This window comes from Mchenga conophoros, linkage group LG11 (genome assembly GCF_057382185.1).
Source record: "Mchenga conophoros isolate Kocher_MC1m ecotype Shallow Benthic linkage group LG11, M_conophoros_male_GT1.1, whole genome shotgun sequence".
Classification (NCBI taxonomy): Eukaryota; Metazoa; Chordata; class Actinopteri; order Cichliformes; family Cichlidae; genus Mchenga; species Mchenga conophoros.
In genome coordinates, this window is record NC_140536.1 from 17,033,050 (window position 1) to 17,104,886 (window position 71,837).

A 71,837-nucleotide genomic window follows, 5' to 3' on the forward strand; every position below is an offset into this window, starting at 1 on the left:
GCCAGGGCAACAATGGAACGGTTTAAAACAAAACATATCCATGTGTTAGAACGGCCCAGTCAAAGTCCAGATCTAAATCCAATCGAGAATCTGTGGCAAGATCTGAAAACTGCTGTTCACAAACGCTGTCCATCTAATCTGACTGAGCTGGAGCTGTTTTGCAAAGAAGAATGGGCAAAGATTTCAGTCTGTAGATGTGCAAAGCTGGTAGAGACTGGCAGCTGTAATTGCAGCAAAAGGTGGTTCTACAAAGACTCAGGGGGCTGAATAATTATGCACACCCCACTTTGCAGTTATTTATTTGTATAAAATGTTTGGAGTCATGTATGATTTCCGTTCCACTTCTCACGTGTGCACCACTTTGTGTTGGTCTTTCACGTGAAATTCCAATAAAATTGATTCATGTTTGTGGCTGTAATGTGACAAAATGTGGAAAAGTTCAAGGGGGCCGAATACTTTTGCAAGCCACTGTATGTCTGGTGAGAAGACACCATAATACACCTCAGGATAGATGTGTTTTTGTCATCTCCCTGCTTTTCCAAGCTGCTGATGAACCAAATGTTTCCACTGTGCAGCTATTTAAAGAAATAGAAATGAGTCTACAGGGAATAGCATGGTTTTTCACTGTGACCTCCAAGGCACGGTTCAAGGAAAGAGGTCAAAGGGTTAAAAGTAAGAGCCAGCCTGCTGTATATGATATTAACATCTTGGACTGCAACAAAAGGAACCTATAATATAAATAGTTATGATAAAAGTGTATATAACAAAAACAGCTGTTTCTTGTGCAATCAACTGAATGCACAAATATAATTTATGATTAATTCAGCTGAATAAAATAAAAACGTTTCCTCGGAGAATCCAATCTTGTGTCAGCTGGACCCTCTGTTGGGTTCGTGGCACGTCTTTGATCCGGTCGCTCCATAAAATGCAGCCCTCGCCTTCGTCCAGCAGTCTGGGAGATCTTTCCAGCATTCCTTCCTGTTTGTCGTCATGGTGCCAGCAGGACAGCTGGGCTGTATTTAAGGTCCTCCTCTTCTGAACTCTGACCAGAACGACAAAGACACCTTCTGCTACATCAGAGAGGAGGGAAGAATAAACCCTGAACCAAAGGACTCAAATCGGACCCTGAAGACAACTGCACGTTTTTTAGGCTGCAAATAGTTTTGATTCCATGCAGGAAGATGGTCAGTGTGGTGGATAGAGTGGTATTTGTTTTCTTCGTCACAGCACAGGTAGGAATCACAGTGGTAATGAAATATCCCTGTAGGACTTTAGGTTTTAACATGGAAGTGTTTTATTATTTAATACCAGGTAGTTAAATCATTTTAAATAGTTTTATATATATTTGATGTATATTTTTATATTTTTGTTTTACTCGCAATCAGTTTAAAAATGGAGATTTACTAACTTGTGAAATACATTTTTTGTTTTTTCCATAGGTTTTTACACTAGTCTGGTGCCAGGTGTGTCCACGTCGATGCCAGTGCCCTAAAGAGCCTCCCATGTGTCCCCCTGGGGTGCCTCTGGTTCTGGATGATTGCATCTGCTGCCTGGTGTGCGCCCGTCAAAAAGGGCAGGCGTGCTCTGACATGAACCCCTGTGACACACGTAAAGGGCTCCAATGTGACTACTCAGCTGACATCCACAAGAGGACTGGTATTTGTGCAGGTGAATGGGATGATCTTAGGGCTACTACATAGATTTTTCAAAATCATAGCTTAACCCTTCATAGTTTTGTCCTCTCTTGTTGTTTTGCCTTCTTCCTCCAGCTCCCAAGGTAGCTGTGTGTGTTATAGACGGCTCTGTCTACCAGAACGGTCAGACCTTTTTCCCCAGCTGTAAGTACCAGTGCATATGCCGCGACGGGCAGGTAGCATGTGTGTCACGCTGCAACGTGGATGTTATGCTGCCTGGACCAGACTGCCCCATGCCACGCAGGATCCAGGTGCCTGGAGAGTGCTGCGAGAAGTGGGTGTGTGAGCCCCAGGCTGGGGCCAGTGCACTGGGCGGCTTTGCCATGGCAGGTGAGAAGATTGCAAGTAGGATGAAATGAGATGGGCTGTTTATACTGAGGTGTACATAAGCTGCACATTGTTTTTTGAAATTGGAGTCACTCCTCTGTGAGACACAGTGCTAAAAGGTTTTGCATATTTCTTTGACATTTTTAGAGTTAAGGTAGTAAGAACCAGGAGAAGGAGTAAAAGAAGAAATTAGAGTAAGATTTGAGGACGAGGAAGCACAGAACAAAGAGACAGTGTTGCAACATGAGTCTGGAATGTGCAACCTGAGCATGGTCTCTTAAACATGCCAAGGCACATGGTGATCACTGGCTTTTCCAGAATATGCTTTGAAGCTTTTACTTTTAGATTTCTGTCTAAACTGCCTTTCTGTGTTTCATTCAGCCTACCGTCAGGAAGAAACTGTGAGTTTTGACGCTTGGGACCGGAGCCTGAACTGCATTGAGCAGACTACAGAGTGGGGAGCGTGCTCTCAAACGTGCGGCATGGGGGTGTCCACCAGGGTCACAAATAAGAACAGCCGGTGTGAGATGGTGAAGCAGAGTCGGCTGTGTATGATTAGACCCTGCGATGAGCAGCAGGTCCAGCTGACACAGCTTGCACAACAGGTACAATCTGAGTAGAGGTTTCTTCCTTTTCTTTAGCTTGCGTAACTTGACTGCATGAGCTAATTTCACAACGACAATGCACAAGAATGGAGTTATTTTCCAGAGCGATGTAGCGCACATTAACTGAGTTGTCGTTTCTACCGCTCCCTGCAGAGAGGCAGTAGGTGCCAGAAGATGGTGAGGAGCAGCAAAGCCATTCACCTCTCCTATAAGAACTGCACCAGCGTCCAAGCCTACAAACCTCGGTTCTGTGGCTCCTGCACAGACGGACGCTGCTGCACCCCTCACAGAACCAAAACCGCGCTGGTGGAATTCCAGTGTGCTAATGGGAAAACTACACGGAGGCCCGTCATGGTGATCACGTCGTGCGCCTGCCACCGCCACTGCCCTCGAGACAATGCTGCGTGGCCGCCCTCAGAGCTGGGTTACACTGGCATGCGAATATAGATCAGGGAGTACCCAAAAGTTTATTAGTGAGATCACAATTATCACCAGAGTGTGGCTAATGACTCTGTTTTAAAACCATCTATATCTTTAGTATAAATGAAGAACTATACACACTATATTCAATAGAGCCATAATTTGGGACATGTACACATCTGACATCTGTCCATTGTGGTACATGTATTCATGTATTCATTTTTTGATTCCCCTGGTGAGGAATTGTTTCACATCCTGTGGAAGATAAAAAATCTTTACTTTTATTAAGTACGATGAAAGCACTTAAACCTTATGACTGGAATGGATTCCATCTGATGCCTCTTCACTTTTGGAGATCAGATACAGCATACTGCAATCCTTCCATAATAGATTTGGACAGATGAGTGTAGGCTGTAAAGAGTCTTTTAAACACCCTCTATTAAAGAGGTAGAGTAGTATGATGATATACAAGCACAGGGTTGTGTCATGACTGTACGAAGCCTTTCTCCAACATAGTGTTTATTGCTAATAAACGCAAGAATACCCTGTATCAGAATAAATGTTACTGTACAGCTTGACACTTGGATTAAAATTCATATTGATAAACAGACAGAAAAGAGGAGAGTGAGAGCAAAGGTTACAACCAGAGGCGATCAGTAACCTTTTCTCCCACCGTGAGACACGTTTTTGAAATAGCTGAACTGTTTACTTTGGACATGGTTGCAAACAAAAGCTCAACCGGTGAAAGAGAGTTCACTGTGGTGTCTAAGTGCCATTTCTAACATTGTCTTGAAATCTTGCCTCCGTTTTAAATGTACGCTTTTTATTTCTAGTGGACTTGTTTCTGTAGTTTTATTTAAAGTAGTGCACGTAACAGCTATTTTGATCATGACAAAAGTTTTGTAAATACTTGCTGTGTAGCCTGTTTGACCGAGTGTGTATTGAATACACAGTTAACTGGTAATATTAAACACAAATTGTATATATTTTTTCTGCTTGATCCTTTTCAGCTTCTTTTTGTACGTTTCTGAACAAAAATTGCAAATCCCAGCATTTGAAATAAAGGTGTATTTTTTTGTATGAAAGCTTTGTTCTTTTTATTGCCATGCAATGATAAAATCTGCATTTGGAATCATTCTTACTCTTGGGATGAAGGTAGGATAAAATATCATTTTCAATTGGTTTGAGCAAAATGTGAAACACATGCAAGTTTTTAATATAAAACTTGCAGCTTGCGAATAAAGCTTGCAGGACACAGCGTGCCACTGATAGAATAGAATAGCCTTTATTGTCATTGTACAGAGTACAACGAAATTGGAGAGCCACTCCCTTGGTGCAAGATAAATAATAAATATAAATGTAAAATATAAAAAGTACAATAAAATAATCGCAAGTACTCAAACGATATATACAGGATAGCAGCATTAATATAATGACAGTATGAATAGCAGCATAATATAATGGCAGTGACGGTACGGTATAGCTAAGCAGGTTCAATTGTTTTTGTGCTTATTTACTACGGTGATAGCTCTGGGAAAGAAGCTATCCCTGAATCTGTTTGTCCTGGTTTTATGTGACCTGTACCGTCAGCCTGACGGTAATAGTTCAAACAGTTGATTGCTGGGGTGAGAGTAGTCCTTAATGATATTGCCAGCTCTGCTGAGGTACCGAGAGTTTGCAGTGACCTCCAGGCTGGGCAGAGAGCAGCCAGTGATCTGTGGGCTGTGTTCACTGGCTGCTCTCTGATGCTGCTGAATGCGTGGTAGATCCACATCTGCTGTACTTGATGTCTACGGGAAATTGTTACGTGACTATGTCAGACTCTGGATTTGCAAACTATTACTTGACTGACAATGGCTGCTCTACATTAAGAAGAAGAATTTAGAATTTGGTAATATAGTTTGAGAACCCACAAATTCAAATGACAAAAATAGGCTTTTTCCCAGAAATAAATTGACATATTTTATTTTTCAGGCACGTGTTTTGGGAAATACCTCTTCCAAAGGATTCCCTTTTGAAACGTTAAGATGTCTGTGTTGGGACCTGGGAATTACCAAACCCTGTGAACTCTGCTGACAGTGGGAGGTGGCTCTTTGACCTCTCTCCATGAACCCAACCTGGGCGGTCATAATGGAAAAGCCTAATATTCCCTGTGGGACTCCCACAGTTTCCTAAAATACCTCCTCAGTGGAAACTTTAGTTCATAGCTCAAATCAGCGGGGGCTGACAGTGTGGTCGGTGCTTCTGATTGCATTATTTTTGCTGTCCAGAGGTGTGTGGAGATGTGTGGTTTTAACATGTGGCTATAGGATTTTAAGCTTGTTATGTTGTAGTCAGTTGTATTTACTCTAAAAAAAAATTTTATTGATATGAATAAGAATTTTTTGAGGGATTTGCATAGAAAAAGTGAATGGATTCCATCTTATGCGAAATAGACTAGAAAACCAGTAACATGTAAAGGACAATACAGTAACAACTTGAAAAACATGCAGAATACAATTTAAAATCTTAGGTCAATACAGTATCACTGACATAAAGAAACCTTTTATGTATCAACACTGTATCAGTTATTATTATTTCAGCTTGTATAATGTTCTTAGTTCAGCATGCTGGCATGATACTGACATTAACACTATAACTGGGGCTATTGGGAATGTCAGCAGGACTGACCATGAGACTGCCTTGCAAATAGAAATTTTGAGCTGATAATGCAAAATGAAAAGTTATCTTTCATTATGGTTATCTTAGAAATTTCTCTCCAGTTAATTATATGGCAGAGCTGCTAAATATAAAATCTTGAACATTAATTTCTGAGCAGCGAACAAATTGCTTTTACCTTAAGTCTCCAAGGAGCTTTAATTTTTCTTAAAAATTGAAAATAAAACCCAATGTGGTGGTTTAGCTACATTAAGTACTGTTTAGTTGTACTGTATACAGTATTTCATCTGACTTTAGTGATTTGTGAACGTATGAGGGGGTATTAGAAAGCGTGAGCATATTGCTCCCCCAAGTGGTGTTACCATGCTCTTGAAAACCTAATGCGAATCATTTTTCATGTCGTGCAATAATAATGTACTCAAAAATGATAATATTACAGCTGTAAAAGCATTTATTGTGATTTTCTGACATTTTCTATATAAAGTTCCATCATATTGTTGCACATGGTTAAGTGGCAGATTCCTTCAACACTACGCAGCTGGAAGCACACTGACCACAGCTTGTTAGTCTTCCAGCTCATACAGGAAAAGATATCCATCTCTGTCTCTCTGTGAAGAGTAACGATGAAAAAAAATATATATATAATGCTTTAAGAAATACTCTTGAAAAACATTTTTAGTAGGAAGTTTAAAAAGTAGTAAATTAAAAAGCAAAGGTCAACATCATTGTTGCCAAGCATCCAGCACTGAAAGGAAATCACATCAGTGGTAGGATTAGATTAGTCCTCTCGTTCATTCAATGACGTCCAATATGAAATCAGAAACACGAATATCAAAACAAACATCCAGTATAAGCGATTTGATTCTAGATCTTGAAAAATTTCTCGGAACTTCCGTTGCAGCCTCTGTACACAGCTGAGTTCCTCAAAAGGACGAAAGAACAGGAAAATCCTCTCGCTGAAGTTGCAGCCAGTAACAGAGTACACTATCATTGCATTGTCTGGATCATAGAAGAACAAGCATCCCTGCTCATAATCTACAAACACCATGACTCTTTCAGGCCTTCTTCTTAAAACAGGCATTTGCAGGCATTGTTGACATCTGCAGTAGTTACTTCCTGACCTTACAATCCAATTTCCATTCCTGGGGTTTGGTCTGAATTTCTTTTGTCTTTGCATCGACTCCGGGACAACTCCTAAAACCCAGCCGGTCTGCCCTCCAACATGAACCTCGTAGTAAAATCTCCCTTCAGACAAGCCCTTATTTTCAGAGATGTAGGAATAGCCACCGATATGCCGTGGCTCCTCAGTGAGAAAAGAAAAAGGAGGAGGACCTACTATCTGATTAGGCACTTTTTCTTTTGCTTTACCTTTGCTTTTCTTCTTCCTCTGTGTTTTCAGTTTTATCCTCTGATAATTCTGTACTTGTTCTTGCTTAATTTCTGGCTCTTCTAATTTTTTCTTCCCCATCTGAGCTCTTTTATCTACATATTCTTCCTCCAAAGGGACAGTATCGTGAGCGCTGTGTTCCGTACACAGGGTACAAACATGAGTCTGCTCTGTCCTACAGAAGAGCTCTAAAATTTTGTTGTGTTTTGTGCATATTTTGTCCTCCAGGTCATGCACAGGATTAGTCAGTCTGTGTCTTTTTAAGGCAGCGACTCTCTTATGAGGCTCTAAATGTGTCTCGCAGAAAGAAGCCAAACAGACTAAACAGGTTTTAGAGGCTCTGAACTTATTGCCAGAGCAATAATCACATGGCACCTGTCCAGGTGGGAGTGGAGAATTATTCTCAGCTGTTACAGGGAGCGTCTTAAAATTCTCCACAACCTCCCTGAATCCGGTGTTGACACGAAGTTTGAGCCCTTTGTTGAACTTCTCGTTGCACAGTGGACACTGACGTTGCTCTTTGTCTTTCCAGTGTTTGGTGAGACAGGCTTTGCAGAAGTTGTGTCCACATGGAATAGAAACAGGCTCAGTGAAGACATCCAGGCAGATGGAGCACTGGAGCTGATCTTCTGTCAGAAAACTGCTGGCTGCGGCCATTCCTGGAGCATGAGTTTGAAATCTATTGAGTATCAATAATAATACCTATTATTAATTCATAGAATTACTAATATGAGCCATTACACACCAGAAAAATAACAAAACAAGGCTAAAAACATGATCATAGAGTGACCCCGATGCTGCTGTCAACTAAACTTCCACGTAAAAGTCTAATCAACAAGTTTTAATCATTCACTTTACTTTGAATAAACATAATTAAATGGATGTTATTAAAGGACTTGATCCTTACCTTCCTGGACACAAATTCTTATTTGTTCTGCTGCCTCTTTAAAACAAACTATGCTGCCTTTAAAAGTTTGACTTTCGACTGCGCTGCAATGCTCACTTTCATTTCCTTATAAACGATTGAAATGTGCTCCTCCTCCCCTGACTCACACTCACAGGGAACAAGTCCAGGTTTAACTGGTGAAGTATTGTTGGCATCCACATGGCATGAAAAGTATGCATGTAAAAATGTACTATAAAAACAACAAACTATAAGCAGAATTCAAAGTATTAAAATACTCATCCTAGTTTTCTACATAAACCAGGGGAGCTGAGCCCCGCCTTGTATGCAGACCTGTTTCCTGTCTTTGTACACAAACTGCTCTGTTTGCTTTCATTTCCTTGTAAATGATGCGAAAGTAGCTCCATGCTCTGCTGAGTAACACTCCCTTTGACTTGTTTATTTATGACCCTCACCTCTTAACAGCCCTGAAAAGCAAATAATGACATTAAATGACTGAGAGCATGAGTTAGATAAGCACTACTGTCTTTAATTATCTCTTACTGCAATCACTAAATTAACTTATTTACAAAAGCCACGAGAAGCAACTTTGAGTGTCTTAATCTTGAAAAACTCTCTTCTTGTAGCAAGCAAGTGGTTACTTGTACAGCCTCTGTTCTTAAAGGGTTAACTTCCACAGCTATGTTTGTGTGTTTCGCTCACAGGAATGAACTATTGTGCAATATTCCTTCCTTTGCCTGCACATTTGACTGAAGTTCTTGTTTCTAATTGTGGTTGCCTGAGTTTTAAAACCACCCAGAAACAGATAGTGCAAAGTTGTACTTGGTCAACAAGTTATATGATAATGTTTTATTTTCTTCTATAAAACCAAAGGTAAGCACTTTACACACTTTAAGTGCTACCAGCATGACTATAATCCGTTTTGTTTTATTTTTTTCATTTCAGTATCAGATTCCATTTGGCACCAGCATGTCACACTGACAGCTGGCTTCTCATATATTTGTATAGCTTTGTGCCAGTCAGTTGTCCAGCTGCCATTAACTTAATCTCCCAGCCCCCTTTTCACCATTCAGCATCATGCCACCCCTTTATCCATATGCACAAATCTCAATTGCAAGCTAACCAGTAAATATGTCTGGTCTTTCTAATGTCCATCCAGCATCTGCTACATGTAGACAAGAACTACTTTCCATTTGGGTCGAGTAGATCCAGCATCCTTGTGGTGTGCACGCTGACTCACTTATATGGCTTACTGGAACACATATCTAATTTGTTTCAGCTGTGCTTTTCCTGTAATCAAAGTAAAAGAAAAAATATTTTTGACGGGAACATTTTTTGTAAGTTAGTAGAAATATGAGAGGATGAGAAGGCAGGAAACACGAAAGAACAGGTGAAAGGATAGACGGGCTCAGTCATGTAAGCCATGAGGGCATGGAGTGGCAATGAAACTTTTATTGAAACTATGTACCTGTGGTTTCTAATATAACTGCTGAGAACAAGATATATTTACCAAGAGTGTCCTAAACTATCAGGAGTGCTTGTTTTGTTTGCCAAACCATGTGCAGGTAAAATTAAAACCCTAAATAACAAATCATTTATTTTGCTTAAACCTTTTTTTTTTTTTTTAATGCTGCTAAATTGCTGCTTATTTTTTGTTTCTGTCGGACTAATAAGGCTTTACATCAAGTTATTGTGTATCAACACATAAACACCACTGAACTGATACTACTGAATGGCCCCCAGATCAGGGGCGGATCTAGAGGAATTTTTTTTAGGGTGACATGGAAAACAAATGGGGTGGCAAAATCAAAGCCTTTAAAAAAAACCAAAAACAAACCAAACAAAAACAAAAACACACATATGCAGGTGTTACATATGGTTAAAACGATTCAAATGCAGTAATTATACACATTTCATATAAATATGGTCTATAACGTAATTATTTTCTGTACCCCACATAATTAAACATTTCAGTTACATAAAACATGTGAATTTTGATTTTATGTACTGTATAGCCTGTATAATAAATAAGTATGTAGCCCAATAAGTATATAATCCAGAAAGCTACACAACATGGGGTGGTTTATTTACAAACAAGTCTAACTTAAGTTTTACACTATTTTTTGTTAGAAATAATCAAATTGTTACATGTTTAAATTTACACAAAGTGTTAGAAATCTGAATTTAGTTATTTTTTCATTGACATACTATATTAACATAACTGATATGGAATCACACAAAAAACAAAATCCTAGTAGTAGTTATATTTTTTACTGTAAAAACCACAGACATGTTTAATAAATTATTTTCATAACTTGAAATGCAAATATAAATTGTAAATTTTGAAAACTTATGCACAAATTTTGTAAACAATAAAGTTATATGCAACTATTTATCTAAAAATGCAGCTAATGCATCTGGCGGTTTGTTGTTTGTTTTTTTATACAACCATATAAAAAAAAAAAAGAAATACTGCTATAACTAAAATGAGAGAACAATCAGGTGTCACAATAAGATGACCCACAAATTATTTGTGACAGTAAAAATAAAATAAAATAAAATAAATAAATAAATAAATAAATAGTGCGTCCGCCTCAAGACAGTGGAGACACCACAGGGATAAACCCTGCGGGCCTGACAACAGGTGTATCACTCCACCTGGAGACAGTGTTTACATGACAATCTGCATTTGTAACATTCATTAGTGCCCTCACTGACACACAAAACAAAACAACGAATACAAAACACACTAACCATACACTCCACGCTTAACGTCACAAATCTCCCACATCTCAAAACTCGCTGTTGACATCGCTCTCTCGCTCTCTCCTTGCTCTCTTCTTAAACAATTGGTGTATACTTTGAAGTCCGAACTTTCAACACAAGCTCAAATGGAGACTCAGCGTGGCTGCAGCTTGTTGCTATATCAGCTAAAATCAGTCAGGTGTGTCCGTGGACCTCAGAGGGTTTATAAAACTCACCTTCATTCCATGTGACAAACAACCACCTGTGTGAAATCTGAAATGCCCACGGTGTTGATTCAAAATGTGATCTGGCACAATCAGAGTCAGAAAACAAGAAATAAATCCGGTCGGCACTACGGGCTGAACCATTTGTTAATTGTGGAGAGGGGTTAACACTATGTAATATATTCAGTTTTATAATTTATATTCAGTGTTAATAATAGCTAGGCTCAAAGTGTTAATGCTATCTTATTTTGATAAACAACTCTGTCATATCGTTAGCTTCATAGCATAATTGCCTAAGTCAATGACTTAGGCACTTATGCTATGAAGCTAACGATATGTAACACTTGGGTGGAAATAGGGATGGCAAGAAATCATTTTGCCACCATTCTAGATCCGCCCCTGCCCAAGATCTGCGAGAAGATCCCCCAAGACACCAACTGTGTATCATTAGGAGCACCATCAGGTATGCACACATGCATGTGGGGGCCATACAAACTAACATTTTGAGTTACTGGACTACTGGTAATGGACTAGCCTGCTGCATCATTTTCCCCCTTTGATTTGGTTGATAATTTTCATTTCCGTCAAACAATGTGGCATCATTTCATCCCTAACACATTACTCAGTCCATATCAGTACATTTATCCAGCATGATTTTCTTTCCCATTCAGATCTCAAGCGTTCATTTAATTGATTTGAGAAGTGTATTTTACAAAATCCTGATCTTTTTTTCTTTGTCTATGAGGAGCGTGTCCTCATTTTGTTTTGGACAAGCATAAAGATGTATGTGCCACCAAGCATGGACAAAGGCAATGGTCATTCCCACCATGTTTTTCCCTGTATAAGCTTTATATAGGAAAACTGACATGTCAGTCTTAAAGCAGCAAACTTAAAAAGGTTTTCTCAGTGTACTCGATTCTCATTCCAGCTAAAACTAATAGATAAAAAATGTATTGGTGAAGCAATATGATGACTATACATGTTTCTGTAAAGCTGAGGTAAGGCCATGTCTCTCACTGAGTCGCATCAGCTCTATAAGCTTTTTGAAAATTGACAGTGAAAGGTTTTTCTCAACAGTTAAGTGCCTCATTTGTTGTATGTTTCATTTCATAATGCACCAAATATATTAGTTTTTCCTGCTTGGCACCTAGACTGCAGGGATCTGATTATACATGCAGAATGCGGTTTGGCATTGTCTTACTGAATTAAGCAAGGTCTTCCCCTGGAAAAAAGCATTTGTCCCTCCAAAACTTGTATATATCATTCGGCATTAATGGTTATTCATGTTATTCATGCCATGTGCATTAATGCCCATAGATGCTGCTTTTTAGACTGTGGGCTGCTTTTTAAACTTATGGACTGATAGCAAGCTGGATGGTCGTCTCTTGTGATTTCCTAAAAGATATTTTCACATTTTATTCATCATATCACCAAACAGTTATCTCCCCCCTTTTTTTTTTAATTTATGTTTTATTAATCACAGTGGGGGGAAACAAAACAAAACCAAACAAACCAGAACATACAATGAGATTATACAAAATCGGGCCTCCCATTTTGTACATATTTCAACCATTTCAACCAGTAATCCTCAAATGTGTCCGCCTGCAACTTTAGTCTAAAAGTTATTCTTTCCATAACAAAATAGTATATATCACATCAATCCACTCATTTATAGTAGGAGTATCCTCCTTAAGCCAACGGCGGGTTATGGCCTTTTTGGAAGCTACCAACAGCACACTGAACAAATATTTATCCGGTTTGCATAGATTAAGACTCTCTAAGTTACCCGGGTACAATACTGCAAAATGAAATTGTATTTTCTTTTGAAAGATTGTTTCCAGGACTTTATGTATTTCCTTCAAAAATGGAACCACACGAGGACATTCCCATAAAATGTGGAAATGATTTGCTGCTGCATGTCCACACTGCCTCCAGCATGTTGTGTTATGAGAATAATTGGATTTTTGAGCCGGGGTATTAAAATAACGAATTACATTCTTCCAACTGAATTCCCTCCACGAGGCGGAGCTTGTTACCGACCACTGCTGCCTACAGATCCCATCCCATTCCTCTCCTGTTAGGGATAGATTACCCTCTGTTTCCCATCTTGCTTTAACATATCTCATATCATGACCCCTTAGATTGGTCAGTGAACAATATAATTTGGAAATAAGTTTTTGATAGGGTGCATCTCTATATGCATTCTCGAATATATAAATAATTTCTTCATTCCCAGTCGATAACTGGGGATGTTTTACCAAAAAAAAAAAAAAACCCAGTTATCTCCCTTGCGTAGCTGTGGCTTTCAGAAATGTCTCTGTGCCCTTGAAATGGTTTCCTCTACAGAATTACATGTATTAATAGGCCAGACACAACAGCCATTCAGTAGAATTTAGATAATTTTTAATCTCCAAATTCTTTTCACTTGTTTTGTTGAAAAATGCTTTATTTAATTATAGCATTATGCATCTTTCCTGGTCTTTAGCTTCCTATTTTTCAACTTGTCAGCTGAAACATGTTGCAGCTGACAAGTTTTTTTAAACACAGCATCCATGCTTTTAGGGTCAAATAGGCCTAGTAGGGAGGATTAGCCTAGTAAAACTAGAGATGGATGATGAAGAAAAGCTGAAGAGAGATGGGGAAAAAGATATACCAAAGTGAGCTTTACGAATGAGTGTGGTTTTTTTCCCCCTTGGGGCCATTGGTGGCCCTGAATGAATAAATGATTCAATAAAAAGTGAAATAATAGTAATAATAATAAAAAAACAAAGCTCAAAACAAGATCGGGACACATGTGCGTCCAGTAAGTCTTCATCTGACTGCTTCCCCCTCTTAATTATCGCCAGAAAGCCAGTTCACAGACCCACAACACAGAACATGTGCGTTTGTGTGTAACCACACCTCTGTGCAGCTGCTCTCTGATGCACTGAAAACAAAATGTGCAATCAAGTCGCCGGGTGAGGAGGGATATAAAAAAGATTTATTAACACCTTTAAGTACCATCACCTTTAAAAAGATAGCACTCTCTCCCTCTCTGTTTCTTTGTTTGTTTTGAAGGTCATTATCACAACAAAGATTGTACATTTCACGTGACAGCTCATTTCCATATAAAAGTAAAAATCGCTTGTATTGCCTACACCTCATTAAACTAAAAATATTCTTTGTATTTCTGTTGCAGTCTCTTGCTCACAGTTAATCATGTCTTTAGTGCAGCTCAGTAGTAATGATCTGACATAGTTTTTAGGGCAGGCTTGTAGGGAAGCTTGTCTCCCACACTGCACAGCATTCCTACATATTTCCATAACTGAACAACTTTTAATGACACGTTTTAACTTAATCCCAAACACAATCTAGTTGTGCACATATGGCACAAAACCGAGGTTAAATACTCTACATTAGCAGTCTGCGGCCAAGTCATACATTCACTAAATCGCCAAAGAGGCTCTAGTATTTAGTATTTAAAGGCGTCACCGGTAGGTGTCGTAGCAACATTTCTAATAGTTTAGTGTGACACTGTGGTCTACTTCAGCACGTTTCAGCACTTGAGCAGCTGTGAGTAATATCCACAGCCAGACAGCTGCGGAGCTAAAGACGTTTACATTAAACATTGTTCTTGTTCTCAGTATTCCAGCTTTTACTGACACGCAGTCAGGAGTTGGTGATGAGATGAAACTGATTTTGTCTCAGCCTCAATGTCAGTCACTCACTAGACTTGAACACAGGGGTTAAGCCTGTGAAGAAAGGTCCGCCTGACCAGCGATGCTCCGAGAAGCTCCGGTCACTATGCTGACATCTCCAGCTGCGCTCTCAAGGTCTGAGCTGACTGACTTTTTTTTTCAGCTTTCTGGATCGTGTGTGATTGACAGGGCGTAAGGACGTCCTTTGATAATAGTAGACAAAGCAAAGCCTTAGAGGGAGGCCTTCCTTGACAGAGTTTCAGAGAAAAACGTGCTCCCTCTCTTCTTTCGTTCTTCGAAACAACAAAACCCGCACAGGCGCATTCCTGTACGCGCGTAAAACCTTCTCACTTCACCCACGGAAAAACGGGCTATCGTAGAAGACTGGAACCCACTAGACACTTGAAAGACTGGAAATTAGTTCTAGTCATATATATGATTCATCTTATTATTAATATTATTTAAATATGTCTTTAAAAATCTAGCGCCGTGGAAAAAAATGCAAATTTTCCGTGACTTCAGTTCCATCTTACCCAAGAGCGCACAAAACAAAAATATTCTACTCCACAAATTACATTTTCTTTTCCTGCCAGTGTAAAAGATTCGTAAAGCCCACTCTAACATGACAGTAGTGTAGGCACATATCATGGTAGTCTTGTCGGTTCTGAATTAGCTGGAATAGATGAGAAGTGAATTTTTGCCTAATCTTCCCGGTGTTTGTTTACCTCTGTGGTTAGCGTGTTTTACAAGAAGTTGGCAAATGATGTACACATTTTGTACAAGCGGGATCTGGAGATGGGATCGGCTGACGGCGGGGGGAGGAAAACTCCACCCAGCAGATAGGATCTTGGGCAGGCAGAGCGGAGGGGGAGTTTGCGCTGAAAGAGCTCGGGCTGGTCGGACGGGACGCTCGATATAAGTCCTGCAGAAAACTTCAGAGGGGGCAAAGTCCAGCCCGGGCGAGAGGGAGATAGGGTGGAACTTGCGAGCGCACTGGGAACTAAATCACATGTGATTTTTTACAGAAATGCTCCAAAGATGGCGGTGGTAGTAGCGACTGGAGTTCCGATTGGCTCTGGAGTGCAAAAAAGTGGATTTGTGGAGGTTTTGGTGCGAGAGCGGTGGCACAAAGTTTTGGTCAACTTGAACGAGGAAGCGCTCACGTTAAGCTGTGAGAGCAACGTTAACGAGAGTGTCGATGACAATGTCAACTCTAACGGCGTTACCAACGGATCTTACCATGACAACAGTAATACCAACTCCAACAATGGCCCCCAAACTGTGCGCACCGCGTTCACGGACCTCCCGGAGCGGGTACCCGAAGCGATCGCCAACAAAAAGCGGTGCGTCAAGGTGACCAAGCAGGAAGTCGGGGGACTCGGGATTAGCATCAAAGGGGGGAAGGAGAATAAGATGCCCATCCTCATCAGTAAAATATTCAAGGGGCTCGCTGCGGACCAGACCCAGTCTCTGTATGTGGGGGACGCGATCCTGTCCGTGAACGGTATGAACCTGCGGGACGCGACCCACGACGAGGCTGTGCAGGCGTTGAAACGAGCCGGGAAAGAGGTGACTCTGGAAGGTAAGGCATACTGGAGAGGAGGCATGTGAGAGGATAAAAGAATTAGAGGAACACCTGAAAGAGAGGTAGAGGTCGGGGAACCTTTTATTGATTGACTAGATTACGGGTTGTTTTTTGGAAGCCCCTGTGAGTGTTTGTGCAAGTACAGATTTTATTTAGTGAATGAGTGAAAAGCGTACCCCGACGGTAAGAGCTAAGTGTAACATATTCCACATCAGTTTGTGTGTCAGTTTCTCAAATGTTGCGTAATATTTTTGGGATGCCCATAGACTCACTCAAAGACGTGAGGAGAGCAGTGCTCCTTCACTGAATGACACCGGTAATGTCGGAAGAACCTCTGGCTCCACATGGTTGCCTTTTTAGACTCAGGTTTCTCGATCATGTCCATTAGACACATTTTTTATTTTCTACTTTCCAGTTAATTACAGTCACTTGTCACTCACTTGTTACATTAATAGAATGTGCAGGAAAAAAGAAAAGAACCGGGAAAAACACTGCTTCCACTTTGACCTCTGCTGTAGGATGTAATTTATTTTACATTAAAGAAGAGAGGTGCTGGTTGTCATACCTGGGAAAGTAAATATTATTCCAGCAGCCGATATTAATTCACCCTGTTTATATCAAATTAGATTGCAGTCACCTTAGTCTTGAACAACACTGGCATTTGGTGCTGTTTTATTACATAATTTGGAAACAGGTTACAGACTGATTGCCTTTTGCAGAAAAGAATAATTGAGATTAAGGAAATAGGTATTATGCAACTAGATGTGCCATGGGACAATCATGCAACATCAAACTCATATCTTTTCCCTTCCTCTGGCCTTTTTTGCTTCCTCAAATGTGCAGCCTGTTCATTTTTTTTTACAGTTGCTTTCAGCTAAAATATCAAGATGTAGATCAAGATTAGGCTGTGGGTAGCCACACTGAGAAAGGTGAAGACCATTTTACTACACACAGACACACGTGCACACACACACACACGCACACGCATTCCTTCATACAGGAAACTGTTGCACATAAGTGCCTACTTCTCAGTTCTTTCATTCCTGTCCCTAAGAGGACTCTTGGACCCAAGACAATGAGAACAAAGTGTCTCTCTCTCTCTCTCCCATACACATGTGCACACGACTCTCTCTCATCTCAGATACACAAACACGGTGATCACACTCCTCATGGGGACATGCTGGTCCCAGCTGAAAACTGTATCACGATCTGAAAGAAGGGCAGAGGAGATCGGAGCAGAGGAAGGTGAAGAGAGAGAAAAATGAGGGGGTATAAGAGCATTTAATGGGAGACTGAGTGGATGAGAGACTGAAACAGAAGGACAGTTAACAAGAGGTTTAAAGAGGCTGAAATAAAGATTACTGTGAGGGTTAGTATTTTCACAGTAACTGCTATTTAAGAGAGATAATTTGCACGTGAGAAATTGGGTAACACATGAAGGTGTTGCACAACAAAATGGCATCAATTAGTCAAATGTAAAGTAAAATCGAATGAATAGTGATATGTCAAACCTAAATATCAGCACCATTTTATTTTATTCTTGAGTGGGAGCCACCTTGAAAAGATTTGAGAGAGGCAGACTGTATCATATGAGGAAAGAGATCAAGACAAAACATCTGATGTGTCTTTTAGGAGATCGTACCTGTCCCGTGGGAATAGAGTGTGCTGGTGCAATTTGTCTGCAAATGTGCAAAGGATTTGTACGTGGATGTTTGTAATCTGTGTATCCTTTACTAAAGCACAGACAAGGCATCTTGGAAACTCATTACGAAGGACAGATATGTCTGAAAATAGGCAGCAGCTACTTCCCTCCGCTTCACACAGCTGTGAGAGGGCAGCAGTTTGACCCACTGAGAACAAGCCCTGATGTCAGAGAGCCTCCTGCTTTAGTTAAAGAGTCCTCAGAGACTCTCGGTAGGCTCTGTTCTTTGCTCAGTATGCAGTCAGACAAACCAAATGGGAATCTCTATAAGGAGATCAGTAAAGGCTCTGCACCACAAAACTCCTAGCAACCGCAACCGGTAATGTTATGGTGGTCTGTTGAAGGACCGATCAACAAATGGCACCTTTAGAGACAATCGTCGAAGTTTGTGCCACAGAATTTTATTTTTGGAGTGTCTGCCTTGTGCTGTGCAGCTGGATGTTTGCACTCAAGATTGTTTGCAGACGAGGTCCACTTAGAACACTGATCTGTCACCGTTATCGGTAATTTGACAAGGCCAAGGCCTATTATTTCTTGTTTGTGATCATGATTACAACCAGTAGTCTCTCTTTGACAGCGCTCATTGAACTGACCAGTACTCAGAACAGTGGTAACATCCAAGAAACTGAGTGAAGATCTAAGAAGGAGAATTGTAGATTTACACAAATTTGGAAGGTTTCTTGGAGACATTTAAAAACTTCAAGCAGTTGTATGTAAATACAAGTTTCAGATCTGTCACCACTTTGCCAAGGTCTGGAAGAAGACCCAAACTGTCAGCCTCAGATGAGAGGAGAAAACCCAGGAACCACCAAACCTGCCATGAACTGTAAGCTGCTGAAACAGCAGTTGCACTGTCCACAAGTGAAACAAATTTTACACTAATTTTACACTTTAAACTTGGAGTGTCTGCCTTTGCTGTGCAGTGCAGCTGGATGTTTGCACTCAAGATTGTTTGCAAACGAGATCAGCTTAGAACGCAGTTTAATTGGTCACCTTTAAATAACCGCTTGCGGCAGGTCACCATGATAAAGGCCAGAGTTTTGGTTTGTAGCGCGCTGTGTTCACAGAAGACATTTTGACATGTCACAGCAAGAAAAGCAAAGCATAAGAAAAATAATCCTATATGTAATTATAGCTGCATGAGAAATACCAGGGCCCTGAAACAGGCGGCTACATGGAATTTACCATTCATTATTTTTATTGTTTACACCTTTACTTGTGCCAGTGCAACACATCAAAATGTCTTCTGCAAAAGAGCTAATGGACAGGTGTGCAGAGGTGAGAAAGAAGGCAGGGTTCATGTTCACAAGCTTCTTTTTTGTTCACTTTAACAACACTGAGTGGAATACCATGAATGCCTTTGAGGGAACACTGTTTACCCGTTTGAATGATTCATGTTGTACAGATAAAGACCGCAAACAGACACAGAGTCCTTCCACAGATTTGAACCAGTGGGGTGCTGGATGGCAAGTGTTTGTTTTTTCGGTCTTGCGTTATTTATTTGTCTACCGCTGTAAATGTGCTTTCTAAATAAATCTCCCTTCACTTGACTCTTCTCCAACACACTTTTGCTTTTAGACGTGATCGGATGTCACATTTTATCAGACAGTTTGCTTGAAGTGCACTGAGCCCTTACATGACACTTAGGGATTCTCCCGTGCCCTCCGTCAGCAAACATAGGTCTTAATCTGCCTCCTCTCGCATCATCAGGGCTCTATAGAAAACCTCTGAAATACCCTGCGTGGCAACATCACGGATGTGAACCCTTTTACCTCTCAACGTTAACTACAATAAGAATTTTATGGTCCCTGTACTGTGTTCTTTGTTTTCTTTCTTATGTTTTCTTTTTGTTAAATGTTTTTATGCAGTGATGATTGACACTTCAGTCCAATCATGTGGGTGTTAAAGTTGATTCATGCCTCAGCTTAAGATGCTTAAGATGAAAAGACATGAGAAGAATTCTTTTGGAGAAAAACACGTCAATTCACTCGTCTCTGTAAATATAACGGAATAGTTTAACCCTATAATAGATGGTAGGTGGGAAAACAGATTATTTATTTTAAGACATATATGTATTAATTTAAGTATTCATGTGATGAGTCATCAAGTGAAATTAAGGATAAATATATTACTCCTGATGTCAGATTACAGCTAAGATGTAAATTGGAGTAATTATGTAACTAGGTTGCTGGTGCGATACCTGGTTCCTCTGATCTATATATCAAAGTGTCCTATGGCAGGATACTTAACCCCAAATTGCTCCACAATGCATCCACTGGTGTTATTGTGTGCATGTGTGTGTGATAAAGAGCTGTGTGAACATCTGTGGGAAGGGCTTAGTGTGGCTTGTAGTGTAAAAGTGTCTTAAGGGATCAGCAAGACTATAAAAGTGCCATTATAAATAACAATCTAAATTGACTTTTCACTGACCTCAGAGCAATAGGATGTTCTATTAACTTGACTCTTTTAGAAGCTGCCAACACTTTGAGATGTTTAAAAATGACTTAATAACAGTTAAACAATTCTCAGAAGCTTCCATCCACTCATCATGGGCATGAATGTATATTTACATATACTTAAATCTTTTAATTAGTGGTGCTGAAGGTCGTCTAACTTGACAAGGCTTATTAATTTCTTGTTTGTGATCATGGTTGACTACAACCAGTAGTCTCTTTTTGACAGCGCTCATTGGACTGACCAATACTCAGAACAGTGCAAAAGACCAAGAAACAGAGTGAAGATCTAAGGAGAATTGTAGAGGTCTGGAAGAAGACCCAAACTGTCAGCCTCAGGTGAGAGGAGAAAACCCAGGAACCAACCAGCCTGCCATGAACTGTGAGCTGCTGGGACACCAGTTGCACTGTCCACAAGCGAAACAAATTTTACACTATCACTATCACAGTTCATATCATCATGGAAAAATCAAAATCAATATTTTTATGATCAGAGGAAACTAATATTGAGCTGTTTGGCCTCAATGACAAGAGCTATGCTTGTACATTTAGCTTGTACAGTAATCTAAGAATACTGTACAAGCTGTCGTGCATGGTGTTGGTAGCATCATGCACTGTTTTTGCTGCTGTTACTGCACATTTGATATAGTGAAATAATAAATAATTTAAGGTGAAATTCTTAAGCTTCACCTTAAATTAGCAGCTAGATGGTTGAAACATGGACACAACTGGGTAGGACAAAGATTCCAAACACACATCAAAACTGGTTTTTGGAAAGGATAAAGCAGGCCAACATTAAGCTTCTGGAATGGCCTTCGCATAGCATCGACCCCAACCCTATTGAACATTTCAGAACTGGCTTTAAAGCTTGGTCCATGCAAGGAAACCAGTCGATTTACATGTCATAAATTCAACGTTGTGCACCCAATTCATGTTTTTAAAGTCATTAAAGATACATGTTATATAATCATTCCAACCTGAAAAAATAGTTCAAAGAAGTCATTAAAAGCCAAAAATGACATGTTTGTGATGAGTGTATGTAAACTTCTGACCACAACTGTAATTACTAGAGGTATAAAGAGTCTTAGAATAATTGTTCTGTTCGCTCCTTAATTTTTATCCTCTGGTTTGTCTATGTGGTATTTCTTTTTTTTAGGTTTTGTCTTTTTTTAATGGGAGATCTTGATGTAATAAACTCCTTTATCCTGATGCATTTCCTGTTCACCCTTTAACAGCTTTAACCTGATATTAATCAACACCTGACTACATGGCTAATAGAGCAGTCATTTTGACTTGAACTAGCAGGTAACATTAAACTGTGTATTTCATCATAAAGCTTGCCTAACATATCAGTAGTGTCCCTGCAGCTACAGTGATCCCTCAATTCATCTTTGTAGCATCATCCAGTGTCTGGCTTCAGTTTATCCACCAGGCTGAGCATTTCAAGTAGCTTATAAGGAACATTTACATCTTCTCTAACAAGTCTTATTACCCACTGCAGTGCAGTGGGCAGAACCTCAGTCTAAGAAACACGAGTGCATGTAGAGAGACAGGTCAGTTTCTACTAAATTGGGACAGTTTGGGGAAAATCTTCCCTTTAGATCAGTCGTTTATTACAACTGGTCATCAACATCGAGATTAATGTTTTTTTTTAATTCACTCTTGCCTGTCACCTTGTTTGGAGAAGCATAAATTCTAGTCTGGCAAGCACAATATTTATATTCTGCACTTGAGCAAATAATGCTTAGTATTTATTCAGAGTGCTTTGTTTGTAGCCAAAAATGCAGTTCCTGATTAAAACGGATCAGTGAATTTTCGTCAGATCAAAACAAGTCCTATGCAAATAGGTGCAGATCTTAATTTAGAAAGTGGCTGCCCCGGTGTTTGATTCACACATTTCACTTCTGTTTTCCCCCTGAATGTGCTGACTTATTTTGCAACCAGTGGCACACTGGTTGCAAAATAAGTCAGCTTGCATAGAAGTCCGCAGTGCATGTGCACAAACCCAGGATTCATGAATATTTTGTTAGTTGAAGCTGTTTGTACTCTGTGAACAAACTATCTCTTTGTGAGTAAAACAAACAGTAAAGCAGGGTATGGTTGAGGCTATGGCTACTTTATGATTAATACGCCACTACCACAGAGGTACGCAGTGTCCTCTGGTACTCCCCTTGATCTGTTCCTTCCTTTTGTTCATCTTTTAAATACAGTCTGTGGAGAAAACTTCATTTTTTTTGGCTGATTGTTTGAAAAGGAGAACCTCAAAAGAGATTTTATACACACGGTACTTGTGTTAAATGAATGCAGCACAAGTAAAAAGTGTTTGTTTTCTTAAGTTGAGGACCAACTGTTCACCCTACAAAAACATTATTATCTAAATAAATGCAGATAATGGGTTACATAAGGGCACCATAAAGACACACAACTCCTATTTAACAAGTTTAATTGGTAGTATTTTTTTGTATTTTAATTAATAGTATATTTACTGACGGAACCATTGCACGCAGCTGAGTGCATGCAAACAAATATTGGCAACCTTCCCATTGGAAGCAGAGCATGTTAAGAATAAAAAGTCAGAAAACAATAGAACACCTGCCACACTTCACTTCAGCCACGGGAAATGAGTCGGTGTCCTGTAAGCTCTCCTGTTGAGCCTTTAACAAGCCAAAGCTGTCATCACCTGACATCTGGAAGTGTGTGTGCGTGCATGTGTGCGTGCTGCTGTCAGCAGTGTGATGCAGCGTGCGTGTCTGAATGAGCATCTGCCTGTTTGTGTGCATTCGTGCGTGCCATCAATTTAAATCATCAGCGTTGTTGTCTAGACGAGTGAGAGTCGATATATGGCTGAGTGTGTGTGGAAAGAGAAGAGCGCGAGTCAGCGTGTCTACCAGCTGACTGTTTATGTCATTAGAGAAAATATCATCTCCTTCAATACAGCTTGTGGAGGCTGACTCAGAGCGGATGACTGTGATGATAATAACAGCAACTGTGGCGTTGTACTCGTGGTTGTGGCGGTGGAGATAATAGATTGAATCATTCATTCCTCTCCTGTGCAAGTGTTTTATAGAGACAAAACAAAAGCAGCGACCCGGCGCTGACACTCATCTGTTTTTCCGGCTGGTTTTGTTTGGAAAAAAACACAAAAACTTTTTTTCTTCAGGTTTAATCATTGTGTTTATGTGCATTATGTTTATTTTAGCCTAGTTTCCTTGTGATTGTGAGGACAAAATAGATTTTTTTTTTTTTTATTATTATAGTGGAGAAGAAGCACATCAATTTAGTCCTTACATTAGGATTTTTAAAGGAGTGAACAAAAATGACACATGTTAGAGTCTCTTAGTCATGCAGCATCGCAGACTTCTGTTGAACGTATGAGGCAGTAGGCTTTTGTCAAACCCACCATCTGCTCAGTCTGTGGTTTTGGTTTTTAGTAGGTCTACTTGTTTGTGTTGCCATTTGTGGAAACGGGGGAAAATGTAGAATACAGCTCTAATTTAGAGATTCCTGTTAATGAAATATTTGTCATATGTGTCGCTTTAGTGAGTAATGGAAAGTTAATTTACCGGCAAACAATATTTGTCGATTTTTAGATAAAGGCTCTCTTTAGAGTTGTTGTACTGTTTATGTGAGTATTAGAACAGTTTAAGGGGAAATCCTGCACTTTGACCACTGCTATGCGGTGGCAGTGGGCGTCTCAAACAGTTGGCTCCTGAGCCTCATGCAGCTCTCTAGTGGATCCAAAAAAATTGTATGAACAGTAATACGATACTAATTAACGGTTGTTTATTGTATTATTTAAATTTTCTATCAAATATTGCTTCAAGCTATTCTTAATTGGTAGTAGTGAAACTACCTGAAATAGAGAGAGTGCATATATCGTACAATGGAAGAAAAGAGGAAGACAACAGAGAAGATTCATGAATGCAGTGAAGGACAGCAAAAGGGTTGAAGTGACAGAGCAGGATGTGTATCCTATACATATGTCTAGCCTGTGTGACTATTTTTGAGTCCCCCTACCTATGGATTCCAAATCCCCCCCAAAACTAAATGCTGCAGAGAAAAGCCTTCAATTTAACAGCCTGTGAACAAACTTGTTTTAACTTTGCTTTCACTCCCAACACTGTCAGTGTATTGGTGTGCTGTTGCTGGAGTTTGTTCAAAATTTAATTGAATTTTTAAGCTACTGGGATCTTATTGGGATTGTATTTTATTCATTGTCAATCTAAACTCAGCACTTTAAATTTGACTAAATTACACCAAAACAGATGGGACTCATACTTACCTGCGTTGCTTCGTATCTACAGTGCTTTAAAGGGAGACATGTTAACATGTTTTATAGATTTATTTGGTTAAAGTGTCTCAAAAATTGTTTTTCTGATAGTAAAGGCTGTCAACTCCTGCCTTAGATGAACAAGTATCTGTAAATTAGTAAAAAGATGCGCAGTTACCTTTGCTGCTGGGACACCAGTTGCACTGTCCACAAGCGAAACAAATTTTACACTATCACTATCACAGTTCATATCATCATGGAAAAATCAAAATCAATATTTTTATGATCAGAGGAAACTAATATTGAGCTGTTTGGCCTCAATGACAAGAGCTATGCTTGTACATTTAGCTTGTACAGTAATCTAAGAATACTGTACAAGCTGTCGTGCATGGTGTTGGTAGCATCATGCACTGTTTTTGCTGCTGTTACTGCACATTTGATATAGTGAAATAATAAATAATTTAAGGTGAAATTCTTAAGCTTCACCTTAAATTAGCAGCTAGATGGTTGAAACATGGACACAACTGGGTAGGACAAAGATTCCAAACACACATCAAAACTGGTTTTTGGAAAGGATAAAGCAGGCCAACATTAAGCTTCTGGAATGGCCTTCGCATAGCATCGACCCCAACCCTATTGAACATTTCAGAACTGGCTTTAAAGCTTGGTCCATGCAAGGAAACCAGTCGATTTACATGTCATAAATTCAACGTTGTGCACCCAATTCATGTTTTTAAAGTCATTAAAGATACATGTTATATAATCATTCCAACCTGAAAAAATAGTTCAAAGAAGTCATTAAAAGCCAAAAATGACATGTTTGTGATGAGTGTATGTAAACTTCTGACCACAACTGTAATTACTAGAGGTATAAAGAGTCTTAGAATAATTGTTCTGTTCGCTCCTTAATTTTTATCCTCTGGTTTGTCTATGTGGTATTTCTTCAGTGAGCCTTCAATTTAACAGCCTGTGAACAAACTTGTTTTAACTTTGCTTTCACTCCCAACACTGTCGGTGTATTGGTGTGCTCTTGCTGGAGTTTGTTCAAAATTTAATTGAATTTTTAAGCTACTGGGATCTTATTGGGATTGTACTTTATTCATTGTCAATCTAAACTCAGCACTTTAAATTTGACTAAATTACACCAAAACAGATGGGACTCATACTTACCTGCGTTGCTTCGTATCTACAGTGCTTTAAAGGGAGACATGTTAACATGTTTTATAGATTTATTTGGTTAAAGTGTCTCAAAAATTGTTTTTCTGATAGTAAAGGCTGTCAACTCCTGCCTTAGATGAACAAGTATCTGTAAATTAGTAAAAAGATGCGCAGTTACCTTTGCCCTGTGATGAAAGTTTTTTATCCTGTCTCTGATAGACACCCCCCCCCCCCCCCCCTGCAAATCCAGTTTAAATGCATTTATTTTTTTATTTTTATCATTGTCTTAGTGTCTTCAAAATCATTTTCTACCACTGTAAAAACAGGATCTGAGGAAATACATGTTGGAGGAATCGTGTGTTGCTGTTTTAAGACATAGTCTGCATATAAGTCATTTGCTCTGTTTCCACTTCAGAGCTGGAAAGTGAAGCCTTAATCACACCGAGTCGTCGTCTTCTTCTTCCAAACGTCATGGCACAAAATGTGTCATCTGGAAGAACATCTTTCAGCCTCAGCTGATTCACTGTCTCTGTGTGTGGAGGTGATTCCTGAGCCAAGACCAAACTGAAAGCCCAGTCCTTGGTCATGCTGAATGGCTGGTTAACATTACCGCACAAGTTGTCAGGGTTTCACAAGTTATTTTGTGCTTTATTGTTTGCGCTGTTGAAGGGAGGTAGTTGTGGATTAATTATCTTTTATAGGCTTTTTGTCAATGTAGTCCTTTCAGTACTCTCTACAGAACTCCCAGTAATACGTTTAATCCTCTTAAATAGCCAAAGTCTTTTGTCTAAACACAGCAGTAATGTCGTATTTGAAAAGTGAAAGCATGCATGAGATTACGGCAGGTGACCTGGCACTATTTTGAAGCTGTTATTTCTATTAGTTTTTACGCTTCAAGCATGGAAGTTAAACTGTGACCATATTTCTCTTGTTTTCTACAGCTTCCATCATCTCAATGTTATAGACATCAGCCTAGAATTGCTAACCAGTTTTCCTTTATACAATAATAAGCTGAATACTCACTGCACTCCTTACTTGATAGCTGCATGCATGAATCTGAGCTAAAAGAGTTTGGAAAGATCAAACTTTATGATGCAAAACTTGTAACCCCACAAAGTGACTGTATCCTCCTGCTCACACTTTCATCCTCTGAAGCTTTGGGTTTTTTTTAAAGTTGCTAGCTGTCATAATTCAGGGGAAGTGCTTTATAGGTAAATTCAAATTTTTGATAATGATATCTGCTAAATGTAAAGTTAAAGTAAAGTAAAGTAAAAAGTAAAGTAAGTAAAAAAAGTAAGTAAAGAAAGTAAAAAGTAAGTAAAGTAAAAAGTAAAGTAAAGTGTGCGTGTTAGTCCCCATAGGGAAATAGTTCCTCTGCATTTAACCCATTCACCCAGTGAAGCAGTGGGCAGCCACCAGTGCAGCGCCCGGGGAGCAGTGTGTAGGGACGGTACCTTGCTCAGGGGTACCTCAGGGTAGCCGTTCAGTGGAGTCGAACCCCCGACCTTCCGATCATGGGGCCACCACTCTACCTACTGAGCTATCCCTGCCTGTGAGTGCGAATGGTGTAGGTTTGTTATCTTTAACATTCAGGTTAATGTTTAATGTAATTTCAATGCAAGTTTCTTGTGTCCTGAACACACACTGTGGTGTCCACATCCTCTGCATTTGCATCTGCACATTTGCATTTTTTTTGGGGCAAATAAGTCTTTGAGCGCTCCTTTTGTGCTCCTTTCTCTTTCTTATTTCTTTCATACTCTCTACTGTGCATCACTCAGACTACACTATGCCAAATTCCCTCACTCCTGCAGTAAATATCATATTTACATCCATCCATTCGCTTTCGCTTATCCTTTTCAGGGTCGCGGGGGGCGCTGGAGCCTATCCCAGCTGTCATAGGGCGAGAGGCGGGGTACACCCTGGACAGGTCGCCAGTCTGTCGCAGGGCCAACACACAGAGACAAACAACCATTCGCGCTCACATTCACTGCCGCATTCACACCTATGGGCAATTTAGATTAATCAATTAACCTATCCCCACAGGTTAACTCATATTTATAGCACGATAACTAAATCATTAAGTTCAGTATTACATATAGAAGTACTCTTTAATCTGTTAGTACTACATCTCTTGTGTTGTAACATCATCGGCGGTATTTTAAAATGTGACATTTTAGCAAATGCCTTTCAGGTGTCTTTTATATAAATATGCTCTTCAGAAAGTTGATTAGAAAAGTGTTGAACTTGGTGTCAGTTCATGGTCAGTGAGTAAGCATACCTATGCACATTTCACGTTTCTTTAACCTGCTGTTAGTTGCTACACATTGTTCGGTTAAGGTAGTATTGGAATCTTTGAAATATTGGCCAACATCTTACAAAAAGGTGCCTCGAAGGTGGATTTGTAAGGGCCTTTTGTGTTGCTGTAGTATCCAGGTACAAGAGGAAAAGGCCCAATTCTACAGTCAGAGGAGCGTCTCTTTTTTTTTCTACCTCTTTAGTCTGGTTTGGCCTCTTTCCAGCTTTTACCAGTCTACTTTCACTTCCGCAGCTTTAATGAGTGTTTTTTTTCTCTCCTTTGATGCACTTTCTCACAAAACAGAAAGTACATTTGAAGCATATAGTAGTAAATGCAATGACTTCAAACCCCATTAAATACCGTTAAAGACCATTAAATAAAAAAAGAGACAATGAGACAGCTACAGTAATTACACTTAATGTTATAGACCAGAGTGTGTGTTTGTCAAGAGGGACGGACTGAAGAGTGTGTGTTTGTCGTTGTGTATTCATTGTGAAGGTCTAACAGTCAAGAACAAATTGAGTGCATCAGCTGTAAAAATGTGTAAGTAATGGATCGTGTACAGTTTCTATTAAGCGAAGAGCGTTTGAATCATCAAAAGAAGTCAATGACTTCACTGGTGAGTCGAACAGCTGTTTTGATGGATTGAGGCATCTGCATCAATGACTGCTGTAACTGCAAAATACCTCGGAGAATGGAAATCACACCACTACTACTACTACTACTAATAATAATAAAAAAAGATTTATCTGCACATGGGTGAGCAAGGATGAGCTGGAAAGTGGAAAATAAAATCAAATAGATAGGGAAGTGTAGCCTCTCGTTTGAATCTCTTTAGTTTGACTTATGTAACAGCAAACCGGCTCATAGACTCCTCTCATGGCTCCAGTAGTATGAGCCCTATCCTTTTCAAGCTCTTCTCCAGCTATTGAGGTTATTGCGCAGAGCTGGCGCTGTAATGGGATAGAAACACGACCCAAGGGAATGCACACAGATGTACACACTTACAGTGTAATGACTGCACGGACTGTACCCCTTTTTATTTTCCCCTCCACTGGAAACACTTAGAGCTCTATTTCTAGGAATGGGGATTCTTTGTAGATGTTAACTGCAAGCAAATCATCAACTAAACATTATGTTTTTATAGTAGATGGGTGGCATGTCTTTTTTTTCTGCTCAGAGAGTGGACTGTAAATTTGTAACCAGGGTATCAGCTGTTTGGGTAGATAATAATAAAGGTTTTGTGTATGGTGTGAAATTAACGGGTAAGTTGTTAGGATTGTGCCACATGTTTGTGTCTGAAAATCAGCAGATGGATTCATCTTGCTTCGTGCTGTCTTTACAGTCACGTTCTCTACCAGCGTCGGAAACTGACACAGAGCAAAAGACGCCTAGCTGATCAACCGCAGGTCTTGTGGTTTCTGTGTGGTGTACATGCTTTCACAGTTATTTTTTAAGGATGTATGATTTAGGCACAGTGCTGTGGGTAGGCCCATTAGAAAGGTGTGATTATATATGTGTTTTGTTTTTGTTTTTTTAGCCTGAGCCCAAATACCAAGTCTAAACTTTCAAACTGACATTTAAAGGAATGCAGAGGGAGCAAAACGCATCCTCACAGTGCAGGAATGGCTGAACTAAGATGCTCAGAAAAATTTCAGCAAAACGCCACAAGTCACGAATTTGATGTTCTGCTGCAGATTTGTGATGTTTGCAACACAAAGTATGAGGCAGACGGTCTCTGTGCTGCTGTCTAATCACAAAAGTCAGTCTCAGTCTTTCAGACTTTTGCTTCTTCCCTTTTTTATTAATATCCTTCGAGTTAACACACTTAACATAAAGCAGAAGTGGTTGTCCTTATTTGACTGCGCTGGATTTGATCTATTCAGTCCTTTGATTTCAACAAAAGTATCAACCTTTTTTTTTTTTTTTTTTTTCAAGCTGTTTTAATCTGATCTGACTGTGTGGGTTATTCTACTGTGCAATTAGATCACATCGTATCTGTACGTCCATTGAGGACACTCTTACATCATCCCTGTCTTCTCCTCTGTGTTATGAGCCTATCATCCCTAATTTACAGGTTGGAGGTTAGGCTTGTTATACCATCCCGTAGTGCTCAATAGTGCTTCTACCAAGAATAGTTCACATGCTGGATTACAAATGCCACCAGCCATATGCCAATTATATGCAGCTGTACTGCGAGATATGCCAATTAGACATCCAGGCCATAATAAGGATTTAGCGTATTCAGGACATAGAAAGCAATCTGTGCACCCACTTTATCTCCGACTCCCTATTTCTGTCTTTCACTGTAACATGGTTCCAGCCTTCTTTTCTCCTCCTCTCAAAGAGGAGGACATGTGGAATTTAAAATGAGCATCAGTATGACTCGTACAAGTAAAGCTGTGTGTTTTCCTGGATTCGGCGTTTCTCAGATAGCCCAGCGGCGTCGGCCGTGGATCTTGAAGTGACTCAGTGGTGCCAGAGCTGCCAGCAGCAACAGAGACGATGAGGCAAATCAATACGTTTCAACAAATTATTGAGAGCTGAAGAGGCACTTGATTTTGTTGACAAAAACCACCGCAGTTAAATGGCATATTGACATTTACTGTTATCAAGTGGCAGCGCAGAGGGCCACTTAATTATTACAGGAACATGTATCACTGTTTTTCCACTGAGCTTCCTGCTGTCTGTGGAGCAAAACGTGTATTGCTTTATCAGAAAACTCTGTGGACAATAGTCATCTTTAGAGATGACATTATTCAGAGGACACTGAATATTTTAGTGAGAGAGCATCTGAAGTGGGCTTCTATCGTGCACTCCAGAGCACATGTGCAAAGTAACTGATTTGATTCTCTTCCTTCTGATTTTAACGGGTGAACGAGAACGTATTGGACAGATGATTGTAAAACTACACACAGGAAATATATGGTGAGGGCGTGACGCAGCAGGTCTGAGGCTGTAATCGATCTAATTAACCGCCACTGCATGATGCGGACACGAAACAGACTTGTGGTCCTAAGTTTTATTACTATCAGAGGCAAGTTTCTGTAATCTGTACACCCTCCTGGGTCTCTGACAAGCATAATTAACGCACAGATATGTTGCTGAAAATTACTTTTCCGCCCCGTGAAAGTCTGTGCTTAACAAACACTTCAGTGGTATTATAAGTAAAACAGTTTCAATGTTGGCTGTGCATGTGAACATTTGTGGTATCCTCACTTCCTTCCTCTGCGTTATGACAGATACAGACTACCTTCAAAACAACAAGGTTTGTTAATTGCTGCTGAAGCACATATGGATTTTACATTATGAGTATCTGCAAGCCTGTAAGGTCAAACGTGTTGGGATTTTAATTGGCCTTTGTATTAAATGAGGTTACAACCCTGCCAGCAAAAGAACAGCCTCATTGTTATACATGTAGCCTTTTTTCATTTTAATATGTATTTTTGTAAAAGTATATATATTTATACGAATTAAATCATTTATACTGTTTAGAGTGTGCAAAGACAAATAGGCGTCACTATAGCATATAAATATGAACCATTTTATCTACAGAAAATTATGAAGATGGCCAAACGTGACGACAAATAATTTGCAATCTCAACATGTGGCTCAATTTTTATTGTTATCATTGCTTTGTGTGTACTAAAAATGTATTTCTTCTATTCCTCTCCAGTCAAGTATATGCGTGAGGCCACACCATATGTCAAAAAGGGCTCTCCCGTGTCAGAGATCGGCTGGGAGACGCCTCCTCCCGAGTCCCCCCGTCTCAGCAGCCCTCCCGTCACCTCCTCACCTGAAACTCCAAGTCCTACGATTCAGCACTCCTTGTCTCTGAACGGTGACAGGAGGTGCATACCACTGAAGATGTGTTATGTAACCCGAGCAATGACCACACCAGACCCTGAGAACAGGTAGCGAAGACACACACACACACACACACACACACACACACACACACACACACACACACACACACACGAGCAGATTCTCTGGGCTTTTTTAAATGCTTGTTTAATGACTTCAGGTTCATACATTAACCACACACATAGTTCCACCTTGGGCTGAGTAATATGATCTTGAATCAAAACTGTTATTAATTTAACATGTTCTGTACATTTTGTTTTGCCAGGCCTGCAGCGCTTTTTCAAATTCTTAATTCTGTATTTAGTGGTGAGTGAAACGAAACTCCATTGTGGATACAATGTATCTTTTTTTTCTTGCGCTCATAGTTCACCAGGTTTGTCTTGAAAAGATGCTCATATTATGTTTGTGGGTCACTGGAACTATTTTTTGTGTGCAGTTTTTTCTGTTTGTTGTCGTCTTTTTTGCAACACAGATATGTTGGGTATAAGTCTGTCATGTGACTGTAGTCAGACATAGCTTTCAGGCTTTGTTACTAGAAAATGTTTGAAAGTTCACCTCAGAACTTTCTCCTCCCAAAGTTACACAGCAAGAGGTCTGGGCTGCTGGGGGATTCCCGTGATGTACTGAGTGTTTCTTCTTTAGTCATCTTTTCCACTCACTATGTATTTATACACCTCTCTGCATTTAATCATTAGTTATTATCAATGTCTTTTGTCCTGTCCACCACAACCGGTCGTGGCAGGTGGCTGCCCCTCCACGAGCCTGGTTCTGCTGGAGGTTTCTTCCTGTTAAAAGGGAGTTTTTCCTTCCCACTGTTGCCGAAGTGCTTGCTCAAAGGGGGTCATATGATTGTTGGGTTTTCTGTTTACTTTGTATTATGGTAGGGATTTCACCTTACAATATAGAGCGCCTTGAGGCAACTGTTGTTGTGATTTGGCTCTGTATAAATAAAATTGAATTTAACAGAAACAAAGAAAAGATCGTTGGTTACTTTAGTTAATTAAAGGTTAACTAGTTTTCTGCTCCTGCATGTCACAGTGAGTGAACAGAAGCAGCCTTCTCCAGCTGTCCTGTGGGGATTACTCAGTAACGGGTTTTTAAAATCCATTTTCAGTTTTCCTTAAAGACAAACCTTTGAAGTATTGCCTAGCTAATTCTCAGTCAGTGGGGGGTGGTCTGTTAGGGGCTGTCATCAAGCTAATTGGTTGGTAATTTGACAATGGCCCACTCAAACAGCATGGGGGAAGATAAGAGTGATTTACTCTCCTTTTCTAAACACGTTTGATATCAGAGTTTGTGTGCTTTATGCCCTAGCTGTCTTTCTCTCTGCCTCACTTTCTGTGTTGCTTCCCTACTTGTTTATACTTTGCTCTCTCTCATGTCTGTTTTTCATACTTGTTTGTGTTTTTGTCTGCTTGGTTTCCTCTACCTTTCTTTTCTATCATCATCTCTCTTTGTATTCTGCCATCTGAATCAATTTTCTGTCTCTATTGTCCCCCCATCCTTGTCACTCTCTTGATATTTTACTTTTTGCCCTCTAAACAATTGTCAGTGTTTTCCTATCATTCTGTGCCTCGTCTAGTCCTGCCTCCCTCTCCATATGTATGATTCTGGGAGAAAGTGGAAGCTCACACTTGAAAGCTTGAGATGATGAAGGAAACATCAAAGCCAAGTCGCAACTGTCTTTATGGAAACGCTACAACAACACTTTAACATTATAAATCTACTAAATAATCAGTCAGTAAAAATAAACAAATCTAATAAAAATAGAATGAAAAGTAAAAACGCCATCTGTGGATAGAATATGTGGTTCTCTGTCAGCTGGAAACACGATGTACTTTTTAAACTTTTGCAGTATCAGCTTATCGTGGAAGCTGTGTTTAGATTGTTCGGCTTAGATTTGGTTTCGTTTGACTTTTTCTCAGTTTGAAGTGTTAGTTTTTCATTGCACTTGCAGCTGCAGTTGTTTGAGTTGTTGAGACATTTCGTACCACATTAAGCATAAAGGCAACACGCAAGGCTGCTTGATACTTACCTTCATTATGATTAGCATTGTTTTTATAAGTATCAAAGAAAATAAGTTCATTTCAAAAATATTCTTTTGTCTGCTTCCTGTAAACTACAAAGAAGTTTGTACCTCTAAATTCCTACAGGATGTTGTAAAGTTTACATCCTGTAGGAAAATCAAATACTTAACCTTTCAAGTCTTCTTAGAAGTCTTCTGCTTTTTAACCAGTTGCTTAAGTTCTCTTTACCATTATGTAAACACAGCAGTAATTTCCATCTACTGTTTGCTCTTCCTGTAATATGGGCTGTAACTAGCGAGTGCTAGTTATAGACATGCTTGGTAGAATCATTTGTTTAGGGTTGTGTTACACATTACCATCTGTTAGCATCTCCTCCTCACATGCCTTTGTACCCTAGTTGCACTCGACAGCATGTTTTTGCCTGAAGTGGTGGAACAAATTGGTTGTTTCCACCTTTAGAAGGAACAGTTTTCTTGCATATTTTGCAAAGTACTGTGCGCTAAAGTCTGACATCTTTTAGGCAAACCACTTAATATATTAAGCTAGCTCTTAAATTGTTATTGGAGTCTATAATGCTGTTCTTGCTCTCAAGCATGCTTGGGCTTGTGTTGTTGTGCTAGGAAATGTAAAGGCAAGACATCAACATGTCATTGATTTCGCAATATTACAATTTTATATGACATAACCATTTATACTGATATAAGCAGGGATGGTATGATATGACACAGCCTTAGTGTGTATTTCCCAAGGTACTAAAATAAAGCAGGGTCACTTAAGATTCTTATTTATATCAGTGGCTGTTAATGAGCATAATGTTAGTTGGGACAGTCTGCAAAGTAATACTCAACTTGTTATTCCAGTATTTAAGCTAAAGAAAGAATTACATTCAGAGTCGTGTAATTATTCTGCAGTCGTACTAGCTTGCTACTGCTAATTAGCACGGTTGTTAGCCGGCTTGAAGTTAGCTTAACTTAGCTCCTGTTGGTGTTAGTCTGCAATGCTTACCTGGTATGTACACTGCCCGCAGGGTACTAATTTCACATCTTCTTGTGTAGCGTTTTTGCTTTATTTGGTTATGATTACTAAACCGAAGCAAGCAAAGCAGAAATCTTCTGTTTGTCACTGTCTTAAAGGGTGCGGTTTCTCTTTGCAAGACAAGGATCAGCACAAAACATTCCACATGTACCTGCAGATTGTCCACGCTAGTAGAGCATTGGCTAAGCCCGAAGACTGTGCATTTTGTCACTTGGTCCGGGATTCAACCCTGGAAAGACAGGTGACATTTGTGGAGAAAGTGCTGTCCTGTCACATGGCACGACCCTTCCCTCTCCGAGTCTAGAGTCCCAGTTATTTGCGTCTCCGTACATCTAATTGGCAAATCTCAAATATGAAGGGCTGTAAATTTGATTTAGCTTGGCTACTGCTACTGCATCTGCAAGCCACTTTGGAACCAACATTGACCCCAGCTCCTCCTTCTCATGCTCTGTGCGATCTAATCAGTGTTGTGTCAATGTGGATTCCTTCTCTCTTCTGTGCTAGGAGTAAGGAGTCCTTTTTTGCTTCCCACATATCCTTGTAAAAGGACAGGAAGGAGGTCCAGGGAGGCTCCATACTCACAGACATAAACTGCCACTGGAAATAATTATCTTCTTTTGACTAAAGTAGGCCTGACTGAAGGACTCTAATAGTACAAAAAAGTTGCAGTTAATTAGCATGGACCTGGCCTTGGGGTATGTGCTCAGTGGTATTCTGCTATATCCACATGGGACAATCATCTAGTCTTCTCATATATGAGTGTTTTACACAACAACAACACAACTTGTGGTTAAAGTTCATTAATTTGAAGTTTATTATTACACAAAAAAAACATGACAGACTTGAACTTTGCTGACTTTATTTGTGAGTAGCTGGGATCAATATCTCATCTAGTGACATAGGCAGCTTAAGCTTTACACAGATAACACTGTTATGTGGTTTGATAAAGCTTGAGGGCAGATTCACAGACACAGATAAAGTCCTTAGCAAAATTTATCTTGACTAACCTGTTTTCTCTCAAGAAAGTCAAGAAAGTTCTTTCCTTTCTTCACTTCCAGCCTTACCTTGCCAGTAGATGTTTGGTAAATGTTTAAACAGAAGGACGCCCAAGTTGAAATGCAGGTTGTCGTTTTTAAGCCGCAAAAGTTTGACGAGGTGTTCATATTTGTCCCGAAAGTTAGATGTTTCACAGAGTTTGGCTGTTCTGATATAATAAACAGAAGTTAAAGATTGCAGAGTGAGATTAAACTCTTTTTTTCATTTTAAGGATTCGGGGGTGATAAAATGGCTTTATATTAAGTGATAGATAAGCCTGTTTTATCTTCTTTTACTTTACTCAGTGCAATGTTTATCTATCTGAGGTTTTTCTCTTCATTTCAGCAGATGCTGTTTAAACTGTGTTTAAGCCTAAGATTCAGAAGATTGGCATTTGAGGAAAGATGGGACAGTGATGAGCAGGAGTGATAATTCAGAAGGAGTGAGTTAATAAAGAAGGGGACTACATGACAGGAGAAGGAGAGAAAGTAATGATGTTTACTTTTGGGTGAAGACAGGTTAATTATAATACAGATAATAAGGCAGATAGCTAAAATTCTCAAGTCAGGGTTTCACAACAAGGCTTAAAAAATCACTGAACGACATCTCCGTGTCTACATCCATACAGTCTATCCTTGGATCACATCTGCATGATGGAAGAGACCTTGAATACATATTTGCTAAATCTATTGATAATCCCACGAGGACAACTACCCTTTAATCAAATGAGAGATTTAACTTCTTTCATGCAGGAGCACACTTATGTAACGCCATGCATTCAGAGCAGTAGCCTTTTCAGCTCAGCTCAGTTTTATTTCTATAGAGCCAATTTACATGAAAACATCTTAAGATGCTGAGTTAAAAGTTAAAGACCCTACAAAATTGTAGCGAGAACCCAAAGATCCACTTGTGCTGTTTGTGTGTGGGATGGGTTTCGTTGCTAGTCCTCCCTATGTTCCCCATTCCTGCGTCATGCAATCAAGGGACAGATAACTTAGGTTGTCAAAGTTTTTGCCAAAGCAAATAGCACACCAAAAAACTTTCTCTACAAAAAGCACTTTTAGCCCCGGAATTCAGCCCTTATAGTTCCTCTCCTCCAGGATCCCCTTTATCAACCTGCCTTTTTACAAGCACCGATTCTATTTTTAGTTCAGATTAACACCTGGAGCTTATCTACTGTAGATGGTCTCGCCTACGTTTTGATAGAAGAGCAAATGAATCATATCCACTGGGGATTTTTTCAGGTTCTCCGTCTGTGTGATAAAAGAAAGCTGCAAAGAAAGCATTTTTGTCATGTTGAAACCACCCTTAGTGTGGAGTTTTAGTCCACTGTGCCACAGCTAATTTTTTCTCTGTATTTTCAATCGTATTTTAAAGGTTGTTATTAAATGGATATTACCAAAGCGTACACAAGCAGACACTGTTCCTACTTGAGCTTCATTTACCTTATTTGTGCATTTTCAATCCTTGAAAATCACGTGATAAACATTGTAGACTGTGCATACTTCAAACACGGCCCAAACACAATGTGAAGTACACATTGTACAGTTGCTACCATATCGCTTCTTTTAAATCTTTGAGTCAAGAATATTTAATAGTTTTCTGTGTCCACTGTTACTCTTATTATTTCCTTCCTTTAAAGTGGTCAGGTTATTTATCTATAGCATACTGGTTTACGTCGTGGAGCTGTATACTTGCTTTGCTGCCCTATAAAACAACAGTGCACCACTTTATGCACTGTAGGCAGACACATGTGCCTTTTTAAAATTCATATTCACTGAGCACACAATCAAAGAGCCATTCAGAGAGATTGAAAGGCATGTGTTTGTTTGTTTTTTTTAACCAAGGCCAGAAAGACTCACATTTCATGTAAGCAGATTAGATATGGAAATTTGGAGAGAGACGGCGCTGGTCTCCCACAGAGAATGCAATGCATGTTGAATAAACAAAAATTTCCATGCCATTTATTTCATTGTTCTGACCGAGTTGCTGTGATTAAGCAAATAAGAAAGGGGGCATATGTTAAAGCGCAAACCTGAAAAGGTAATATTTGAGTCCTAAAACTATAAGTCCAGAATAAATTGGAGTTTTGTGGTAAGGCTAACAAATATATTTTCAAGATTCTTCACTCTCAAGGTTTTAGCACTCGCTTCAGGATGATAACAGAGAAGTTCAACCTATTTAACTTTTCTTATCTTCCCCTGTAGACAACTAGAGCTACACTCTCCTGATGTCAGGCACACTGTGGTGCTGCGTTGCCCAGACCAACCATCTGCCCTGTCGTGGTTCTCCGCCATGCACTCTGTCACATCAGCACTGGCACAGGTCTGTCTTCTACGTGAAATATTATACCAGTGTCTCTCAGCACTCGATATTTCAGTAGATATAAGTAAGCCTCTGGAAATGTCTTTGAATGTTAAGTTATGCATATTGAACTATTTACCTTAAAAATGATCCATCTTGCTACAGCGGGTGCTGCAAGAGGTTATCCAAAACACAGCCAGGGCAGGAGTTGCTGGCAGCAAAGAGATACGACACCTGGGATGGCTTGCAGGCAAGGTAGGAGTGCATTACTCACAGTGTGGGGATATAAATTTGTCTACCCTCTGGGGGTGGGACAGCAAATTTCTATATCAGTTCTTAATCAGCTCCTGATACATTATTCCAATGTATTTTATGAGGGTTAATATATCTGGAATCTGAGTTAATGCCCTTATGAGATAAAGCATTTGTTGTTTGTGTGTAAAGTTGTAAAGGGTATTTTTTTAATTGAGTCAGATGGTAGAAATCCTTCAAAATAGTCACGTAAAAGCAGCATAAAAAGCCATCTGTCACAGAGAAGGGGGAAATATGATAGTCAGGTGTAAATGTCAAGAAAATCGCCATGCAACTGCACACATTTGTACACAGAAAACGACAAAAATAGTTTGCTTGATAAAGCAGTGGCAGTATTTACTTGTTGCATACTACTTGGAGTTGTCAGATTAACTGTTGGAGAAAGATAAAGCAATAGGTCAATCTGCATGTCAGAAAGGTGTAAATTAGTGAGGCGGTGGGCCTGGGAAAGGGGCCCAGATGGTGTATGAATATATGACAAAGTATTAATGTGGTGTGTGTTTGTACTGTGTATACATACATGCAGACATCTGTGCAGAGATATCTGTATCTACCTAATTTAGTCCTCGTGAATTCGACAGTATTTTAATCTTTAAATGCAGAACAATACTGTTACTTAGCAACATATTCTGATTATGTTAAAAATATGACCCTTGACCCTCTAAATCCCACGATACGATTGGATGAGGCAGAACTTCAAAGAGCAGCTTAGGATTCCGTGGCTGTGCTGCAGATAAGCTCTCATAATGAGAATAGTTATGGAGCATTGTAAAATGAAATACCACACTTGGTGTGTGCGTGCTCTGAGTGAGGGGTTTGTAGAGATGAGTGGCTGAGGGGGCACCGCTAAGCATATGCTTAAAAAAACCTACAACTGCACACCAGCCACATTTATTTTGGGTGCACAATAGTGAATCTAGACATTTCCTGTGACAGAACAGAACAGCCTTGTGAACAGCTATTACAGATTGCAACTACACACATGCTCACACACACACCAGTCTTCTCTGTTACTGCCAGTGATCAGCCTCATCAGCACTCTCATTTAAAAACATGAAGACAATCTTAGTATTTGCAAAAACCACAAGAGGGAATAGGTATTTCTAATCGTGCAGAATTGATGTGATCAAATTTATATTGCACAGGTTTACAGGATTAACTGCCTAGTTAATCTATTATATTAGAATTTTACTAATTGATCATTTAATTTTGAATTCATCTATCAGGTTTTTTTTGTCATCAAATAATACTGCTAAATTTATGTCACAATGCCTTGCATACAAAGATATTGACTATATGGGCCAATAGCTGGAGCGTTTGTCGTGCGGATAATCCTCCTGATTAGTGCAGCTCTTTAAAAGACTAATTTTTATATATCTATATGTCAGACCATTAAAGGAAAGCTGTCATAGTCTCGTTGTTTGTGCTGCAGACAGAGAGTGAGAAGCAGTGCTGGAAGCCGGTGCTGGTGGTGGTGACAGAAAAGGACCTGCTGCTATATGACTGCTTACCACGAGGCCAGGAGGCCTGGCAGAGCCCTACACACACTTACCCACTTTTAGCAACGCGGTAGGACCCTCATAAAGATACTGACTTGCAGAAACTTGCACATGCATTAATATTGGGCCTTAACACATTCAATTTGTTTTATGATGACTAACACTATGGTGTTGCTTTTTTCATTTAAAAATGATTTTTCTAAAAATACTTCCAAGCTTAAGAGTGTATATTGAATTTCTTCTCTTTGCTAAAAGGCTTTGTATGTGTTTATTTAGTCTGGTCCACTCAGGCCCTGACCGGGGGTCGCCGCACTCTGGCACAGAGCTGTTCTTTGCCACTCGGACTGGCACACGACTTGGCATTGAGACTCACCTGTTCCGGACTGAGACCACCAAGGACCTGTCCCTGTGGACCAGACACATTGTGAATGGATGTCACGGATCAGCTGAGATGATCAAAGAAGTCTCTACGAGTGAGTCCCGCTACACAGCACACAAACATTAAGATTAAGTGATATAATGCATAAAAAACATAGGAACATGCATATTGATACACCTGCATAGAGACAGGAATGCATGTAGGAGCTATGGCTGGAGCAGGTTGAGTTGTGCGGGTCACTGTGCTGGATTCTGTGATGCTTTCTCACATGTGTTCAGGCATGCTGCAGCAAATCATATCCAGAGAGATTTAAGAGGCTGCACCAGTAAGTACAGCCTGAGGTCTGGCAAGCGTAAATCTGGTACAAAGAGCATAATATATACAGACTCCTACATCCACTAAAACATTAGGATACCTTTGGGTTTGTGATATAATTTGACAGCCATATGGAGGATGTGGACAAAGTACTTGCTTTTTATAGAAATGAACGCTTTTCTACTGTGTGTGTGTGTGTGTGTGTGTGTGTGTGTGTGTGTGTGTGTGTGTGTGTGTGTGTGTGTGTGTTCCTGTCTAGCTATCTTTGTGAGGACCAACATGTGCATTCTACTATACTTGTGAGAACCACATTCATTTTTAATGGTTAGGGTAAGGGGCTAGGGAAACCATTATGTCGATGAAGGTCCTCACTAAGATAGCTGAACGGGCTTGTTTGTGTGTGTGTGTGTGTTATTTAGCAGTGAGCACTGGTCATCCCGGGAATTTCAGCAGAATACCACCCCTCCCTCTCCCAAAGCACAGAATGCCCTGGGAACTCCACTTCTCCCTTGGGTGCCCCTTCTCACGTTGCCAAACTAACTTTCTCTTCAGATTCTAGCCAATCACGAAACAGACTTTATTCCGACTCGAGCGGTGACCATCACCGTCATTGTGTCCTCGTTGTCAGTGTAGTTTCTGGAGCATTTATCGCCAAGCTCTTGTTAAAACGTTCCTAAAAATGCGTCTCCACACATGTCACGCTGTGATTAGCGTAGCACGACTTTATTCACTTCTGTGAAACTTAATTTAAAACCTCTAAGCTGCATTGTAAAAGTATGATTTTGTTTGTCATGGCAGTTAGCTGTGAAATGTGAACGCAATCAGCACATTTTCGTTAATCCCATGACTAAACGTTGTCTAGACTGACGCGCGTTGCTCAACATAAATGATCTGTTGCTCTAAACGCAGCAATGACAGAAAGAAATCAAAGGCCACAGCCACGATACAGCCACACAGGTAATTTCTTTTACTTGTCTACTGGATGACCAAAAGACTTCATAGGGGTGTGTGGGTGCATAGTCCTATATTGCTCGGCATAGCTTTGCCCACCTCCAATCTGAGCAGAGGTTGATTCTACCAAGATGAGTGAAAACACATGTGCGGTCATGCAGGGCCTTTAGAGTCTGCTGTAACTATTTTTGGCCACTCAGGGGTAGCTGAAAAAAATTCTATGAAAACAGCAACAACATATTATCATCATTCAAATTGATATGACCAACTTAAACACCCAGCAGACTGAGAAACGTTCAAATTCATCTGGAGTCGTGCTTCTTTTCATTCTCTTTTCAGGCATCTGTCTCTTAATAATCCTCAGGAAACCAGAGAGCTGCTTTGACTCTAGCTAAGTCTCCCTGCTGTTTGCTGCTTGACTTTTTTTTGACAGCTGCTTTATTTGCTAAAACATCTGCATGCACAACATCTGTAAAGACTGTTTATATGCTAGTAGTGCTAGCAGTAAGAAAAACTCAGTTGGGTTTTAAAAACCCATCGATACATTTTCTTCTCCTTATCTAATTTGGGGTTGAGAGTGTTACATTCCAGCTTGAGAGGCGGGGTCAACCTAGGACAGGTAGCCAGTCTTGTGTCAGGGCTAAAGCAAAGAGACTGATAACCACTCACCACTCACCATTTTGCATGTTCTTCCTGTGTCTGTGTGGGTTCTCTCTCGGTTACCCACACAGTCCAAAGACATGCAGCTGACTGGTGGGGTTAAAAACCAAGCAACAAAAAGTGGTTTTGAAAATGTTTTTCTGATGTTTCCTGATTAGTAGAGGAAGGAGATTCACAATTTGTGAGCATTTTAAATCCCAGTCCCAGTCTCTGCTATGCTTTAACTTGGACCTCGGGCCAACCAGGACCAGTAATCTGCTGAGCAGACTTCAGGGATGTGTGGCAGTGATGTGTGTATGTGTAAAGCAAAGGGGTGCCAACCCTTTTAATACTGGTCTGAACCCTTCCATGATCATTTAGCATATTAAAATGTTAACGTTTTCTCCTTAGCACTAAGCAGAGAGGAACCGCTTAGGGTGTTAGTTTTACAGGTCTTTTAAATTAATAAAGCAACCTGATGGAAAACAACAGATTAAATGCAAGTGATTCACTAAAGTTCTAAAATCTGATGAATATAACAACGATCCAGCCAAGAGTTGTTGAGATTTTACTCACAGCTCATGTTTTTAAAACTCATGTTGACTGTAGAGGTCAGGTCGGGAGGCGCCATCTTTTGGGAACGGCAATAAATATACAAATTTATTCCTTTGCAGACCATTTAACATTTGTGTGTGGATGGGGTATTTATCACTTTCGTCCAACTAACAGGTCTACTGAACCATGCTATTACCACTGCTACAAATGTTTATTGTAATAGATTTCTTTGATTAATTTTTTGACTATACTTTAATATTCTTTTGGGTAATAAGTTGGTGACACGGGGTTTTGAATCTCCATTGCTCCCTATACCTAACCTTTTTTCTAGAATGGACTGATGCACATTCCTCAGTGCATTTGCTCATGTGTCAGCGGTTGCCACTTGAGGATTCATTATACTGACCTTGTCTGCTTTTCGTCTGTGTTATATTCTAAATCATCCTTATAGTTTATTCACTGTCAGATCCTATAATAAAGATTTGCTCTGAAGATGGATTAACTTTCAATCACTCATCGGGCAGAAGGCCGTTCTTGAGGGGCTTTAAAGGCGTATTTGAAATCAAATTTTGTGAGCTCTCGGCCTGCTGTCATTCCCTTTATTATTATTATCCAAGGTGACTTAAACCTTCTCGAGGTTATTCTGGTATTTTAAGCAATTAGCGGAAGAAGTCACTGCCACGATGTTCTGTGGTGCATATCATGGCATAATATATGAATAGTTTAAACCTTACTCATGTCTACCGTAAATCCTCTCTCCCTGCCTTCCGACATCTGCATGCTTTTCACCAGTGTTAATCAAAATCAATAACTGAAAGCTCTCCGCCTTCCCTCCTGTAATGCACGCTAATTAGCATGTGTGATTTGCCTAATGCCGTTTTACATGGGTCTTGTAGCGAGACCGCTTTCTCAACTGTGTTTTCCAAAGTCAAGCAAACTTTACTCTCAGCTTCAAACCATTAGCTGTTTAAAGTCAGCAATCCCCACGTCCTCCTTTTCAAGCTTCTCTTTAATGTTGTCGTTGAAGTGACAGCTGCAGAACCTGCCGAATTGTCTTGGAGGTCGATACAGTCTCCTTAATGAACAGGTAAACCTCTTAATGACTTAGAGGACTTTAAAAAGCAATTTTATCTCAGGGGCTGTGGGAAATTAACCTATTAACCTGCTGCGACACTTGAAGACCGGAGCTGTGGGTTGCAGTTTCAAAATATGAGGTACTCTGCCTCCTCCTAATGAGTTACAAGTTACAAGACAAATAATACTGAATGCAACTTTTTGTCTCCTAATAATCTTTTAGAATTTCCACTTGTTGGTGTTTGTAACACACTTAGTGTCTCCCTCCTTTTTTTTTTTCTCTGACCCCTCTCTTTCCCTGATTCATTTGGCTCCTCTCTGGCTCCCAGTGTTATCACTTTCTGCCCCTCCTTCTGTCTCTTCCACTCACCATCAGGCAGAAAGAAGGGCTTTTGTTGCTGCCTGAAAAGCCTCTTTCTCCCTCTGTGTGTGTATTCTTGTGGGAACTTTCTCCACAGAACAATGTTCTCAGGTAGAAGACTTTCAGGTCTAATATTCTCTCCTGAACACAACAAAGACCGCCACTCTTTGTTTCATTTGCAGCGCCATTTATACCATTAGGAACACGCTGTTCCCGTCACATTGTTTATACATCGTTAGAAAAATATTACACGTTATGAGACTCATTTTTCATCGGGGGTTAAAACAGGATATTATCCTCTATTTGACATAGCGTGAGGTGTACAGTAAGCTTGGAGTGTTTGAAGGATTTTCAAAGATTACAGGTGTCAACAAGTTTCCGCCTGTTTAACTAAAAAAAAAAAAGCAGATACTTGAGCATTAATATTAAGCCAGCAACACTGATAATGCTGTACACCTGCATAAATGTCATTGGCTGTAACAGCACTCAGCTAATGTAAATCTGGCTTTAGTTTTGTGTCTTAACTAAAGCTGTGCCACGTTTATCACTTTTATGCGCTCCCTATAACTTGACCCAAACCTGCAGCTTTTAATCTCTGTGCACCTGCAGTTTGTGCTCCTACTTTTGCTTTGTAACGAGTATGATGAAGTGCTAATTGAGCACATTCGTGTAGCATTTTGTTCCACGCTTGTTTTACAGCTGACAGCTCCCGCTGTTTGTAATCTAGAATAAGACATTCCAGAGTGAAATTAAAGTTTCTTTTTTGCCTTTCTGCTGACCCACACTGAAATATGCTTGAAAAGAGCAAAATCAAAATGAATGTAGAATGCATTTCTGTGTTTAATTACATTCTTGTGCACTGCAAATTACCCTGTACGGGGGAAATAAAACTCACAGGAAGTCAAGTCACATTTGCTAACCGTCCTCTCTTAGTTGTTGTTGTTGTTTTTTTGTTTTTTTAGATAAACTGAAACATGGTAGTCTGATTAGGAAGGTTTAACTGCCAACATAGTTAATTAGACATTATGTGTCTCTTTCAGTTTAACGACAAGCTAACAACTACTAAACCCTAAAGAGCAACAATGTGGTTTACTGGAGGTCGTTATTCACCAGGACGTGAAGTGACGTGTGTTTTTGGGTTATTTTCATGTTAAAAGACAAACAGAAGACACAGACTTAGTTTAGCTGCTGACTACTTGAGGTTTTCTTTGAAAATCTTCACAAAGCTGTCTTTCTTAAAGATTTTTTCCACCTTGACAAGATCCCTGAGATCCAGACGAACAGAAGCATTCCCACAACAAAATACTCAGACGACCGTGTTTCACTGTGGAGACGGTGTTCTGTAGCTCGTGCACCTCTTCTTTCTCCAAACATAAGCAGTATCTCTTTGGCCAAACTAGACTCTAGTTTGGTGTCATCTAACCAAAGCCTGCGCTTCCAGTATCCATCATTTTCTCCAGGTTATCCTTTGCATACTATAATATTGCCTAAAGTTGTCTGTTCTGCAGAAGTGGAGTTTTTCTTGCTCTGCAGGCTTGCAGTTCATTCCTCTGCAGGATTTTTCTTCTTTGAGGCAATTCCAGACTCAGCCAAGTCATTCACTCATGTCTTGGCAGTTGTTCTGGGGTCTTCAGACACATCTCTCACTAGTTTTCTTTTCAGTTTTTGAGATCTTTGATTCTTGCCTCTACCAGGCTTGTTCTGCACTGTGTGGCTCTCTTTGTTGATGATACTTCTCACTCCAGTTCTTGACACATGGAAATGTTGTGATATCTCTGTATATCCATCGCCTACCTCTACAAAGTTAAAGCTTATCATTGCACAGCAGTGGTTTGTGCTATGGATTACATCAGAGGTGTGGACTCGAGTCACATGACTTGGACTCGAGTCAGACTCGAGTCATTAATTTTATGACTTTAGACTTGACTTGAAAAAATGTTCTAAGACTTGTGACTTGACTTGGACTTTTACACCAATGACTTGGGACTTGAATTGGACTTGAACCGGTTTACTTGAAAAGACTTGATATTTTACCCCAAATATAAAATTTAACATGCATATTATATAGAGATTGAAAATGTGACGTCATTCACGGGTAGAACCGCAAAGGATTCTGGGAACACGTGGCAAGCGGTACTAGCGCACGCAGACTTTCAATTAAAATCAGTTATACAGCGATAAAAAGAAACACAAAAATGTCAAGAAGCCGTTGTATTATTAACTGCAACAGCCGGTCGCATGACAGCCACGGGAAGCCGACGGATAAAGAGATCGGTTGTTATCGGATTACGTCGTTGAAGAGAAATTGTTCGAGCCATGTTTCCGAAGTAACAAAGACGCGACGGATGGCCTGGATTGCAACCATTCAAAGACCAAATATAACGTCCCAGAACACTCCAGCTCACAGGTTAGTCTGCTCCAAGCATTTACACGAAGGTCAGTGTTTTTTAGTAGTTAATACGTCATTTTTCTTAACATAATTAGTGATATAGGTTACAAGCAAGTCTGGCGCTGAACAGAAATTGTCGCGCTATGCTCCTTTATTTATTGTGCATAAATAGTGAATTGTCCTGACACAATATTGCGTTTCGCTTCTGTTATTATGGTACATGGGCAAAAACATATACTTTTATTCACAGGATAAAACAGGTTTTTTGTATCACTAATTGCCCAGTACGATTACAGCATACAGTATTATTGTCACTGCTACATTTCTGTGATGGGTACCAGAAATTATTTCCACTACTAATTAATTACCGTTGAGCTCAAAGGTCCTATTAATAAACTGTTAAGGAATGTGTATTTATGACGACAATTTGTGAGACTGGTAAACTTATGATACGTACGATGGTCTTTCGTTCTACACGGTGCATTTCAAGGTCCTGCACCCATCCGTCGGTAAACTGTACCTGGGCTTGTTGCAGTGACCTGAAGTTACTAAACTTCATGAGTGTATGCACTCACTCCAAGAACCGTATGATTATAAATATGCATATAAATATGCTAAGATGAGATAGCTGACTTCATCTAACTAGCAAATGTTGTCCAGGCTACGTTGGTGATGCAGTTTTTTTTAATATGTATGATATTTTTGTCATGCGATTTTAAAGCTGGTCCTACAACCGCATCCAAGAATAACATGCAGCGTATCTCAGAACTGTCGGTGAAAACTATTCTTGGAGCTAGGTTTAATTGAGCTGCATTTTAAAGAGGTGCAATTTCACAATTTGTGTATATTTTCTAAGTTCACTATTTTGTCATGTGTTGAGAAAAACACAGATTTTAAAATTACATGGTCTAATGTTTACATTTAGCATAACTGCAACATTATTTTTTCGTTGTTTTTTTTTTAAAGACTCGAAAGGACTTGAAATTCAAAGTTTCAGACTTGTGACTTGACTCGGACTTTTACACCAGTGACTTGAGACTCGACTCTGACTTGCCTGACATTACTTGAGACTTGACTTGAGACTTGAGGATAAAGACTTGAGACTTACTTGAGACTTGCAAAACAATGACTTGGTCCCACCTCTGGATTACATTGACACTGATCATTTTTGTTATTTTCTGAAATTATTCTGTTATTGTGTGAAAGTAGAATAGAATTAATACTTTGTAAAGAAAACTAGTGTGTTTAGAAATGCTGAAAATCACCTGCGATGTTAAAAGTGCTTTTAAACAGTGCCTCGTGTGTGTGTGTGTGTATATCTACATACAAGCATCCATCCTTGTACACACATCTTGGTCAAACAATAGAAAGATAACATCTCTCTTCTCTCTTACCGTCTCTTTGTCAAACAAACACGCTGCTTGGTAGATCAGATATCGTCAGGAGAGCACAGTTTGTGCTGCAAATGAAGTTTTCGTCTTGCGGCCTTCACGTCTGCTGCAGGGAGTGGAGGTATTCTGCTGTCAAGGAGTGAAAAATAAGGCTAAATGCACCTAGATCACACAGTGCGGGGACAAGGCAAAGCAGGAGGAGCTGATAAAGATAGTACACTCAGCTTTCAGCTAAGACACCTGCTGTGACGAGAGGAGGAAGAGCGGGAGAAAAGTGATGAGAAATGTTGTAAAATAGAGAAATTACACTCCCTGCTTTCAGCCGAATGAGAAGGAGAGTGTGTCACTGAAATGCTGCTACTTCATTTAGTAAGTAAACAGATATGAGATACAAGAGATACGAGGGTTTGGGTTGTTTATAACGTGCCAAGACTGACAACCAGCCCTCGAATGGCACTAATAAACCATATTACTGGCATGAATATGCAAAAGCTCTTTTAGATCAGCCATCCCAGTTCACTCAGAGGAAGTGTACCTCTCTTGGATGTAGTATAGCTAATGTTCCAGTCTCTTGTTGGACTTTGGGTTCCACAGGCACAGTTGTTATAGACTGTGAACAAAACACAGCTTTTGTCAGTGAGCAACACTTTGTAAGGATTTTATGGTTTTTACACATAAAAAAAACAAAATTTTTCCCTTGTATGTTAAGACTAGCTATTCTACTCTTGCTCTCTGCAGGTATCCTTTAGACCTCACTCTTCCACCTCCAAGCCAAGCATCGTGAGCACCTTGTTAACAGTCAAAAATCTTTGTCTTCCAGGTTGTCTGTACCGGGGTCAGGAGTGTCGGCTGGCGATCCACTATGAGAGGGGCTTCTCTGTGCTGGCTGACCCGAAAGCAGAAGATGGGGAGGACTTTGAGGAGAGAGTAGCTCGCACTACTAGCAAGCCCCAAGTTCTCCTCTCTTACCCCTTTGAAAAACTAAAGATGTCTTCAGATGACGGAGTACGCATGCTGTTCCTCGACTTTGGGGGGAAGGAAGGGGAAATTGTGAGTGTTTTTTTTTTTTTTTTTTTTTTTCTTTGGTTCATTTTTTGTATTTTTAACTTCACATTTAGACACACAAACCCTCACAAAATATGTTCATGTATAAGAATCGGTTTCTTCTAAGAGGTGAACACTGATAGTAGTGATTGTATTTTTGTGAGGGTTTTTTGTTTGTTTTTCAGCTACACCATAGTTTAATTGAAAGATATCATAACGGCACTTCTATAAAGTCTTGTTCTTGGAGTCGGCACAATCTAATAAAAAGAATGAGTTTGAGTTTCTAAGGCTGTGAAAGTCAAACGTGCAGCAGCCACAAAGTGTCACTGAAAGGAGGAGTTACTTTAGTAGCCCAGATGTTTCTGCAGATGTTTCCCAGGCCTGTTCAAAATCAACTTTAAACAAACACACATTATGACACATAATTTCTTACATTTTCCTGACTATAAACCATACCTGTTACATTTCTAACCATGATTCAGAGGTGGTGTTTATTTTAGTGAAGAGGTTTGAAAAAACCTTGTTTTATTGACAGGTGGGTAAGGCACGGGCCAAAATGCTGACTCGGATCTTCCCGAGGAAGTTGCCGTGGATTCCTTGAATCCAAAGGGTTCAGTTACAGCTTGATTTTCCAGTAATTCACATTTTAAAAGACACTATGTCCTAAAAAGTGTTTAAGTGGTATAATTATGTCAGCGTTTAGAAATACTGGTGAGTAAAAAGCATCAGGCTTAAATGGGTGTGGTTACACACACCTCACAGTAAACAGAATAGGTTCATTCCCACTCTCAGGGGCTTTCGCAAGGCCTTCTGGGAATTAAGGAACACGAGCTGCGCTAGAAGCAAGCGCAACAGGAAGAAGGAATGTGGTACAGCAGAAAGTAAATTACAGCACTTAATCAAAAAATCTGAAATGAAATAAACTTCGCACGAACACTTAAGTCTTTGAAGGTAAGAGCACACGAGTTTTCCTTAAAAATAGCCCGTCACTTACTGTAAGAGTTTTAATCTGTTTTACACCACCTAGCAGTTCACTGATTAGATGTCCAGGTGGCTCATGTTTCAGAGGCCAACCTCGAGTAATTCAGGACCAGAAAACAGCCGAGTGCAAACCCAAGCCAGTGTGTGCATCAGTGTGGTTTAGGTTGGATTTTATGTGACTATTAATGTGCCTGTAGAGTACCTTTCCCCAGCCTTTAAACAAAGTGTTTACCCAGAGCAACAACATTGCCTTTGCATCACTCATAAAGCCGTGTCATTTACTGTATGCTGGAAGAGAGAGTGATGGTGAAACAATATAGACTCCCCAGGCTTATGGGATTTAGAAATTGGAAACGGATGTTTATGTCAACGCCTCGATCTGCTGTGACAGTCCACATACAGCTCTGTGTAGAACTTCTGTCGGATACACTAGCGTTTGACTGCTCCGTTTAAGCTGATGGCAAATAAGCAAAGACTTTGGCGCTTTGAATCAAAACCCACTGCTGACTACCTTAGCAGAAACAGCTTTAATGTCTATAGTGTTTCTGAAATCCCAGCACAGCTATAGGCTTTATAAGAGGAATCCCAAGACATTTGCGGATGTGGCTGATGGCTCATTAGCTCATCGTTTGAAAAAGGAGATAACTAGGAGTCTTTTTTTCCCCCACACAGTATGTACTGTACTGTAAATTTAGCAGGATCTAAACTTGTCTAATTTTGTCACAGATGCACATACAGAAAGCGTGTAATATCAAGCCAAGCTTTATGGTCCAATCACAGTGTAGCTACATGTAGATCTGCTCTGGCTTCACTTGTTTCTGCAGTGTTACAGTTAACCATCTAAACAGTAGTTTTAGTGTGAATTTCTAGGTTAAATCTCCCCACTGACCTCAGGAACAGGATATGAGTCACAGTACCGGTGAAATCACCCACTGTTGATTCAGGCTATGAGAGAGCTTTGTTCATAGTGATGTGGTGTTTGCGTGCATACTTGTGTGTGCTTGGCACCAGCTAGGGCCGTCTAATACTTGCCACATGGAGAACCATTTGTGTGCAGTTAGTTTTGAGTATATTTCTTTTGGTTTTAAGTGCTTTGCAGATTCATTTTCTGTTTTGTTTTTTTAAATATACATAGATCATTGTTTCTCATTTGTATCCCAGCTGTGTTTTTGAATTTTTAATCCTGTTGTTTTTCTTTTCCTTTTATAGCAATTGGACCTCCACTCATGTCCAAAGCCAATCGTCTTCATCCTCCACTCTTTCCTCTCTGCTAAGATCTCCCGCCTGGGTCTGGTAGCTTGATGGCGTCTCCACAAAGGGACATGTAAACTTCTTTGAAAGCAGAACTCCACCTTGTCTGTCCGCCTATCTGCAGCCTGCATGCAGTTAAACCACCTCAAACTCCTTCAGTCGGAAACCCGAGCTGAGCGAATGTAGCCTCTATCTGGAAATCAAACTCTGTATGGATTCTCCAACTCTATCTTTAAGAAAAAAAAATTAAGAAAGAGATCAAAGTGAAAATGTGCTCTTAACAGACTCTCTGTAATGGCTGCATGGACTGAAATGTTGATTGAAGAAACACGGAGGAAAGTTCAGACTGGCCTAGATACAGAAGGATGACATAAGGACATATGAAAGGAGAATATCGGGCATTGCTGTCACGTTCGGATTTGGAAGGATTGTCCACGTGTAGCAGGCCTGGGATGAATTCACTTTCCATTCAATCAAAATACCAGGCAAACTGCCTTCCATTTACCAATTAAATAATTTATTTACCATTAGCTCTGAAAGGACATTCTGAATTTCACTTGTCATTTTTCTTCCACAAACACTTGACACACTGTGGAAAAACTTTGCGCATTTGTCTTTATTAGCGTCCCCTGAGATGTCTCGCTAGCAGTGTCGGCATTCATCATCGGAGCTCGTCGCCACAGTCCGCGGCTCGGATTCCCACAGTGTGACAGCTCATTCAGATTCAAAATGTCACTGTATTCTTTTAACACACCGCACACAATAAGCTGGTGGCCCAGTATTTGAGCTGACAGCGATCTGACAGTTAAATTAGCGTTACATGCATGGAGTTTTACGTTCAGGGCGTAGGGATGCGTTTGATTAAATTATCCCTGACAGAACTACAGCTAAATAAGACATGTAGAGTATTTTGGAAAATCTATTTTGAGCAGATAATTTAAAGAAGCAGTTTAATCTTTTAGGTAAATATGCTCGTTGATGCTCCTGCTGAGAGATGACTGCTATAAGCACTTGCGACCACTTTATTAGGAACTACTAACGCATTTAAAAGCTCTGCCAGAACTGTGACCTCTTATGAAGTCGCATTTTCAGTTTCTCTACCTTTTTGAGCCCTTCACGTGTGCCCGTGGGTTGGTACCTTTCAGTACAGTGCTGTCCAACGCACACCGATGACCTCGCTCAGAAATACAAACTAAAAGTCAGGATGTGGAAACAGCATGACATATTAAACCCCAAAGATAATGTTTAATGCATGAATTTGCACCACTAACCACAGGTTTCTTACCATTAGCTAAATGCTTACTTTCTTCTGCCATCCTTTTCTTCATGTTAGTAACTCAGAAAGTAGGATACCATTATTTGAGCAGTTTTCTTGGATTTATGTGAGACGTTTTTGCGTGAATTTTCCGAGTAGTATTCCAGCACAGCATGAACAGCTAGTCTGGCTCTGTCTTCCCCATTTAATCTTTACTCTACTAGTAAGTTGATTTTGTTATCTTTGGACAGAGTGAGGCTAACTTGGTCGAAAAATAAAGACTTTGCCTGAAAACAGTTAATCTTAAACTTACATAATAAAGTTTATTTACCTATTCTGAGGGAAAAATATTTTTCCACAAAATGCCATTGGAGAAAATGTTACCAGTTGCTAAATTGACCTTGTGGTAAAGGGGATTTAGTCTAAAAAAGACTGCAGCTAAGAACTTGACTAATAACAGCAAACTCTGTAAAACAATAACTTGATGTTTTCACACAATAAACACATGACGTGTTAATAAGTCAGCTCTAGAACCTTTGGACAGACCCAGTGTAGCTGTTTCCTCTTTCCACTCTAAGCTGTGGTCTGTGGCCTTATGTTTAGATGACTGAGTGAGCCTTCTCGTTTAGATCTTTTTAACAAACTGAGTCAGCATACCTCTCATCATTTCAAACAATCTCACTAAGAGTATCCAGTCCGATCAGACGTGATGATGCTGTTTTGCTCCTCTTGTCTTAATTCCAGGGCTGACAATTTCCCAGCACACCTCTCTCTACATCACAAACTGCTTACAAACTGCAACCCGATCACGAAAATACCTGCCATGTATAATTCAAGTGATTCTCAGTATTTGTACTGAAACTTAAAGTTCGATGAAATATTGCCCCAAACTTCCTGTATTATTTGTGAGAAAAACCAAAAAAAGTTGGCTATCGTGGTCTTCAATCCTGCTTTAGTCCTGTAGCCGCCACGCAGCTCATTATTCTTTTACATGTCATGCAGCAGATCAACTCTGTATGCCGCTCTGTCTCTGACAGGCTGGCTGCCGGCTCTTTTCTCGTGCCTTTAAACATCTGAAGAAAGTAAATATTTGAATTATAAAAGAAGTGAATCAGAGATCACAGGGTGAGCATGAAATAGTGTGACTTCTATGATGGCTGTTAAAAGTGGTATTTTTGTGTTTGCGTTCTTTATATTGTAAACACACTGAAATATTTCCAGTGGTCATTTACACACACACACACACACACACACACACACACACACACACACACACACACACACACACACACACACACACTGTGATTGTAATCTTACTACACTGTAGAAGAAATTTTTGTTGTACTGATAGTAAAAGAGACACTGTAACACCTCGATAATCCAGCACTTACTGATAATGCCAAACAGCGAGATGCTCTTTGACTAAAGGATGCTTTGATACGTAGAATACTCCGATGCCTTCGGCAGCTACTGTACTGTCACTCACAATGAAAAGCTTAGTTTTTAATTCAAACTCTGCACATAAATCATGTATTTAACAACAGTGACATGATGAGTTTGTTTTCATTGTCTTCCTTTGTGATTTACTCGTTGCTCATTAACACTGAGGACCAATCAACACTACTGCCATGTTAAAATGTAAATTAAATCTGTTGATAATATTGGCTTTCAGCTCATTTTTTTTATGATGTTATGATGGAGCACTCGAATTGTCTCTTCCTTCAGCTTCGGGCTCAAGCTGAGCACAACGCTACCTGTAAATATTTTCTCTGCAGTGCAGCGAAAACCAAGTTTTACTTTAACAGAGAGTTGGGATGAATAGCAGCGTGCTAAATTACAGTGTATTGGTGGCAGATCAGCTTTACTTAGAAAGTGTTTTATTGGCTATGTCAGCAGATAGGATTCATGGAGCAGTTGAGTTGTGTGTTGCACTTAATGCGGCCATAACTCTTGACACTGTTTACTTGAATCCTAGGTGATGAGGTAGCATCCTTTCTCTCTTCCTCCTCCACACACTGGACTGGCACGTCGTGTTTCCGTCGAGGTTGACGTGTTGTGACCTGAAACAAAGTAATAACTCTCAACATTGTTTACTAGCCGACATCCTTTGCCAGTAAATTTTCCCACCTCTCCAAAGCTCCTTGCGTTCCCCTTCTGTTCCAGCTGATATTGAGCTCAGAAGTCAGACTCTCAGCAGGACACCAAACGTCTGCAGATAGTAACGGTTGCATCATATGAAAGAAAATCACTTCTCCACAGGTCAGCTTTCCCACTGAGACACGCACAAGGCTGTGTTTGTGGTAAGCTTAATACCTGAAAACACACACAAACGGACCGACGGCGTTTGTGCTGAAATTTTGCGCACGCACCGAACCACAGAAACGTGAACGCTCGCGTGTGCCCAGCCTTCTCACGGAGGGAGAGTGAGAGAATGGACCGTATTGAGTGAGGCTTTCAGCTTTTCATTTTAAGGGCTTGGCAAAGTGCCAAATCAATTAGCAATCAGTCATAAACTGTGTGTCTGTTTGTGTGTGAGAGCGGCCCAAAGTTGTGTTTTTGTGCACACAGTGGATACCTCTCTCAGCAGCATGCAACTGCATTCCACTAAAGTTGTTTTTTTGTGTGTTTTTAATGCATGTGTGGGTGGAGGGGGCGTGAAGGGGCTCTGAATGAATAGCTTTTCTCTTGGCTGAGCCTCTTGTTGCATTCCTCAACTGTGGCAGGTCCTCACAGGTCCTGGGTCGCTTACGTGTGCGTGTTTGCATGTATTTGCATTTGGCTGCATGCAAGAGTGTAAATCTGCTGTATGTTTTGTGTGAGTTGGAATCAGAATTGCTGGAGGAACAGAACAGAGCATGTAGGATGAAGAAAAGAAGGCACGCAGAAGGCTAAAGTCAATAATCGACTCATACATTTATGAGGTGAAATGTCTAGATGGAAACTTAAACTTTTATACGGGTCCTTACTTTAGTAACATAAAAGAAGTAGAGTCTGGCTGAATGGCATGAAATGCTGAAAAGTCATGGTCCAGAGGTACAGACTACGAATGGTGTGATCCAGACAGCAGAATACTTGAATAGCCAGTATGTTTCACTTCGATTCATGGGATAACCTGCAAGTGTGTGTGTGTGTGTGTGTGTGTGTGTGTGTGTTGGACAGGGCCCTTTCTATCATACACACACCCACTTGCACATTCTCTAACTGAACAAACTCACCTAAAATATTTGATTATTATTTAACTACTATAGTAAAAAAAAAAAAAAAAAAAAGACGAATAACCCAAGTTTGCAAGTGAAGGTACACTAAATCTGTCATGTGGCTTCATGAATGTCACAGTGCAGTTTACACTTTGTTGCCTTTACTACAGCACGGGGCTCCAGACATTCAGTGCCCTTGAAACACTATGCATTTAAGTTGCAGATAACGCTTGAAGGTAACCACATTGCATTATCACAACGTTAAGTTGATATGACAAATGTGTTTGCAAAGTAATCCTTGTTTACATTAACAGCATGCACAATGCAAAATTAGCATTCATTTAAAGTCATTCAAATGTCATAGTAATATTTTCTCTTTTTTAAAGGTACAGTCAGACATCTTTTTAGTTTAGTTCATAGAAAATTATAATGTTTTACTTAGAAATATACAGTCATTAGTGGGTAATTATGTCTTTCAACAGATTAATGTGTTCTCATAAACAAATAAATGCAAAGTGAGCGGGTTTGTGGAAGCCACCAAGTCGTCCCATTGTCTTGAATAGAGTGGTCGAGATGGAGATCGCTGGTCCACCTAATCATATTTTATGGATGTGGCCATACGCGGTACGCTTTTACATGCCATGGCAAATTTTTATTTCTGAAATAAGGGACACACAAAAAAATTCTGTTGCTGAAAAATACGACAGAAAGGAACCAGCCTGATAGTTGATAAGACATTCAAGTAGTTCTCTCGTCTATATTAATTTTATAGAAACAAATGGTGATGACATTATTATTATTATTATTATTATTATTATTATTATTATTATTATTATTATTAATAGACTCCAAAACAGATCAAGAGTAGCCTTGTTGTCTACTTTGAAAACACTTTGTTCCAAATTACAAGTAATTTTTTCCAGGTGTCCTATAAAACAGCTGGCAGGGCTGACTGTCGTTGCTGCTTTGTCTCTAGAAGCTCCCATAATAAGAGTCATCATGATTCAAAATTTCTAAAAGTTAAACAACTTTAAATTTTATGGAAAGTTTCTAATTGGTGATTGGTTTAGTGTTTGTGTGATGCTTCCCTTCAGGACTCAGTACTGGATTTCATTTGCTATCAAAACTTCAAACTTTTTCTAAAAGTAAAGATAAAAATTACAACGTAGATTAAGACATGATGCCACCATAAAAAGCACTTGTAATGCACCTCTTAAGTCTCTGTCCCGACTATCTCATATGCACTGGGCAGAAATCCTGAGTAAAAAATGTCTTATTTCTCCATATTTTAGTCATGTTCTCTCTGCAGCAATAAGTACGTAATGATTCCAGGATTAAGCAGGTGTAAAGTGGCTTTAAAAGTGCCACTCAGTGTGTTTTCATGAAGGCTGAAGAATTGACTATGGTAGTATTTTACACATTCTTTGTGAGCTATATGCAAAAATGTCACAAAGGCCTGCAAAGGGGATGTATTGAACTGTTGAAGGTGATCCTCAAGTGCGACGTGAAGGATGGGATTGTGCTCAGTGGAATTCTAAATGCTTTCATTACCAAGAAGTACCTCAACAGGAGCTCCTATCTCACATCCTGATGAGTGTGTGTGTGATGAGTTATTGAGTGCCTAAGGACATTACTGCTTTGTACATTTGTCAGACTGCATTGGACAACAGTAATAGGGTCAAAATCACATCTGGATGTTTATGTTTTTTTTAAACCATATGCTGTTAAAATGCCCCAAATTAGTTTCTATATTTCCTTTAAGCACAGCACTGGTGGATCATAGGTTTGTTGTCTCCAGGTTTACAAAAAGTAGGAGTTGCAATGCCATATCCAGAAAAGTGAAACTGCATCCATGTCCTAGAGCCAGATCTGGGCTCAGCCTGCACAGTTTACACCAGCAACAATATGGTTTTGCTGCTCCTTAGATCCACGATCCACAGGGACAGACATTGGTACTGGGTGCTTGATGCCAGAAAAGGCAGGAACCTGGTCACAGATCAGTCATAGGAATGTTGTATTTTAATGACCATAAAGTGAACAGCAACCCTTCTCTAATCAAAATCTTGACAATATAAGTTTTATTTCTTCTTACTTTCCCTGCTGGCTTTTCGTGGCTTTAAAATATCTTTTTTCGGGCTAGTTTCCTACTAAAGTTATATCAGAACTGATAACTCAAGGACTCTGGAATCTGGTTACTGATGTGTTTTAAATGAGGCAGTGCAAGAATGGCTGTGAGACAAAAGAACACTTTGTAGGCATTGCAAGAGAAGAAAAACTGGGTCATCTCCTCACCCTCTCCCTATTATTATCTGTAAATAGACAAGAGGAGGATGAGTAACCTTCTCAGCAACATGCACATCCTGTCCACAAACACAGGAAAGCACACCGTCTGTCAGCATCAGACCGATAGAGAGCATGTTGCTGTGACCCTCTCTCTTAAGGAGGGCTCTTCTTCAAGGTCTGCTGCTGCAAAAACATCCGCCTCCATGTAACCTATACACATGCACGCCCTCAACTCATGAAACTATGTACTCCCACCGACTGTACACAACCTTTCACTGTTTTTGGCAGCAAAGGAGAGACAATCCATCTACCCGCCCCCTTTCTCTCCAAGTTCAAATATGATACGCAGTGCAAAGTGCCAGTCTCTGGGAACGTGATGACAAACAAAAAAAGATGTGGGGTGATAAAGGGATGCATGTGAGTGAGACAAAGTAGTGTTTCAGGATGCCACAGCCAAGTGCCCCTGAATGCATGCAAACACACACACACATTGGACGCTCTGTGCAGGGGCGGAGCGTGGGGGTGGCTTACGGGGCTTAAGCCCGGGTTGTTTTGTCAGAAGCCCGGGGTATTTTGGAGTGTAATTTTTTCATAGTTAGATGCCTGGCTGACAACTGTATAAAACAAAAAGTACACACAATATTCGAAGCACATAGTGCACACTGTGGGAATTTACGACTGTGCGTGAATCCCCCCCTGATATTGGTATGATCCAAGCTCAGGCACTAAGCGACTGAGCGAGGGGGCGGGGGGAGCTGCTGCCCGTGAGTGCGCTGTTGGAGAGACGGAGCCAGCCATACTGAAAATATGAAATAAACACACGTAAGCTAAGACTCTCTAAAAAATTGCATTTGTTCGGCTTTTCATTTCGCCATTTGTTGATTCACTTGAAGAGCAAGTAACGTAATATTGGTCAAGTGATCAGTTTGATATCAATCTTTCGTGATGCACCGTCATATTTACATTATTTGTACGGTACGAATGATTTGCTTTGGTACCTGCTCAAACTTAAGCTCTCCTTACCCTCCCCGACTAATTCGGTTTCAGTTATGTACTGAAATATAAGAATGGACATTAGAGGGTTCTTTCAAAGAAAAAACTCAGGTAAATGTTATTTTATATATTATGCTTTGTATGTTGTTCAGTATATTTCTATGCAAAACAAGAGGGATTTCAGTACACAGCAGGATATTCACATTTGTAACCAGATATTTACATACACTTTAGGGAGAAAACATAAAACATTTTTACTGTACAACATCAATTTAGAGTAAACTTTTGTTTTAGATAAATATTGAAATATATTTTGAATTAGTTAAATGTCAGAATAAAGAGAGACAGAGCTGTCTATTTTTTATCACTTTCATTAAATTTAGGAGTACATATACACTAAGTTTATTGTTAATTAATAAGAAAACTCCAGACGATTCCATTCTGAGCTGAAGAAGCTTCTGATAGGTTAGTAGAGTCCATGTGAGTAAATTGGTGGCACAGCTGTGGATGCATATAAGGCAAAACACAGAGCCTGTTTCTTTGACATGGGAAAATCCAGAGATGTCAACCAAAACACCAGGAAAAGAATCGTGGAGCTCCATAAGTGTGGCTCAATTTGAATACAATTTGGTGCCATTTGCAATTAAAAAACACAGACAGTTTCTCTCTTTACTCTTAAAGTTAACAAATATGTTTTTATATTTATCAATCTAAAAAAATAAACATTTAGTCTGATTTGATGTTACAATTAAAAAAGTGTTTGTGTTTTGATCTGAAAAGTTTGTAAATATCTGGTTTCAACTGTATATTTGATGATTGTCAGCACAAAGAGGGAGAGAGAGGAACAGAGAGGGAGATGGAGAATGAGGACAGAACAGAGATGAACAAGAGCAGGTGAGACACACATGTTAGTCAAATGGTTGCTTACTAAAAGTATCACTGTATCATAGGTACTCATGTATTTCGTACCTAGTGTTTCTTTTTAGGTTTGCTATTTTTCAAATTCTATATTTATTAAGTTCTGCAGGCTTGTTTGCACAACAAGGCTAAATAATTATATAAACCTTTCTGAATCTAAATATTGTACTTTGGTAAAATTAAATAAGTGTAGTGCAGGTCTATGATGATTTTTAGTGCTACTATCATCTAGTTCTGATTGTGGTTCTGTCTTGGTTAAGTCCTCAGTAATCCTGCTTTTGAACTGTTGTAGTCCTGTTTTAATTCTGGATCAGTTCTGGGTCTGGTTGAATTGGGGTTTAGTCCCTGTGTCTTGATACAGCCCCGACTTCGTTCTGTCTTGCTGCTCAATTAAAAAACTAGTTTAAGGTGTCCTGCATGTGTGATATATATATTTCCCTATATGAAGTCATTCTTTTTTGAACAAAACTCAAAACAGAGCCTATTAATCTTTCAGTCATTTCTACACCCCCCCCCCCCCCCCCCCCCCTCAAAAAAAAAAAAATCCCACATGCATACTACCCTTTAGGGCTAAGCCCCGGGTGTTTCAAATGTCTGGCTCCTCCTCTGGCTCTGTGGTCTCCTCTGTACCATAAACCTGCACAGAAGCACAAGATAAGTGTGTACTTTGCTTTCTTGAGCACTCCAATGGATCCCAAAGGTACAGCACACTGTCACAAAAATAGAACCAACGGGGGTTTGGTGCAGTGATAATCCCGTACACTTCAAACTACACGTAAACATTGTGTTGTGTCATAATATCATTTTATTCCCAGAGGGCTACTTCAGCTGAACCTGTGCTTGTAACAAGATATCCTGTGGACAATCAGGGAACGTGATGATGCACGGGGTGCATGCAAAATCCATGCCAACGACCCAGAGGAGGCATGCCCAGCTCTATTTTGCTCATTTTTCAGTATTATAGTCAAAATGTGTATGTTAACAAGAGGAAGGGGTGCAGGCTCTATAAAAGATGGGGAGGGGGGAGAAACCATTTGAGCTGAGGCACAGCGATAACACACATGTACACATGCAGGCGGAACATTAAAAAGCAAATCATTTAACTCTTTTTGTCATAAAGACAAGACCGAGTGCAGCAATAATGTAATTAAATCATGATGTGTAATGTAAGTGTTTTGTGTTACAGATACAGAGACTTTGGAGCTAGATATTTTCTTCAGGAGATGAATTTAAATAGTTCACGCATTCAGCTGGTGCACGTCAGCCGAATGCGTGAACTATTTGTTAATGGTTTTGCAATATCATTTTTTCCAGGCATAAGCAAATAAAGCTTTAAAAAAAAAACATTCATAAAGACTTTTTTCATTTAAAAAAACCCAGCATCGTACTCCAGCAGGACAATACACTTACAAAAAAAAAAAAAGGGGGGGGTTACAGAACCAAAGCACTGACTCAAAACAAGAGGACACTTTCAGAGGTCTTGTGGAGTCCATGCCCCAGTGGGTCAGGACTTTTTTGTTAAAACAACACATCATTAGGGAGGCGACTTTGATGTTACCGCTTATTGATGTAAACTGATCACAGTGACAGACCAACAGCAGCAACAATCCTATTGAAATTTAACCAGAAAATTCACAGTATAAAAACTACATTAAATATTTATAAATACACTTCTAGCTGTAGAATAATGGAGCCCTCAGCAATTCATAAAGTCAAAGACGTTCATTATTAAATTAAACCTCCTTGACCCTCCTCCCTTTTCTCACAATTTCAGCCTTGTTTTCCTTTTAACATAGTCTGTGGCCTTTATTAATGATGACGATAATCCTGCTGAGATAGAAACTGAAAAACTGAGACATAAAACTTGTTTCATGTTTTTTTTTTTTAAGCTTTGCCTGATAAAAGGTGCCTGATTGGTTTTAGTCTCAGCGAACATCAATCGGACTCTTCTGAAGGCCTCTTTCATTAGACCCATCAGTCAGACACCTACTTCTCATCTTGAATACAGAGTAGGTTTTAGTGATGTTTATCGAATGTCAAATAATTCCTATTCTAAAGAAGACGACTAAGCAAAAGAGATTTCTTTCAGCTTTTTCTTCCAGCTTGCTCCCTTGAGCTTCACCGCAGGAGATCATCTGTTCCATCTAAGCTGATCCTCTGCATATCCTCCTTCACTGCATCCATGAATCTTGCTCTTTCCTATCAGTACTGCACATGTCCAAACCATTTCAACATCTCTTACTTTTCTCAACCTGAGCTGTCGCTCTGATGAACTAATTTTTTTTATCTTATCCATTCTGGTCACTTCCAATGAAAATTGAAATAGCATTATGTCCACAAACCATCATAGCAGGTCCCACTAACACCTTATAAACCTTCCCTTGCACTCTTGCTATTATCCTTCTGTCACAAATCAACTGACACTCATCTTCACCCACTCCACCCTGTCTGCACTCTCTCCTTCACCTGTCTAGTGGACTGTCTGTAGGAAGAATGATGCCAGTAACTTAAACTTATGTACCCTCACTAACTCTACTCTTTGCATCCTCACTGTCACATGCATGTATTGTGTCTTACTTCTACTGGCTTTCATTCCTCATCTCTCCAGAGCATACCTCCACCTCTCCAGGCTTTCTTTCACCTTCTCCCTACAGGTCATAATGTCATCTACACACATCAGAGTCCACAGAGAATCTTGGCTGACCCCACCAGTCAACCTGTCCATCACCACTACAAATTAGAAGGAGCTCAGAGCCAATCCCAGATGTATTCCCACCACCATCTTGACCCACCTGTTACTCCTACCACTGTCTCCATGCATATACAGTACCACAGTTCCTCTCTTGGCACGTTATCATACGCTTTGTCTAGATCCACAAAGAGTGGATTGCAGCTCTTTCTGACCTTCTCTGTATTCTCCATCAACACTGTGAAAGCAAACATCACACCTGTAGATTTCTCTTAGTATGAAACCGTACTGCTCTATCCTTAACCATACTAACCTACTGCACATCATCTCTAGCTCGATCTCTTTGCATAGTCAATCCATACAAGTTCTTCTCTCCTTCCTTAGTGTCCAGCCTCACATACAACTCACAACAAGCCTTTTCTGTTGCCTTTAGTGCCTCACTTTATTCCTGCCGACTATTTTCAACTCTCAGACTATCCCATTTTTTCTCTGCCAAGCGCATCCTTTAAAAATAGACGTCTTTCAGCCGTCTGTCATTTATAGCATTAAGATGTCAGGTCATGGTCGGTCTACTCCAGTACTGTTTTGGTACAGATTATGTCTGGCTGTGCAGAGTGGACACAATCAAGATTGTAATTTCAGCTAATGGCACCTCACTTTCATCAAGTCTCATAAAACATCTGGTGAAATGCATTTTTAAACTGCTGTTTTTGCCAGGGAAATGAGCACTGTCACACACTGATGCACCCATTTAAAATCAGCCACCTACTTCTACTGACACACAAACACTGTGACTGTCACTGTGGCCTTTTATGGTCTCTTCTTCACTAATTACTGCTCTATAAAATGTACAAGTCAAGTCAGGTGGTTTCTCTTGCGACCCGTTTTCTTTCACATAACAGTTCAGTTACAGGTACAGAGAATCATTCCTCATTTGAGTGATTTTCATGCAGGTCAAACAAATCCTTATGTGGCAGTGTAGAAGTTTATAAAGTCTACCAGCTCCTGTGCAACAGCACACTCGAAGCAGGACTCCAAAATTGGCAGCCATATTGATGTGCATCCAGTCATTTATTTGTGCCATTATTTTTGAAGCATCATCTAAAATAACTACAGAGTTACCAGCCAAACCTGATTAAAAGAAAAAATAGAACTCGCCCATAAATTTCAGTTTTCTGATTTTCTTAATGTCATCTCTCTTTCTTTTAATATCTCAGGTTTTTTAGCTGAGCCAAGAGGGTATTTGATGGAAAATGACGTGTCAAAAACATTGTAAAGGAACTCACTCTTTCACCCTCCTAGCATTCAACAACCATGAAGCAACAGCTCAGTTTTTCTGGCTATGTGGTTTGGATATGCAGACCAAAACTTTAAATCATCTCCTATAAACCAAACGTCCATGCCAACGTAATCCTACCCAGAAACAAGACCACAGATCCAGTGCACTGTGTGTCATTTACAGTCACATTTAAGTGCAAAGTACTTCATAGTATTTCAACATTTACTGGTTTCACATGATTTAAGATAAGATAAGATAAGATAACCTTTATTAGTCCCACACGTGGGAAATTTGTTTTGTCACAGCAGGAAGTGGACAGTGCAAAAGTTATGAGGCAAAAATTAGAATACAATAAGAATAAATACAGTACACAACTGTACAGAATAGAATAAAATAAAATACTATATACAGTAGAATAAAATAAAATAAATATACAATAAGATAAAAATAGAATACAAATACAAATACTATATACAACTGAGTAAAAATACAACGATGACAGAAAGGATTATTGCACTTAGTGTTATTGCATATGTATGGATGTGTGTGCTTGATCAGTTAAAGTCTTTATTATGGAGTCTGACAGCAGTGGGGAGGAAAGACCTGCGAAATCTCTCCGTCCCACACCGTGGGTGCCGCAGTCTCCCACTGAAGGAGCTGCTCAGTGCTGTCACAGTCTGCTGCATGGGGTGGGAGATGTTGTCCATCAGGGATGACAGCTTAGCCGCCGTTCTCCTGTCACTCACCACCTCCACTGGGTCCAGAGGGCATCCTAGAACAGAGCTGGCCCTTCGGATCACCCTGTTCAGTCTCTTCCTGTCCCCAGCAGAGATGCTGCCGCCCCAGCAGACCACGCCATAAAAGATAGCAGAAGCCACAACAGAGTCATAGAAGGTCTTCAGGAGTGGGCCCTCCACCCCAAACGACCTGAGTCTCCGCAGCAGGTACAGCCTGCTCTGCCCTTTCCTGTAGAGGGCGTCTGAGTTATGAGTCCAGTCCAGTCTATTGTTCAGATGAACACCAAGGTACCTGTAGCTGTCCACAGCCTCAATGTCCATACCTTGGATGTTCAGTGGTTGCAGTGGAGAATGCTTGTGCCTGCGGAAGTCTACCACCAGTTCCTTGGTTTTACTGGCGTTGATCTGGAGGTAGTTCAGCTGGCACCAGTCCACAAAGTCTTGGGTCAGTCCTCTGTACTCCTTGTCGTCCCCATCAGTGATGAGGCCGACTATTGCAGAGTCATCAGAGAACTTCTGCAGGAAGCACTGGGTGGAATTGTGGGAGAAGTCTGCAGTGTAGATGGTGAAGAGGAATGGAGCCAGAACCGTTCCCTGTGGGGCCCCCGTACTGCAGACGACCCTGTCCGACACACAGCCCTGAGTCCTCACATACTGTGGTTGGTCGGTGAGGTAGTCCAGGATCCAGGTAGTGAGGTGATGGTCCACTCCAGAGTTCACCAGCTTGTCCTTTAGAACCGAAGACGGTAAGTAGTAACCAAGTGCACTTCATTGGTCATCAGCAGGTGGGAACACTTTTGTAAAGGCAGACGTTTTGGCCATTTGCTGTTCTGGAGCATGTTTGTGTTAACACAATGCCACAGTCTTCCCAGGAGTGGCCATCCAAGCAAATTCACTCCAAGATCAAACAATTTAATGCTCAGAGAAACAGCAAAAAGCTCAAGAGCCACTCAAACTTATGCCCGACAATATTTTCACGGACCGGCCTTTAAGGTGTCGCGGATAAATACGACAAAATAAAACTAGTACCGGTACCGAAAAAAAGAACATTTATTCATAACACACGTGAAAAGACCCAGGGAAACCGAGTAAACGATAAAAACGATAACAAAATAACGCTAAAAACTGATTAAAAACCCTGAAAACTATACATTTCACACCTGAGCCTCAACTCTCGCGGCCCGGTACCAAACGACTCACGGAACCGGTACCGGTCCGAGGCCCGGGGGTTGGGTACCGCTGCTCTAGAGGCCTCTGTTAGCATGGTAAATGTTAAAGTTCATGATGCCACAATTAGTGAAAGGCTGAACAAGTACGATTTGTTTGGAAGGGTTGCCAGAAGAAAGTGTTTGCTCTCTAAACAGAACAATGGAGCACAGCTTGTGTTTGCAGAGTTGCATCTAACCACAAGACTTTTGGAAAAATGTCCTCGCAACAGACACGACCAAAAGGGAGATGTCCAGCCATAATGCACAGCACATATGGTAAAAAATAAATAACATATCATACCAACTGTCAGCATGGTGGTGGAGGGGTGATGGCTTGGGCTTGCTTTGCAACCACAGGACCTGGGCACCTTGCAGTCATTATAATATTGAAGAGTTCATGCCAGACCATTCAATGATTCATTCAATGATTCATTCAATGATGCGAAAGACAAAAGCAAGAATGAATCAAGTTGTTGCAATGGCCAGTCAAAGTCCAGACATCAACCTGACTGAAATGCTGCGGCGTGACCTTCAGCGAGCTGCGCATAAACAAATGCTTGCAATCTTCAATGAACTGTGAGCGATAAAAATTATTTCCTGTACGAGTTTATCAAGTTATTGCTGATAAAGGTGGGTCTACAAGCTACTGAGTCACTGGAAAAAACATTTTTCACAGCAAGCTATGGTCACTTACACATTCATCACGGGATATTTTTTCATTTAAAAAAGCAAGGGAAGGTAAAGATTATGATTAATAATGATTATGTTGTTGAAAAGATGGATTATCATAGACTTGCCTATTAGGAAATTGGTGTAGGATGTTGGGTCAGATTTATCTCATAATCTGCAACATTTCACTCGCACATTAACAGTGGAGGGCCGAAATAATTTATACTGCAGGTTATTTTAATATTACACCATTTAGAAGCAAGCAGACCTCTCATCCCTCTTTTTTTTTTTTAATAAATCTGCTTCAGCCTATTTTTTCACATCTTTCTTCTTTACTTTCATTTTGAAGTTCCTGGAACAAGAACATCCCATGGCCATTAAAAACATTTATTTTATATGTTGCAACAACAGATGGCCAACTCATTTAATCTTTGCTGCACTCATTTAATGTTCCCACAGAACAAGCCTGTAAATCATTTATAGTCCCAAAATCAAAACCAAGACCACAGCATTACATTAGATTTTGTAGATATAATATCTGGCAGTGGAGTTTTTACTTCAGAGAAATTCAGTTTTGTTTCTGTCCTCTTTGAAAAATATCTGACATCATCTTGTGGCATAAATATGCACAAGAGAACAAGTTTTGGTCTTCATACTGGGAGTTTGAGCTAAGCTTCCCTTATCACTTAATCCCAAGGACTAACGATAAGAGTCAGTATTTAGTGCCTCGTTCTCTGCTCAGCTACAAAGTATTTTCCTTTTCTGGTCATTTTTCCTCCACACAGCTTGTGTGACGCAAATGTAGGAGGGATGGCGTAAACTGTTATCTTTTTTTTCTTGATTCATGCACAACTAGTACATATAGATAATACAAATCTAGTTGATACTCGTAGTACTCATACATACTGATGGTCCCACACTCATTCTGTTCCCACAAACACATATCTATGCACAGCATACCTCACTGATGCACTGGTGTTGATAGGGTACCAGGTGGTGCTGAAATAAGTGCTACTTGACTACATTTTTCTGCTGAATTATGGCAATGATTGCATTGTCTCAGGCTCGCCACTGTTTCTCACAGTACTGCCTGTTTAATAATTTTCAACCAGTCTTCCAGGCAGTGGACTGTGGGTCAGTTAAAATGGGAAAAATGAAAAAGAAATCTTTAAAGGACTGCAAATAACTCATAGAACCACCTCCAGCAGCAATAGCTTGAAGTAATCATTTTCTGTATGACTTTATTGTACAGAAAGTGATTTTTCAGATAACTGTGGAAGAATTTTGAACAAAATTATCTTCTTTATATCGATAATGTAGTTCATTGAGGTTTGGATCATTGCGACACCTTGATTTTTCTTTCAGCCATTCTGTTATAACATTGTCCTGTTGCATGACCCCACCTGATATCGTGGTTGACTCAATAACTGCAAAGTGCTCAGGTCCTTTGGCTCCAAAACTAGCCCAAATCATGAGGATTTGGTACTGATATGCTATTTGCTTTTCACCAGAGTGCCTCTGAGTCCAAACAACTTGATCAAATTATTTCTGTAACAGTACATGAGCCTTCCACACCATATTTGGCCTAGCTAGAGTCTGCTTCTCGTGCACAGTAATAAAACAGTGTATAGTCATCTTGTTCCACCAGATAAAGTAATACCCAGACAAAAATCATCACAGAAAAAGCTGTTTTGCATGTTAATTTGGGAATCAGAAACCTGCGGTCAGCTTCTCTTTGGGGGGAAAAAAAGTAATTGTGGTACCAGTTGTGAAAAGCTGGCTGTGAGTAGTTTTCTTTATAAGGATGGTGAAATTATATCAGTATGTTCCTGATGTGTTTGAAATCAAACCAAACTACGACAAGCTGGACCGTCAGTTATAATTAGCAAAGCATATTTTGCTGCACTGCTGTTGGCTTTGTTTTCATCGTCTGCACAACAGAATGGGACATCATCATCATCATCTGTTTTTGGAAGACAACACCAACTGCAAAGCTTATTGTATAGTTTTCACACAGACACAGTGTCTTTCCTGGGGGTTAAAGTGCTCCCACATGCATTTATTGTGATAAACAGGAAAATACAAAACAAAAACATCTGTACATTCATAAAGGCAAATTAACAACCTAACAACGACAGTAATTTAGAATAAAATAAGTAGTGGGGGTTAGAAAACTGCTACAGAGAAAAGACATCTTCATCCTGAAGCCAGCATCCAAAGCCCTTGGGGCTTCTCGGCAGGAGGAGCAGAGTGTATGTAGATATGAGTGTTTTTCTGTTCTTGGCTCTGGAGCAGCAGGAGTATATGAGGGTGGATGAGCACAAAACCAGGCACAAACAAAAGCTTAAAACGACAGGCTGCTATAGGGGATCCTGAAAAATGAAGGAAAACCAAATTAAATAAAGGATTAAGTTGATTAAAACAGACTTAATGTAACAATTAGAGAACCAATTTGGAAAGGCTTAGAAAGTCCAAATGTTGTCATGAATGTTTAAAAAAACAAAAACAAAGACACCACAGAAAATTGACGTTTTGAGCCAAATTCCTCTAACCAACCTGATTTGTTATCATCTTTATTGTTTTGAGGTCTTCTCCAATACCCAATCAATGACCTGCAACAGAAAAATGTGATTACAAATGTGTGACTTGAAAAACTAAACCAGAGAGACGCTAATGTTTGTAGCATTACCTGCTTAACATTGCTGCTTGCTGCCTTCCTCATCTCATCATGCAGACCCCGAGATGTCTTCAGATCCTGGGAACAAGCATCAACAAAGCTCAGTATCAGATCATTTCCAGCTGGTGGATTAAAAGCTGTATTTTTCTGAGTTCATAATACCATTAATTTTGATAGGATCTCCAACACCACTGGCTGAAATGTAGCCTCAAACCATGACAGAGCTTTCTCTGTGCTGTAAACACTCACTTTTGGATCTCTCTCCTGACCTCCTCTGTACATATTTGTAGATGAATTGACCCAAAATGTCTAGTTTGGATTCTTCACTCCGTTGCCACTGATTTTCAGTCCTGTTCTTGTGTGATTTGGAATACCTCAGCCTTTTCTCCCTTTGTTATGAATGGCTTTCTCGACAGGCAGCCTTCCACTGAGACCATTTCTGATGAGGCTTCAGTGAACAGTAGATGGATCAACTGAAGGGCCAGATGCATCTGTTAGGTCTTTTCTGGATTGGTTTCTTGTTTCTTAATGAGATGTCTTGGAGAACCTGTTTTAGGTCTCTTCTTTTGTACTCCACTTGCTAAGTTTCCTCAGGTTTTTTAAAGGACAGTAAGACATGTTGAGATATGCCATATTTTCAGCCAATTGCTCTTTAGGAATCAGCTTGTTAGTGCAAAAATAATATTTTATGCCTGTCAAACTGTGCTCTCTTTGGCATTTTGCTCTTTTTTTAGATTCAAGTAAAGAAATGGGAACACATTACGTGTTTGTGACAGGCTGCTAGTAACAAAGTATTAAAAAATACAATTTAAAATTGATTCCTTGTCAAGTTTTCTGTTATATGTAGACAACACTTGTTCATCCATCAAGTCAGGGGATTTTCTTTGACGCTTGAATGATTCATAGGTCAGTGTGAAGTGGCTTAACAAAAAAAAAAACATTCCTCTGAAAATCATCAGAAAGCACTGGACTGAAAGTGAGTGAAAAAGCAGCCAAATGGCGAAAGAAAACCTTTGAAAGCCTGGAGAATTATTGCTTTAAGAAAAACTGGCAGCTCGAGACTTTTACACAGCACTGTAAACTTAGGTTCCCTGTAGTGTCTTAGAAAAAGGCAGAAAATCTTGAAATTAACATCGATTTATAGCTATTTAAGTAAAGGATCTGAGTACACTGTGAAACAAAACCAGATGATTAAGAAACACAAGGAAGCACAAAGAAATTAAAAAGTGAGTAGTGGGAAAAAAGGCTTTTTTTAAAGGTTCCAGTTGCTGGCATAGTAAGAAGGATACAGAAGGATACAAAACAAAACACAAGTCCTGGAATCATAGAGTAATACAAATAATGAAAGTGTCAAACAAAAGCACAACACTGACTCTGAGAGGGCAGTAAAAAGACAAACCTTGAGATAAAATTTCGAGATATCAAACAGTCTTTTGCTGCAAGCCTCAAAGCAATCATGCTCAGCAGTGATCCCATGGTGTTTGAGTGTTTTAGCTACTACCTCCTGCAACATCTGAGGACACAGACAGACAAGATAGACACACTTTTGTATTAGTACAAGCAAAAACATTAAATCTAGTTCTGTTTATTCCCTAACCACCTAACGCAAGCCTGGTTCAGAGAAACTAAATTTAGCACAGCTCCCTTTTTAGAAAACCGAGGGATGTCAAAATGTCTCGACTTTGGGGGACGTCCTTACATGAAAACGCACGATTTTACATTCGCAGCATGGAGGAGCAAACATACAAATATTTCACCGCTAATTGCGACAGGATGAAGAAAAAAAAAAATGAAACAAACAGCTCCTGCCTTTAATCTTGTCACAACAACTGTTCTGAGTAAACACCATAAATTATTGTGAGAAATCATTGGTACCATTCAGTCTCACGAGAGGAGTAGAAAGACAGCTTTTAATCTCTGTCCTGAATAAACTGCTATCATTATTTTTCAATAGGACCAACTGTTCTTTCCTATGCTTGGGTTTGGATGATAAGTGTGTTTGCATAGTAATCAGAATTAGAACAAGTCAAGGTCAGATTGCTTGCTGTAGGTGGAACAAACTAAACTGGGAAGAGGTAGGTGTGCGTGTTCAATTGTATATGTGCATGTGTCCATTAATGTGTTATGGTGTCTGCATGCTGCACATAGAAGTAAAAGATGAGAGAGAAAAATGTGTCTGTGTGTGTGTGTGAAAATGTAGGCAGCAGGTGATACGATAACAGTATTGTTGTTAAAGTGGTTCTGCCGCAACATTGTGATGCAGCCCACACATTCACAATGATTGCATGGAAAATATTACACATTTATCTCGGCTAGAGCTGCTGCACAGTTCTCCTCTGTAGTAGAAAAACTCTCCCAGTTTGTCGTGTGTTTATCTATCACCATCTGTGTAGGCCAGGTGGCAATTAGGCGAATTGC

The 71,837-nt window shown here is 39.9% G+C and overlaps 4 protein-coding genes across 10 annotated transcripts in view; 2 read left to right on the forward strand and 2 right to left on the reverse strand.

Annotated features, from left to right (window-relative positions):
• Positions 1-1,080: 1,080 nt before the first annotated feature.
• On the forward strand, positions 1,081-4,109 carry LOC146563830 (CCN family member 3-like). Its single transcript, XM_085290323.1, has 5 exons — positions 1,081-1,232; positions 1,440-1,668; positions 1,770-2,024; positions 2,403-2,626; positions 2,780-4,109. Exons 1-5 carry the CDS (start codon positions 1,182-1,184, stop codon positions 3,071-3,073), a joined length of 1,053 nt encoding a protein of 350 aa, XP_085146449.1. The 5' UTR covers positions 1,081-1,181; the 3' UTR covers positions 3,074-4,109.
• A 1,524-nt stretch (positions 4,110-5,633) lies between these two features.
• LOC146563831 (nuclear factor 7, ovary-like) lies at positions 5,634-11,048 on the reverse strand. 7 transcript variants are annotated; one of them, XM_085291153.1, is made up of 3 exons: positions 10,977-11,048; positions 9,186-9,285; positions 5,634-7,770 (listed from the first exon to the last, which is right to left on the reverse strand). In XM_085291153.1, exon 3 carries the CDS (start codon positions 7,746-7,748, stop codon positions 6,483-6,485), a length of 1,266 nt encoding a protein of 421 aa, XP_085147279.1. In that variant the 5' UTR covers positions 7,749-7,770; positions 9,186-9,285; positions 10,977-11,048; the 3' UTR covers positions 5,634-6,482. The 7 variants fall into 7 exon arrangements, with proteins under 7 accessions (XP_085147279.1, XP_085147281.1, XP_085147278.1 ...); XM_085291155.1 differs by lacking the exon at positions 10,977-11,048 and adding an exon at positions 10,750-10,883; XM_085291152.1 differs by lacking the exon at positions 9,186-9,285 and having other exon boundaries at positions 10,977-11,045.
• Positions 11,049-15,474: 4,426 nt separating this feature from the next.
• Positions 15,475-54,312, forward strand: sntb1 (syntrophin, basic 1). Its single transcript, XM_085291157.1, has 8 exons — positions 15,475-16,223; positions 31,782-32,019; positions 38,277-38,394; positions 38,539-38,628; positions 40,118-40,254; positions 40,461-40,657; positions 49,059-49,288; positions 51,473-54,312. The coding sequence occupies exons 1-8, from the start codon at positions 15,680-15,682 to the stop codon at positions 51,563-51,565; spliced, it is 1,647 nt and encodes a 548-aa protein (XP_085147283.1). The 5' UTR covers positions 15,475-15,679; the 3' UTR covers positions 51,566-54,312.
• A 14,459-nt stretch (positions 54,313-68,771) lies between these two features.
• mtbp (MDM2 binding protein) overlaps positions 68,772-71,837 on the reverse strand; it is a 40,426-nt gene continuing 37,360 nt past the window's right edge. The window contains exons 21-24 of the mRNA XM_085291158.1: positions 70,819-70,932; positions 69,432-69,497; positions 69,299-69,354; positions 68,772-69,114 (exon numbers count right to left, since the gene is read on the reverse strand). Coding sequence (XP_085147284.1) covers positions 69,316-69,354; positions 69,432-69,497; positions 70,819-70,932 — 219 coding nt within the window. The 3' untranslated portion in view covers positions 68,772-69,114; positions 69,299-69,315. The remainder of the gene's footprint in view (positions 69,115-69,298; positions 69,355-69,431; positions 69,498-70,818; positions 70,933-71,837) is intronic.

Coding starts and splice junctions, on each gene's coding strand:
- LOC146563830 (XM_085290323.1), top strand. CDS start 1,182: ATGGTCAGTGTGGTGGATAGAGTGGTATTTGTTTTCTTCGTCACAGCA. Junction 1,233..1,439: donor TTTTCTTCGTCACAGCACAG/GTAGGAATCACA, acceptor TTTTTTCCATAG/GTTTTTACACTAGTCTGGTG. Junction 2,025..2,402: donor GGGCGGCTTTGCCATGGCAG/GTGAGAAGATTG, acceptor TGTTTCATTCAG/CCTACCGTCAGGAAGAAACT.
- LOC146563831 (XM_085291149.1), bottom strand. CDS start 10,807: ATGTCAACAGCGAGTTTTGAGATGTGGGAGATTTGTGACGTTAAGCGT. Junction 7,751..10,749: donor CGTTAAGCGTGGAGTGTATG/GTTAGTGTGTTT, acceptor CTCATGCTCCAG/GAATGGCCGCAGCCAGCAGT.
- sntb1 (XM_085291157.1), top strand. CDS start 15,680: ATGGCGGTGGTAGTAGCGACTGGAGTTCCGATTGGCTCTGGAGTGCAA. Junction 32,020..38,276: donor ACACCAGACCCTGAGAACAG/GTAGCGAAGACA, acceptor CTTCCCCTGTAG/ACAACTAGAGCTACACTCTC. Junction 49,289..51,472: donor GGGGGAAGGAAGGGGAAATT/GTGAGTGTTTTT, acceptor TTCCTTTTATAG/CAATTGGACCTCCACTCATG.